This window comes from Budorcas taxicolor, chromosome 19, assembly GCF_023091745.1.
Source record: "Budorcas taxicolor isolate Tak-1 chromosome 19, Takin1.1, whole genome shotgun sequence".
Taxonomy (NCBI): Eukaryota; Metazoa; Chordata; class Mammalia; order Artiodactyla; family Bovidae; genus Budorcas; species Budorcas taxicolor.
In genome coordinates, this window is record NC_068928.1 from 41,474,808 (window position 1) to 41,544,583 (window position 69,776).

At 53.9% G+C, this 69,776-nt stretch overlaps 2 protein-coding genes, 2 non-coding genes and 1 pseudogene across 4 annotated transcripts; 1 reads left to right on the forward strand and 4 right to left on the reverse strand.

Moving 5' to 3' along the window:
• Positions 1-15,969: 15,969 nt before the first annotated feature.
• LOC128064481 (keratin, type I cytoskeletal 16-like) lies at positions 15,970-18,275 on the reverse strand (annotated as a pseudogene).
• Positions 18,276-25,089: 6,814 nt separating this feature from the next.
• On the reverse strand, positions 25,090-30,441 carry LOC128065617 (keratin, type I cytoskeletal 17). Its single transcript, XM_052658830.1, has 8 exons — positions 29,986-30,441; positions 28,845-28,927; positions 28,096-28,252; positions 27,140-27,301; positions 26,395-26,520; positions 26,080-26,300; positions 25,965-25,990; positions 25,090-25,184 (listed from the first exon to the last, which is right to left on the reverse strand). The coding sequence occupies exons 1-8, from the start codon at positions 30,439-30,441 to the stop codon at positions 25,090-25,092; spliced, it is 1,326 nt and encodes a 441-aa protein (XP_052514790.1).
• A 2,128-nt stretch (positions 30,442-32,569) lies between these two features.
• Positions 32,570-45,119, reverse strand: LOC128065606 (keratin, type I cytoskeletal 42). Its single transcript, XM_052658815.1, has 10 exons — positions 45,087-45,119; positions 40,483-40,577; positions 39,213-39,708; positions 36,807-36,889; positions 36,525-36,681; positions 35,222-35,383; positions 34,517-34,642; positions 34,049-34,269; positions 32,791-32,840; positions 32,570-32,667 (listed from the first exon to the last, which is right to left on the reverse strand). The coding sequence occupies exons 3-10, from the start codon at positions 39,675-39,677 to the stop codon at positions 32,570-32,572; spliced, it is 1,362 nt and encodes a 453-aa protein (XP_052514775.1). The 5' UTR covers positions 39,678-39,708; positions 40,483-40,577; positions 45,087-45,119.
• A 5,030-nt stretch (positions 45,120-50,149) lies between these two features.
• LOC128065703 (U6 spliceosomal RNA) lies at positions 50,150-50,253 on the reverse strand. The gene has a single exon (XR_008201086.1). It is a non-coding gene; the product is annotated as a U6 spliceosomal RNA (small nuclear RNA).
• Positions 50,254-68,855: 18,602 nt separating this feature from the next.
• Positions 68,856-68,977, forward strand: LOC128065749 (small nucleolar RNA SNORA26). The gene has a single exon (XR_008201126.1). It is a non-coding gene; the product is annotated as a small nucleolar RNA SNORA26 (small nucleolar RNA).
• The last annotated feature ends 799 nt before the right edge of the window (positions 68,978-69,776 follow it).

Genomic DNA, 69,776 nt, shown 5'->3' on the forward strand with positions numbered 1-69,776 from the left:
GGAAGATCCCCTGGCAAAGGAAATGGCAATCCACTCCAATATTCTTTCCTGGGAAATCCCATGGACAGAGAAGCCTGGCAGGCTACAGTCCATGGGGCCTCAAAGAGTCAGACACAACTGAAGCAACTTAGCACACATGCGCACATAATGTTATTATATAGCCATGTATGTTAGACATTAGATAGTATTATATTAATTACATATTACATTAACTTATATGCGGAGTACATCATGAGAAACGCTGGACTGGAAGAAACACAAGCTGGAATCAAGATTGCTGGGAGAAATATCAACAACCTCAGATATGCAGATGACACCACCCTTATGGCAGAAAGTGAAGAGGAACTAAAAAGCCTCTTAATGAAAGTGAAAGAGGAAAGTGAAAAAGTTGGCTTAAAGCTCAACGTTCAGAAAACAAAGATCATGGCATCCGGTCCCATCCCTTCATGGGAAATAGATGGGGAAACAGTGGAAACAGTGTCAGACTATTTTTTTGAGCTCCAAAATCACTGCAGGTGGTGACTGCAGCCATGAAATTAAAAGACGCTTACTTCTTGGAAGGAAAGTTATGACCAACCTAGATAGTATATTCAAAAGCAGAGACATTACTTTGCCGACTAAGGTCTGTCTAGTCAAGGCTATGGTTTTTCCTGTGGTCATGTATGGATGTGAGAGTTGGACTGTGAGGAAGGCTGAGCGCCAAAGAATTGATGCTTTTGAACTGTGGTGTTGGAGAAGACTCTTGAGAGTCCCTTGGACTGCAAGGAGATCCAACCAGTCCATTCTGAAGGAGATCAGCCCTGGGATTTCTTTGGAAGGAATGATGCTAAAGCTGAAACCCCAGTACTTTGGCCACCTCATGCGAAGAGTTGACTCATTGGAAAAGACTCTGATGCTGGGAAGGATTGGGGGCAGGAGGAGAAGGGGACGACAGAGGATGAGATGGCTGGATGGCATCACGGACTCGATGAACGTGAGTCTGAGTGAACTCCGGGAGTTGGTGATGGACAGGGAGGCCTGGCGTGCTGCAGTTCATGGGATCGCAAAGAGTCGGACAGGACTGAGCGACTGAACTGAACTGAGCACACAATTTGGGGGCTTTCCTGGTGGCTCAGCTGGTAAAGAATCTGCCTGCAATGAAGGAGACTTGGGTTCCATCCCGGGGTTGGGAAGATCCCCTGAAGAAGAGAATATCCCCTGAAGAAGGGAACATCCCCTTGAGAAGAGAACGGCTACTCACTTCAGTATTCTGGCCTGCAAAACTCCAAAGAGTCGACACAACTGAATGGCTTTCACTTTCACTTTTCAACCCACAATTTACAAATAATAAGACAAACTCTTAAACTGTAGTTCCTCAGAGTCAAATGATTCCCACAGAATGCTTTCATCTATTTTGCCAAATTCTTGCAGTCTATAGTTGCTCCTGATAAGCAAGTGTTGTTCTGACATGAATGTTTACATCAGGGGATATGATAAAAGTGAAATAACAAAGACCTAAACTCTAACTTCAATCATTCAGCACTGATGTGATGTGAATGACTCTGCTAAGTGAAATATTAATAGCAGATTTCAAATACTGAAAAGATATTTTCTTCTATTTTTTGCTATTCACAGGCAATAACTATAGACATGACACACTTTTCAGATTAATCTGCATTTTAACTTTTTTTTTTCTTGCAATATTAAAGCCTATACTTCCCTAAGTCTTTGCAATCACTGAAACACAACAAATCAAGACCCAGTTTGTAGCATGGGCCATTTGCAAGGTGTAAATGCCTCATCACCTTACCTAGAGGAGGAGAGGAAGAGGGAAGGCATCAGCCAAGGCCAGCCTGCCTAGAGGCACTTGACCACACTGGTGAGGCGAGTAACATGGGGGATGGGGAGAACGGGGATCCACCCCCCCTGCACACACCAGAGGCACCTCTCGGAGAAGGACAAGGAGTGCCATTCCCCGCATAGGAGCTGTAAGTCAGCATAAGGCCAGGACCACTCCTGATTGATCACCACAGCCCCGACCCTGCACCCACTCTCAGCCCAGCACACCAGAGCAGCCTCTAAGTGGACATGGGATGAATTCACTGGGCTCCTCCTGTGGGAACTCACCTCCTCTGCCAACCTGATCAAGTCAAACAAGACCAGGGGTCCACTTGTCTGGAAGGTCTACCCCAAGGTAAAATGAGGGGACCGCATCCTGACATCCCACCTACCAGTCACATGCCCCTCAGCAAGTTGCTCAGCCTCCTTGAGCCTCAGTTTCCTTGTCTGAAAGATGGAATGAATGCCACACAGGGAGATAAAGAGGAGCCCTGGCAGAGAGCAGGCAGGGAGGAGGCGTTTGCTCCAGGTCAGCGTTAGAAGTCAGAACACAGTGCCTGCCCCAGCCTTGCTGCAAAAATCAGAGATAGACTTGTGGACACAGTGGAAGGTGAGAGTGGGATGAATGGAGAAAGTAGCCTCAACATATATACCCTGTCATGTGTAAAATAGACAGCTAGTGGGAATCTGCTGTGTAACACAGAGAGCTCAGCCCAGTGCTCAGTGACGACCTAGAGGGGTGAGATTGGAGAGGGGAGGGAGGATGATGAGGGAGGGCATGCATGTATAATTACGGCTGATCTGCGGCATAGGACAGCAGAAACCGGGCTTCCCAGGCGGTGCTAGTGGTAAAGATCCTGCCTGCCAATGCAGGAGACATAAGAAATGCTGGTTCAGTCCCTGGGTCAGAAAGATCCCCTGGAGGAGGGCATGACAACCCACTCCAGCATTCTTGCCTGCAGAATTCCATGGACAGAAGAGGCTGGCGAGCTACAGTCCGTGAGATAGCAGAGAATCGGACACGACTGAAGTGACTGAACGTGCAAGCCTGCACGACAGAAAACAACACAACCTTGTAAAGCAGTTTTCCTCCAATTAAAAAATAAATTAAAAAAAAAGAATCGAAGACGGTAACAGCAGGTTAAGAATGCTTTGAAAACTGAGCAAGAGAGAGGGAGGTGCACACTAAGTCTCTTCAGTCGTGTCCGACTCTTTGCGACCCTATGGACTGTAGCCCCCCCATGCTTTTCTGTCCATGGGATTCTCCAGGCAAGAATATTGGAGTGGGTTGCCATGTTCTTCTCCAGGGGATCTCCCTGACCCAGGGATCAAACCCACATCTCATGTCTCCTGCATTTGGCAGGAGGGTTCTTTACCTGTAGTGCCACTTGGGAAGCTCAAGAGAGAGGGAATGTGTTAGTTGCTCAGTCGTGTCCAACTCTTTGCAACCCCATGGACTGTAGCCTGCCAGTCTCCTCTGCCCATGGAATTTCCCTGGCAAGAGTACTGGAGTGGGTTGCCATTTCCTTCTCCGGGGGCTCTTCCCGACCCAGGGATCGAACCTGGGTCTCCTGCATTGCAGGCAGACACTTTACTGTCTGAGCCACCAGGGAAGCCCAAGAGAGAGGGAAGGAGCAAGCAAACACTTATTGGGCACCTACTGTGTACTTTGTCCACCTTTTATCTCCTTGATTCCTTTCATGAATCCCTTCAGGTGGATATCCTAGATTTATAGAAGAAGAAACTGAAATTCAGAGAGATGAAGAGATCAGCTCAATGTCATGATCAAATTTCCACCCATGTTGTCTTCCTGCTTCCTTCCACTATTCCACACTACCTTCTGCAAGGGACTATGATCTTACTTTAGGCTTGCTTTATTTTTTTTCTTTTTGGTTATCACCTTTGATTTGTATAGCCATATTGTTATCTAAATATAAAATGAATTTTTAAATCTATTATATGGTTTCACATGCCAAAACATGGATGCACCTGGAGGACATCATGCTAAGTCAAATAAGCCAGACCCAGAAAGGACAAATACTGTGTGATTCCATTCATCTGAAGTACTTATAATAGTCAGCATCATAAAAACAGAAGTAGAAAGCTGGTTACCAAGGCCTGGGAGGCAGGATGAGAAAGAACTTGTGTTCTGTGGGAACAGAGTGTCAGTGTTGCAACGTGAAGTTCTTGCTCAACAATGTAAATATATTTCACATTACTGAACACCACCTCAACATTTAAGAGGGTTTTTTAAATCTATCATATAGCTATATGCACCCTTATGTTCAGAGCAAAACTATGAACAATAGCGAAGACATGGAAACAACCTAAATGTCCATCAACAGATGAATGGATAAAGAGGATGTGGTGTAAATAGAATGGAATACTACTCAGCCATTAAAAAAGAATGAAAGAACACCATTTGCAGCAACATGGTTGGGCTTAGAGATGATCATATTAAGTGAAGTGATTCAGAAAGAGAAAGATGACATATGATATCACCTATATGTGGAATCTAAAATATGACAAAATGAAACAGGGAAAAATAGAGAATATAGGACAGACTTGTGATTGCTGAGGTGGAGGGGAAGAGGGAGAGGGATAGATTGAGAGTTTGGGATTCGCAGATGCAATGGATAGACAACAAGGTCCTACTGTACAGCACAGGGAACGATACTCAATATCCTGTGATAAACCATAATAGGAAAGAATTTGAAACAAAATGTACATGCATATTTCTAACTGAATCACTTTGTTATACAGTGGAAATTAACCTCACATTGTAGTCACTTTCCCTTTTCACTTTCATGCATTGGAGAAGGAAATAGCAACCCACTCCAGTGTTCTTGCCTGGAGAATCCTGGGGACGGGGGAGCCTGGTGGGCTGCCGTCTATGGGGTCACACAGAGTCGGACACGACTGAAGTGACTTAGCAGCAGCAGATCAACTATACTTCAATAAAATAACAAAAAACTTTCATATGGCAACGTAAAAATGACAGCCCAGGATATTCGTGTGTGCAACCTGTTTTTTAACTGGAATTTGATGTGAAAGTGTTAGTCGCTCAGTCATGTCCAATTGTTTGTGATCCCACGGACTGTAGTTCACCAGGCTCTTCTAACCACGGAATTATCCAGGCAAGAATACTGGAGTGAGTATCCATTACCTTCTCCAGGGGATCTTTCCGAGACAAAAACCTGGGTCTCCTGCATTGCTGGAAGATTCTTTACTGTCTAGGCCAGCAGAGAAACCCAAGGAATGTGATGTGGTATTCAACAAATTAACTGGTTTTTTTTGGTTTTTAAAATTTTGTTTATTTTCTTTGTTAATAGGCACACATACACAATTTTATGTGTGTGTATATATATAGATAGATAGATAGATAGATAAATATTTGCACTCTTTTTCTCCTTTCTTGTGTTTCTGAGATCCCCTTTTCCCTTCTACTCTTCTCCTCCACCCACATCAGCCTCCCACCCTACCCCCAGGATAAACATGTTAATCACAGCATATGTTCCTGTTCAAATATTTTTGGTGCTCATATAATTGTACACACACACACACACACACGTGTGTATTAAATAAATGGGGGACTGGCTTTGGTTTATTCACACAAGTGAGATTAATATCCTATATATGCTTTTCTACATTTGAGGAATCTCCCTTGCCATCTAACATCTGAACCCACCTGCCAAGGTGGGAGACGTAAAAAGATATAAGTTCGATCCCTGGGTTGGGAAGATCCCCTGGAGGTGGAAATGGCAACCCACGCCCATATTCTTGCCTGGAGAATTCCACGGAGAGAGAAGCCTGGCAGGCTACAGTCCATGGGGTCACAAACAGTCAGACACACCTGAAGCGCCTGAGCACGCATGCACCCCTGCCAGCTGACATAGCTCCAACTTACCGATCGTGATGGCTGCTGAATACTCTATAGTGTGAGTGGAGCACTGTTACGGAACCAGGCTTGGCTCTGATCCCCTGTGCACAGTAGGGTCAAGCTACTGACCCCAGGCTTTGGTGAAGCAAAGCACAGCATTCATTGCAGGGCACCGTACAAGGCATCTGTGACGCCTAGCTAATGCTCGAAAAGCCTGAACTCCCTGACGGGTTTCAGTGAAACATTTTTAAAGACCAGGTGAGGGGAGGGAGTCTCAGGGTATGTGATCTAGTGCACAGTTCTCTGACTGGTTGGTGAAGTAGCAGAGTGGTGTCACTGGGGCTAAAATCATCAGTCCTTAGGCTCCGGTAGGGCGTCCCAGGTGGCTCAGATGGTGAAGAATCTGCCTGCAGTGCAGGACACCCAGATTCGATCCCTGGATTGGGAAGATCCCCTGGAGAAGGGCATGGCTACTTACCCCAGTATTCTGGCCTGAAGAATCCCATGGACAGAGGAGCGTGGCAGGTTGCAGTCCAGGGGGTCACAAAGAGTCAGACAAGACTGAGTGACTGACACTAGGCTCCAGAAGGTGCTCCTGATCATCAAGGAGTTAATTTCTTCCACTTGGTGGGGGTTTTCATATCCATAAGACAACACAGGAAATGTGCATCTCCTATCTATCTACTGCTACTTCAGAGAGGAGCTAAAGAGGATGTTAGTGAAGGACAGGGAAGCCTGGTGTGCTGCAGTCCACGGCGTCATGAAGAATCAGGTATGACTTAGCGACTGAACAAGAACAAACAAGAGGATGTGGGGGAGGCGGTCTGTCCCAGGAAGGCCCCATAAGGTCCTGCTTGGTCAGTCACTATCTCCTTGACTGTACACTACCAGTGTCCGCCAGGTGGTTTTCCATTTTCAGTCACTGTAAATAATGCAGCAATAAATACCTTGCACATATGTCCTTTTATACTTTTATTTCTATTAACTTATTCACTTAATAATGAAGACCTTACAATATTTGAAAATCATCTTTGCCATGTATTCACATATAAGGGCTTCCCCTGAAGCTCGGTTGGTAAAGAGTCTGCCTGCAATGCAGGAGACCCAGGTTCGATTCATGGATCAGGAAGATCCCCTAGAGAAGGAAATGGCAACCTACACCAGTATTCTTGCCTGGAGAATCCCATGGACAGAGGAAGCTGGCAAGCTACAGTCTATGGGGTTGTGAGAATCGGACACAACTAAGTGATTAAGCACAAACATACACACATACGTAAGGAGGCCAGAAAGGCACCCAGGAGAATAAAAATCCTGGGAACAGAACAATGGACGAATGTGTCATTTTTTTCATATTTCCATTTATGTTGTCACATTATTCATAGGGCAGATAAAAACTGTGTTACTGAACGCAAGCTCACTTGCCCTATGCAAAGCGAAGAAAAAACACACCGAAACACTGAGTTTTGGAGCAGAAAAAGGTTCGTTGCAGGAGAATGGGTGGCTCATGCCCAAAAGAAGCCCAAACTCTGATGGGCTTCAGCAAAGCATTTTTAAAGAAAAACTCAGGAAATATGCATGAGATACTATTATGTGGATACTTCAGAGAGAAGCTACAGCAGAGGAGATGAAGGGGGAGTCTCTCCCAAGAAGGCCCTGTTAGGGTCTTGCTCAGTTACAATTGGAAGGAAACGAACATATCTGATTTATGTGTAAAAATCCTATAATTGAAGGAAAGAAAGGGACCTTTGGGCCCCAGCAACAAGATAACAGGGAACCAAGTCAGAAATGGACTCTCCTTCTAAATAGCTCTTTATTCTTTAACATACCTTGATTTGCTCAAAGCCTTTCCAGAGTCCTGGACAGTTGGGGAAAGGGGGACAGAGTTGTGTCTGCCCTTGGCAGTGACCACACAGCACATCACGGGAAGGGGCAGCACGTCAGAGAGAGGCGACATAAAAAGCTGCACTTGCTTGCGGCCCCAGCTCTCACAGACCTAACTCCACCTCTCCATGACTCAAAAAGATACTTGCTTTGTCTTCTGTGACAGCCTTGGACCAACATGATGAAAGGCATGTGGAGTCTGGAAGAGCCGGTCCCCAAGAAATTTGCCTCTGAGAAGGTTCCATGGAGACCAGAGAGGGCAGAGGCTTGTACACTAAACCCCCAGCTCAACTCCACAAATCTTGAGTGTCCCTTACATGCTAGGTGCGATCGAAGTTTATAGGGCATGGGCAAAACCAAAAGCTTCATTTGTGTTTATGTTTCAGGAAGCTGCCAGAAGATCTTAAAACAGCAAGCTACAGCAATGGGAAGGCAAACAGAAGAAATCACTTATCTCAGATATCAGGAGTGACGCAGAGCTTTTAACAGCTCTCAGAAACAATGGGCCCAAAGAAAGCAAACCCTTACGAGCTTACTACTAAGCCATTGACATCAGCAGATACACTTTATGGGCTATCATTAATTCTCACGCCAGTCATTGTTTTTAACACTTTGTACAATTATCTAAAACAATATTTCACCAACTTTGACTCTAACTCAAGCATTAAGAATCTGAGGGTGTGAGGAAAAATATATGACATCCATTAACTGTGAAATCTCAAAAGAAATGATACAAATGAAATTATTTGCAAAATAGAAACAGATTCACAGACTTACAGAAGGAATTTATAGTTGCCAAAGGGGAAGGATAGGGGGAAGGGATAGTTATGGAGTTTGGAATGGACAGGTACATACTGCTATATTTAAAATGGATAACTAACAAGGATTTACTGTATAGCACAAAGACTCTGTTCTGGCTGTTTAGGCTCAGGTGTTCTGGCCTGGAGAACTCCATGGACTGCTTAGTCCATGGGGTCGCAAAGAGTTGGACACGACTGAGCAACTCTCACTTTTTATTCCACTTCACTTGACATAGAGAGCAGACTGGTGGTTGCAAAGCGGGAGGAGCGGAGCGGGAGGGAAGGATCCGGAGTTTGGGGTTAGCAGATACAAACTAGTGTATATAAGATGGATAAACAATAAGGACCTACTGTATAGCACAAGGAGCTATATTCAATGTCCTATGATAAACCGTAATGGAAAATAATATGAAAAAGAATATATGTGCGTAAGGAGCGGTATGTTATTCACTCAGGCATGTCTGACTCTTTGCAACGGTAGCCGGCCAGATTCCTCTGTTCAGGGAATTCTCCAGGCAAGAATACTGAAGTAGGTGGTCATTCCCTTCTCCAGGGGATCTTCTCTTCCACATTGCAGGCAGATTTTTTTACCATCTGAACCACCACGGAAGCCCCATGTATGTGTGTAACTGAGTCACTTTGCTGTACAGCAGAAATTATCACGTTGTAAATCAACTATACTTCAACAAAATTTTATAAAATAAAAAATGCAGTCCAATTTGGGACTTGACTCTTGGCTTGAGAAACCCAGGCATTTCCAGGTGGAAAAGCTGCTTCCTTTAGGGGAAATTCACATTTCTGCTTTGATGATGTCTTTCTGTAAAAGGGGCTCAGACTCACAGATAAAGAGTGGTTACGGGGCAGGGGAGAGAGGGAAGGGAGAAAGGGCAAGATAGGGGTAGGGGATTAAGAGGTACAAACTAGGACTTCCCTGGGGTGATCCAGTGGTAAAGAATCTGATTACCAATGCAGGGGACACGAGTTCCATGCCTGGTCTGGGGAGATCTCACATGCCTCAAGGAAGTTAAGCCAGTGCCCCACAGCTACTGAGCCTGTACTATTCTCTACAATGAGAGAAGCCACTGCAATGAGAAGCACATGCATTGCAGCTAGAGAGTAGCCCCCACTCACTGCAGCTAGAGAAAGCCTGCAGGCAGCAGCAAGCTGAAAATAAAAGAAATAAATACATGAAAATGTATTAACGAGGTACAAACTACTATGTATAAAACAAATAGGCCACAGGGACATATTGTACAGCACAAGGAATATAGCCAATATTTTATAACTTTAAATGGAGTGTATCTATAAAAATATTTAATCACCATGTTGTACACCTAGAACTGATATAATGTTGAAAATCCATTATACCTCAATGAAATAAAAATATAAATTAAAACAGGGGCTCACATTTTGTTTACAGTGGACACAAAAATGAACAGGAGACACATCACTCCTGCTCTTAGGCAGTTTTACTAACTAGCTAGGAGAAGGCAATGGCACTCCACTCCAGTACTCTTGCCTGGAAAATCTCATGGGAGGAGGAGCCTGGTGGGCTGCAGTCCATGGGGCTGCGAAGAGTCGGACACGACTGAGCGACTTCACTTTCACTTTTCACTTTCATGCATTGGAGAAGGAAATGGCAACCCACTCCAGTGTTCTTGCCTGGAGAATCCCAGGGACGGGGAGCCTGGTAGGCTGCCGTCTATGGGGTCGCACAGAATCGGACACGACTGAAGTGACTTAGCAGCAGCAGCAGCAGCAGCAGCAGGAGTTCCTAAGCAAGTTTCCACCCCACCCACCTTGGTTAGTTGACATCTCAGTTTTCCCATCTGTCAAATGGAGGACTTTCTCAGGGAGCCTCCCGAGGGTCCACAGACGGGTGTTATTCATTCTGAAGACACGAGCACAAACAGCTTTGTTAAAATTGCTCCCCACACCCAAGCAGAGGGTGTTCTGCACACTCTGTTCCGACATCTCATTACTGAACAACTCGTGACCGTGTGCTCCAGCTCCGTTTTTAACAACCCAGGCCAGGACTACATCTCTGTGTCAGAGTCCTTCCATAGCAACAGCTTTAACAGTGACAGACCCTTAAAATATTCACTACCTTCTCACCTAGTAATTATACTTCTGGGAATCTAGCCTAAAGAAATACTGCAAAAAATATATAGGAAAGCAAAGATTTATGCAGAAAGACATTCATTGCTGCATTATATTAAATGGCAACCAGAAGGAAAAGTGGAAACACAAGCTGCAGGGCAACTAAGCCCGTGTGCCACAACTGCTGAGCCTGAGCTCCAGAACCGGTGAGCCACAGCTGCTGAAGCCCAGGAGCCTAGAGTCTGTGCTCTGCAACAAAACAGCCCCTGCGGTGAGAAGCCTCCACTCACCACAACCAGAGAAGGCCCAGCACAGCCAAAATTAAAATAAATTAACTCTAAAAGAAAATTTTGAAGAGTAAACAACTCAAAAAAAAAAAAAAATGGAGACAGCATTAAAATGTATTTGGTGGGACTTCCTGCGTGGTCTAGTGGTTAAGAATCTGCCTTGCCATGCAGCGGACACGGGTTCAATCCCTGGTCTGGGAAGATCCCACATGCCTCAGAGTAACTAAGCCTGCGTACCACAGCTAGAGAGTTCCTGCAACACAACGAAGACCTGTGCAGCTAAATAAATAAATAACAAAATTTAAAAAAAAAAAATAAAAATAAAAAAAAAATAAAATGTATTTGGTATGATTGTAGCTACGTTTGTGTGTATATATACCTCCCAGAGGTATGGTGGTCACAAAGACTCAGACACGACTGAGTGACTAACATTTCCACCTTTTTTCACTTTCATAGTTTTGGCAATGAATTAGTCACAGGTACAATGAAAACTTAAGCAAACTGAAAAACATATTTATTCTGAGGAAATTTAATATGGTATACAACATGATTTGACTATGAATAATGTAAGCATTAAACATTTATCTAGTTACAATTTATTGAGAGGGTAGAAAAGTGTGGAGAGAAAAAATGCTGTATAGAAAGCTGAATCCCCTTCCTTTATAGCAGCAATTAAAAACTAAACTTGAGGGACTTTCCTGGTCCAGTGGTTAAGACTCCATACTCCCAATGGAGGGGGCCTGGGTTTGGGAACTGGTTCCTGGTTAAGGAACTAGATCCTACATGCTGCAAATATGTGTTTGTGCACTGCAACTAAAGATCCTGAATGCCGCAACAATGACTGAAGATCCTGCACGCTGCAACTAAGACCTGGCACAGCCAAATAAACATTAAAAAAAAAAAACTAAATTTGAGAAACGGCCATACGACCCAAAGCAATCCACAGATTTAATAGGATCCCTATCAAATTACCTGTGACATTTTCCACAGAATTAGAACAAATAATCAGATTTCAGTGTCAATAAATAAAGTTTTATTGGAACACACACACACAAAAAAAGAACAAATAATCCTAAAATTTATATGGAAGTAACAAAGACCTGGAAAGAGTCGAACATGACTGACTGACTGAATAAGAAAGATCCAGAATTTCCAAGGCAATCCTGAGGGAAAAGAATAAAACTGGAGGCATAGCCCTCCCAAACCTCAGACAATGTTACAAAGCGATGGTAACTGTACCGGGACAACCCTGAGGGATGAGATGGGGAGAGAGGTGGGAGGGGGTTCAGGATGGGGGACACATGTACACCCATAGCTGATTCATGTCAATGTATGACAAAAACCACTACAATATTGTAAAGTAATTAGCCTTCAAGTAAAATAAACAAATTAATTTATTTTAAAAAATAGTGTGGTATTGGCACAAAAACAGACATATAGATCCATGGAACAGAATAGAGAGCCCAGTAATAAACCCACACATCTACCATCAATTAATCTTCGACAAAAGAGGAAACAATATACAATGGAGAAAAGACAGTCTCTTCTGCAAGTCGTGTTAGAAAAGCTGGACAACCATATGTAAATCAATGAAGTTAGAAAACTCCCTCACATCACACACGAAAATAAACACAAAAGGCTTGAAGACTTAAATTAAGACAAAACATTATAAAATCCCTAGAACAGAACATAAACAAAAACGTTCTCTGACATATATGATACCAATGTTTTCTTAGGCAATAGAAATAAAAACAAAAATAAACAAATGGGACCTAATCAAACTTGTAAGCTTTGCACAGCAAAGGAAACCACAAACAAAATGAAAAAAACAACCTATGGAATGGGGGAAAACATTTACAAATGATGTGACTAACAAGGGCTTAATTTCTAAAATTTATAAACAGCTCATACAATTCAATATCAAAAAAAACAAACCAATCAAAATATGGGCAGAAGACCTACATATATAATTTTCTAAAGAAAACATACAGATGGCCAGCAGACATAGAAGTAGATGCTCAACATTACTAATTCTTAGAGAAATGCAGATCAAAACTACATTGAGGTATCACCTCACGCCAGTCAGAATGGCCACCATTTAAAGTCTACAAATAATAAATGCTGCAGAAAGTGTGGAGAAAGAGGAACCCCCCCACAATGTTGGTGGGAGTGCAAATTCGTGCAGCCACTATGGAAAATAGTATGGATGTTTCTTAAAAAACAAAAAAATAGAATTGTTATATGATCAGCAATCCCATTCCTGGGCATATATCCAGAGAAAACTGGAATTCAAAAAGATACATGCACCTCTATGTTCATAGCAGCACTATTCACAATAGCCAAGACAGGGAAGCAACCTAAATGTTCATCAACAGACGAATGAAAGATTTGGTGCATATATATGATGGAATGCTACTCAGCCATAAAAAAGAATGAAACAATGCTATTTGCAGAAAGATGGATGGACATAGATATTAGCATACTAAGTGAAGTAAGTCAGATAAATAAAGACTAGTACCGCATGATATCACTTATAACGTGGATTCTATAATAGACGACACAAATGAACTTATTTACAAAACAGAAACAGACTCACAGACATAGGAAACAAACTTATGGCTACCACAGGGGAACAGGGCAGAGGAGTATGAAATTAGTAAATACAAACCACTACCTGTAAAATAGATAAACAAGGTCGTTCTTACAGCTCAGGGAACTGTATTCAATAGCCTGTACTAAGCCATAATGGAAAAGAGTATGCAAAGAATATATCAATACATATATGGATATATAGATATGAATCTCTTTACTGTACACCGGAAACTAACACAACATTGTAAATCAACTATACTTCAATTTTTAAAAAAGAAATCTAAAACTGAAAGAGATCAAGGAGATCAGGGATGATCAAAGAGATCAAGGATGATCAAGGAGATCAGGATGATCAAAGAGATCAGGATGATCAAAGAGATCAGGGATGATCAAAGAGATCAGGATGATCAAGGAGATCAGGATGATCAAAGAGACCAGGATGTGGTATCACCTGGTATTTACAAATAAGGAGGCAAATAATTAAGAGCTAAAACTTGAAAGTGGGAGGTGGGAAAAGAGGTGTGTGACACCTGGGGGTGTCAGCCTGGGGACCGCTCTTTTCATAAAAATCTAATGATGATATGCAGACATAACTTTGATTTTTTGGTTCATTTTGGGGTTATTTTTGGCCACATCTCATGGCCTGTGGGATCTTAGTTCCCCAGCCAGGGATCGAAGGCCCAGGCCCCAGCAGTGAAAGTACTGAGTGCTAACCACTGGACAGCCAGGGAATTCCCGTGTTTGATTTTTTTTCATTAAAATTTTAAAATATGAGAGGCATCATGGCAAGTGAGAGGATCGTACACCTCAACAGCCAGGTAGGGTGGATTCAAGAGGTAAAGTGCAGGGGCTGAGGGAGACACCTTGGTGGGTTGAGACAGGACGGCCAAGTGTCCCAGGGGAGAGGGAACATCAAGAATGGTTGAACAGAGGGGTCCTGATCACATCCTCATTTTTTATCCTGCCCACATTCTCATTAGAATGGTCACTGGGGGGACTTCCCTGGTGGTCCAGTGGTTGGAAATCTGCCTTACAGTGTGGGGTATGTGGCTTTAATCCCTGGACAGGGAACTAAGATCTCACAAGACGAGGAGCAAGTGAGCCCATGCATAACTAAGACCCGACAAAGCCAAATAAATGAAAGTGAAAGTGTTCACCGATCAGTCGTGTCCACTCTTTGCGACGCCGCAGACTGTGACCCAACAGACTCCTCAGTCCACGGAATTCTCCAGGCAGGAATACTGGAGTGGGTTGCCATTCCCTTCTCCAGGGGATCTTCCCAACCCAGGGATCGAACTCAGGTCCCCTGCACTGCAAGCAGATTTTTACCATCTGAACCACCAGGGAAGCCCAAATAAATAAATACTTTAAAAAAAAAAAAAAAAAAGAACGAAAGGCCCTTAGGTAGAAATGAGAGTGGGAGAGATGAACAGCAAGAGGCCTAGTTCCAGGGAGAAAGGAAGGTGGCGGTGGTTGTGGGGATGAATGGGAGGGCATGGGTGATAGATACTTCTAGGGGACTCATCGGCATTCAGTTCACTAGCTGAGGGGAATGAGGAAGAGAAGAGAGTTAATAGGAGTGATGAGGGGAAGCAGATTGGAAGAAGAAAAATTCAGTCTTAACCATGGACACCACCCCCCAAGACAGAAGTCTCACCCTCTACCATCCAACACCAAGATCCTGGGATGCAAAGGTGAGGAGCCAAGGGGTAGAGTTAGGAGCTCAAATGTGGGAGTCTCTGGGTTAAAATACCTAAAAAGATAGAGCCATATAAAAGAAAGATGGTCTTTGCAGTCGAACAGACCTGAGCCACAGTCATGCCACTTAGTGTCTGTGTGACTTTACTCTCCAAGATAGGCCTGACTACAGCCAGCTCACCGAGTTGCTGGGAGACAGTGGGAGGAAAGGGCTGCTGTAAAACCCTCACTCAGCACCCAGCAACATGAGCGAGCCAGCCCCCGGCCTGCGTCCCAACTCCCACTCCCACCCCACAACAGCCCAGAGGGCGTCTAGGAACAACGTGCAAGCTCTATCACTTGGCTCTTTCCTTCCTCCCTCAGGCTGTCAGGCTCCAACCCCTTCCAGCCCCCCTTCAAGAATGGAGACCACACAGAATTGTTGCATCAACTAGAAATTCAGCTTTATTAGCCCACCACCAGAAGAGAGGGAGGGAAGACAGCTGGGAACCACATGGGGGGAGAGCAGGGGCCAGACTCGGGCCTTTGGGCAGTGAAGCTGGTGGGTGGGCAGGTGGGAGGGCAAGCAGGAGGCTCCTGGAGAAGCCGCTCAGGGCTTGGAGCTCTGGCCCGTGCAGAAGCCGGACGAGCCCTCCTCCTTGAGGATTGACTGGGTCAGCCGACCAGAGGAGGACGGGAAGGAGGAGGTGAAGACTGTGGGAGAGAGGAGAGGAAGTGAGAAGGGCGCTGGAAGGGCCAGGGGCTCAAGGGTGGCCGGGGCCCTCAGGAGCCTTACCTTCTCAGGAAGCATAGTTTTGGCCGGATGGTTTCTGGGAGGAGAGGCTGTGCGGGAGAAAAGGCAGAGCAGTCAGGTGTGCTGGGAGCAGTAGGGGTGGGGCTGAAGGGTCTGGGGGCAGGACAGGGTTCCAGGCACTCACTGGGTGTCCTCACCCTCCAGCAGGCGGCGGTAGGTGGCGATCTCCTGCTCCAGACGCGTCTTCACGTCCAGCAGGATCTTGTACTCCTGGTTCTGCGGCTCCATCTCGCAGTGCAGCTGGGCCGGCTGCTCCTCCAAGCTGCAGATCCGCTCCTGGATCTGGGCCAGCTGCAGGCAGTAGCGGTGTTGGGTCTCCTCCAGGCTTTTCTCCAGGGATGCTTTCTGTGAACGGGAGGGAGAGAAAGAGTCAACAGAGGTGATCATTGCTGACCCCCTAGGTCTCTGAGCACGTGTCCTGAGAGGTGCATGGATTTTGACTTCAGCTGGGCTGCTGATGAGCCAGACGACGTGGAGAAAATTTATTCCAGGGTTGGTTATGGGCTTTAATTTCTCTGTCTATATAATGGGTACAGTGATCCCTCCAACCCACTCCTGGGAAAAGAGGAGGAACCGTGCAGTGGTAAGGTTCCATTACAGGGGGTGGAGCCATTGCTGGCGATTTGGAGGCTGGGGCTGTGCCCTCCTGGTCCTTCTCACCATGCAGAGCTGGGACTGCAGCTCAACTTCCAGGCCCTGGAGCACCCGCCGGAGCTCATTCAGCTCATTGAGGCTCTTCTGCATCAGCTCACTGTTAAAGCCCGTTTCTTTGTTCAGCTCCTCAGACTGAGACAGGAAAGAACAGAAGGTGTAGAGTGCTCCAGAGGTCCCCTGGCTGGGAAGTCCAGCAGGAGGGCCGAGGACCCATGTCCCACCTTGCTCAGGAACCAGGCCTCGGCGTCCCTGCAGTTTCTGTCTGCTATCTGCTCATACTGGTCACGCATCTCATTCAGGATGCGGCTCAGGTCCACACTGGAGGCGGCGTCCATCTCCACACTGACGTCCCCACCAATCTGATTCCGCAAGGCAAGCATCTCCTAGGAAGGGATGCAAGGAGGTGCTCAGCTTACCCCTTCCCTGGTCCCAGGTGCATTTGCAACCCCACTGGACCTGCCTCCCTCCACCAGCAGCAACCTTACCTCCTCGTGGTTCTTCTTCAGGTAGGCCAGCTCCTCCTTCAGGCCTTCAATCTGCCTCTCCAGGTCAGTCCTGGCCAGAGTCAGCTCGTCCAGCACCCTGCACAGGCCATTGATGTCAGCCTCCACTCTCTGGCGCAGGGTCAGCTCATGCTCATACCTGGCAAGACAAAGGTCAAGGCCTCAAGGTCCATCATGAGGCTTCTGAGGCTCAAGACCTGCTGATCCTCCTGTCTGGACAACCCCACTGCTCGCCCTCTGCTCACTTGGTCCTGAAGTCATCAACTGCCAGCCTGGCGTTGTCATCTGCAGAAGGGGCTGTGCATTCGCTATGGTGGCCTCGATAATCTGCAGAGGGGGACAAGGACAGGGCTAGTTAGCCAAAGCCCCACTGTTCAGAAGTGAACAGCAGCCTCCCCAGTCTTGAGAGTTGTCTAGCTGGTAGGTCAGACTTTACACCCCCAGTCAGCCTCAGGTGCCTTCTCCACTGAGCACAGTGTGCGGGGGTGATACAACCACATATCCCCCACCGCACCCTGGGCCCAAGCCTGAGAGAAGCTGAATCCAAAGAAATGCTTGCATGGAGTAAGAGACTCGGGGTACCAGCCCAGCTCAGACACCCTGATGCTGAAAAAGGACCCTCTGCCACCAATTCTAAGTGGCCTGTAGTCACTCCTCAAAAGCAGGCTTCAGTCTCCCTCTTTGTAAAATGGAGACACTGGCAAGCGTTCTTCTAAGGGCCACTGCAGCCATGATCTCTATCAACACTCCACCACCAGAGCCACCCACCTGGCCAACCCACATTGTTCCTCAGATCCTCAATGGTCTTGAAATAGGGGCTATAGTCGCGGGTGGGCCTGGGCCCCTGACTCTGGTACCAGTCATGGGTCTTCGTCTCCAGCTCCCTGTTGGCCTCCTCCAGGGTGTGCACTTTGTCCAGGTAGGAGGCCAGACGGCCATTCAGGTTCTGCATGGTGATCTTCTCATTGCCAGGGAGGAGGCTACGATCACCACCACTGTAGCCTACACCAAGGCCACCCCCATATCCTCCAACCAAGCTGCCACACAGAGCCCCTCCAAGGCTGCTGCTGCTGCCAAAGCCACCGCCATAGCCGCCCCCCAGCCCGCAGACACCCCCGGAGGGGCAGCGAGGGGAGCAGGATACGTACAGGCCCCCATAGGCGCTGGAGGCCCGGCAGGAGCTTCCGGACAGGACCTGGAGCCACCACCGATGTGGCTGGAGGCCTTCACGGAGCTGGAGGAGGTGAACTGGCGGCTGCAGGTGGTCATGGCGAGAAGTAAGGAGAGCGAGGAGCTCAGGGAGGCCGAGAGGACGCTGAGGCCTCGAACAACAGGAACATTTACATGCACGTGAGGAAGGCGGGGCTCCCCTCCAGATCTCATCACTCCGGGTCCCATCCAACGCCCCTCTCCAGATTATTCAGCCCAGGGTCGATGCACTTCACTCTGTTCTGCACTGAGTTCCCACCCAGCTTTTTTTTTTGGGGGGGGGGGGGTGGAGCCAAGAGAAGACACACCAACTCGAGTCGGTGGTGACTCAGGCTAGGTGACAAGAATCTGGTTCCCGTTCCTAGAGCCTGAGGGGCCAGCAGTGCCCTGGCACAAGCGACTCTGTGGTGACTGCGTCCCCGGGTAGTGGGTCAGGCCATGGAAAGACTCCCTGCCCCATGGTGACAGCCTTGGATGAACGGCCTCAGTGACGCTGTCCAGGGGCTGTCTCAGAAGACAGCTGTGGGATCCTGGCTGTGGACAGGAGAGCTGGGTTCATGGCCCTGCTCTGCTGTGCTCGCTGTGTGACCAAATTCCTTCTATGAGCTGTTGTTTGCCCTCAGTAAAGTGACAAGGCTGGACTGGGCAATCTCAAAGTTCTTTCTAGTTCTAAAAATTCTATGCCTCTTTCCCTTACTGGATTCAATTTCAGTTTCAGGGGTTGCTTATGAGTCCCCAGGACCTCCTGGAAGTGGTGTGTACCATGAAACCAGCACATGGCAGCTTGAATCCCTGCCCTGACAAGCTACATGGCATAGGCAATCCTTTGGTCTATGAGCCTTGGGGCCTCAGTTTTCTCATCTGTGAAAGAGGAGGACATACCACTAGCCACAAAGGAACATGCATGAAAGACCCTGCTGGCCCCTCCCCAGTGGCCACCCCTGCTCCCCTCCCGTCTCCCCTTCCTTCCTTTCCAGCCCAGCTACCCCTCACCTGCCCTTTCTCACCTACCTCCATCCTCTGGTACCTCCCTCCCTCCCCCTGGCCCTCCCCTCTGCCCCCTCGCACTCCCACCCTTTGAGCAGCACCCCTCCACCAATGCCTTGCTTCACCTAATCATGGGTACCCACCAAAAACTCCATTGGGAAGGAGTCCCCACTCTGCTGCTGGTACCACCTATGACCCCGACCCCCACCACAGGCTTCCAAGCCCCGACATTACATCCGCAGCTCAGATTCGAACAGTTTTCTCTGGACCACCCACAGATTCTAGGTTTAACTTGGCAACTCCATTCGCTCAGTCAAAGGAGACAGGGAAGGTGGATCTCTGGTCACCTGCCACACTGACCAGGGCTCGGGCATCGTATGGAGATATCATATGTATCATATGCCACACGGTCCTGTGAGGAGCCCTGTTCCTGCCACCAGTTCACAGATGATGGACCTGGAAGGGGAAGTGGACTTTTCAAGACCTAAGGCTCAAAACCCTGTCTGTCTGCTCGCCCAGCTCAAACCCTTTCCACCATCCTAAACCACTCTCTCTATGCCCCTCCAATAAACACCATTGTCTTGAGTCAACTCTGTGAAGTGAGGGGGAGAGAGGGAGAGCCAGAGAAATGGTGATTTGCCCAAAGTCACTGAGCTGCACAGCCAGGATGAGGCCCTGGTGCTTGGAATGTCTCCACATTCCCACAAATGCCCTGAGAGTGGGGACCAGGTGTGTCCATTACCATCTGCTTCCCCAAGGTGCCTGGAATGAGCTCTGCCCAGTGGGCATGACCTTGGCCTGGGGGCTAAAGGCAAGACTGGGGGGTCTGGACTCCAACACAGAGGTCCCCCTGAGGTGCCCTGGGGGGTGGCCACTGTCCTTGCTCTGAAGTGCCTCTGTGGAGGTGAGAAGAGGCAGAGAGGGCTTGTCTCAGCCTGAGCCCTGAGCGATACCACCTTGAACCTTGGGGCAGGAAAGTCTGTCTCAGCGTAACCAGGGCTTTGCTTCTGCCACATCACTCCCCTCACCTGTAGGCACAAGGCCCAGAGAGATGAGCAGAGCTGGTACCCAGCAGACGCCTTCAGGGCCAGGCCTGGGAGAGGGAACTTCCTGTTCCATTCCCCCAACCCCCAAAATGGGCAAAAGGGACTTTGGAATCTTGGACAGATATCTTACCATCGCCGGCATCAGCTTGGGCCTGGAGTTCAGGTCCAATCAGACTCATCACCTTCAGAACTGGAAACAGCATTCGAGGTCACCAAAGACCACCAAGCGCCAACCAGAAACAGCAGAGAAGCAGAGACTGGACCGAGGTTCGGCACCCTGACCCAGGCCCACACTGACTCTCCCAGGGGTCTCTTCTTCTCTGCCCCCCACACCTGCCCCGCATGCCCTCCACCTCCCTTCTCACCAGATTACCGGCCCTCCCCTCCACCCCCACACCCCTTACCTCCCCACCCCCGTCCTGGATGAGTCGGGGGGATGGGATTACACACCAGGTCCTGCCCTGGAGATCGGGGACCTGCGTGGGCTGAGAAGCTTCAGGAAGCTGCCAACCAACGCATCAGACCACTTCAGTCAACACCTCAGACCGAGTACCCACCACGCATTTGGGGTGCGGAGGGGAGGAGAGTGACGTCGTCATGGTCTCTGAACTGGTCAAACTTATCATTTGACACTGGAAAGAAAAATTAAGGTCGGGAATACAGTCCGGTACAGGAGGAAACGTGGGACGCTGGGCCTGTAGCATGCAGCTGGCATTTCCTCGGTGCCAGTGAGGCATACTTGCCCCAAGGTTGGCAAGAGCCAGAATCGCCAGGCCTGGTCGGCGCAGAGCACAGACTGCCATCCCCTCCTCCACCCGGGTCTCTTTCCTCTCTCCTCGGTCCAGCCCCATCCCAGGTAGCAACACACACCTGACTTGGCCAGGGAATATCACTGGCCAATGCCATGCTTCACAGGTGGCGTTAGTGGTAAAGAACCCACTTGCCAATGCAGGAGACGTAAGAGACACAGGTTCAGTCCCTGGGTCAGGAAGATTCCCCAGGAGGAGGGCATGACAACCCACTCCAATATCTGTGCCTGGAGAATCCCATGGACAGAGGAACCAGGCGAGCTATAGTCCAATGTGTCACAAAGAGTCAGAAACGGATTGAAGCAATTTAGCACACAATGCCACGACTCAGCTTGCAGTGATTCCCAAACTTGACTGGTCATGAGAGTCTCCATACAGATTCCCAGGCCCTGCTATGACCCACTTCATCAGCACTGGGCTGGATAAACCTGATGATGAGGACGTTTTTTACAAGATCCCAGGGGATTCCAGCCAGGCTGGGGAGCAAGAGGCAGCTGGGGGAGGGGGGAAATGAGATTCTGGGTGGGGGGGGTGGGGAATGAGATTCCGGGTGGGGGGGAGGGGGGGAGAGGAAGAGAGCTCCCAGCCCCTGCTGGCAGCCAGAGCCACAGGCTTCAGGTCAGAATGAAGAAAGAGAGGAGCCCAAACAAGCCAGGACAGAGCAGGCTGGAGCTGGGCACGCAGGGGCCAGATACTGGGCAAGTCACTCCTCCCCTCTGAGCCTCAGTTTCCTTCTCTGGGAAATGGGAATAGCAGCACTACTTCACAGACACATAGCGGTGAAATCAATAAAGAAGCTTGCACAGAGTGGTGGCTATCACTGCATTTACCCACAGGTATTTATAAAACACATACTATGTGCCACACACTGTGTGGACACTCAGATGCCAAGAACAAGACAGAGAGGCCCTCAAAGCAGGACGTCTGGAGAAGCTAGAGGTGATGCTAACACTAAGTGTTCAGGCCATGATGGGGTGCAGGGGGCCTGCAGGGAGGGGGCGGCTCTCTGGGAGAGAACAAATAGCCTGGATGCAGGCTCCGGCCCCATGACTGGTCCCAGGATCTGGGTAAGTCTGTGAGCAACTGATTTGCCTTTTGTGGTCCTCCCGCCATGTTTCATGGCCCCCTTCCCCGGGGATTGTTCTCACAGCCCCTCAGGATGGCTGCACAACCAAGAGGCCCTCAGGGGAGCCTGTGGCTGGATCAGGCTGGGTGACCGCCTGCGCTCTACCAAGAGGCAGAACTGTCCTGGCTCTGTCCCTCTGTTCCCCTCAGCCCCCGACAGCCTGGGCGGTGCAGAAGACAGCAGTTCCCAAGGGCTGAGGGAAGTGTCAGGCCGGCCGCTGTGCCCGGCTCACCACCCATAGACTGGGCTCCCTCCAGGTCACTCAGGGTCCTCCCAGGCCAGGGCCTGGGTCTCTTCCTTCCCCTGTGGCCAGTGCAGACCCGGGCACAGAGCGACACAGTGCGCTGCGGACCGTGTGACTGCCGTGTCATTTCTCAGCAGAAGTGCTGCCAGGGCACCCTTCCAGGTGTGGGTGTGTGAAGGCAGAGTCACAGGGACTGGCTACCACCGGCCCTGCCCCATCCTGGGAATCCCGTGCATGTGGCCATCATAGAGAAGCGGGTGAGGCGGCACCAAGGGTAGGTACAGCCGGCTCACTGAAACATTCTGTGCAGCAGTGGGCAGGAGTGCGGGTGTGGACAGACTGTGAGTCCCCCGATGCCGCTGCCTGCACACGCCCCAGCAGCCTAGGTCAGCTTGGTGTGCCTGGACAAAGCCACAGTGTCCCCAGGACCATGGGCCCTCACCCCCAGTCACTCCTCCCTGCTGCCCCCTCCTGCCCAGGCCTGGGCTGAGCAATCCTGGAAAGGGCCAGCATTTCCTCTCTGGGCCCAGCACTCTGTCCCAAGGACCCCCAACCCCAGCACTGCAGCCGCTGCCTTCCTGGGGCAGCCGGGAACATCTGGCCGCTCCCCCACTGTGGCCTCCCGACCACCCACCCACCCACTCACTGTGTGGGCAGGGGCTTCTTCCCCCGCAGAAGGGTGAAGTCGGGGTCTGCCTCTGGCCAGCCCCACACTCTGACCCGCCCCACACTCTGACCCGCCCCACACTCTGACCTCTCCTCACTCGGCCCATCAGTAAGAGTGGACCTCCAGAGTCTGCGGGGAGACGGGCCCCGCCCAAGAGCCTGGGGTTGGGCAGGGGGTGGGGCTCTGCCCGCCCTTCCCAGCACAGCCCCGCCCCTCCTGCGCCCCGCTCCACCCCTGACACACCAGGCTCTGGACAGGGGCTGAGTCACTGCTCCTCAGAACCTCAGTGTCTCCATCCACTCAATGGGGCGCCTCTTCGCGCTTCCTGAGACTGTTGTTCAGGTAAATGAGATCACCTCGCGATGAGCCATCCGGCCCAGGGCTGGTTCTTCTGGTTGCAGCCGGATGAATGGTTGGGGGCCAGGTGGGTTCAGCGCCTCCTCCCTCCCGCCCTCCATCCCACCGGGACTGCTGCCCAGGCCACGGACACACGCCAGCCCACACTCCAAGCCTGCTGGAGTCCTGCGGTTGCCTCTGCAGACGCATGCCCTGGACACCAGCCCGTGGAAGGGAACTCACTGTCCTCCGTGTCCGTGGGGTCAGGACAGGAAGGGCCGCGGGCCAGGGGCTCATCTAGCCCCTTCTTCACTGCTACTTCTGAGATCCAGAGAGTGCCTGGGATCTGCTCCAAGTCCTCACACCCTGCTGCCCACTTCATAGATCGCTCCAGTGCCACTGCCCCGCCTGCTCCTCCCGCCCCCTCTCCCTCTGGTCCCAAACCCCCACCACTGGGGGCTCTGGCTGCTCCTGCCCCCTCCCTGCCTCAGTCTCCAGGCATCCGGGAGAGCAGGTGTTTGGAGGGGTCTGTGTGACTCTGCAGCAGCAGAGTCCAGGCCTGTCTGTGAACTAGGATGGGGGCATCCCTCCTCTCATTAATCCTTCCACCCACCCCGACTTCTTAAGAATACCGGGAAATCAGACCCACCCGGCCCAGTGGTTTTCAGATTTACTCAAAGGAAGACTTCCGGGGCTCCTCCCCTGCTGGCTGAGCGAGAAGGACTGGGCTGGAGGGTGTTAGAGCAGATGGGCAGGACGGCCCCTCCCCCTTCCCCGGGAGGCAGCTTCCCCTGACCTCCAAGCTGCTGGAACCAGGAGGGGACAAAGGGCCAGGGAGGGCGGTGCTGCTCCTAGGGTACCAGCTCCCCTGAACGCCCCATCCTCAGCTGACCGTTTGAGGAGACGTTCCTGGAAGAGGCCCCGCCCTCTCTCCCACACCTGCCTTTTCTGGAAGCGCAGGTCTCAGATTCCTGGAGTTGAGGCAACGGAAGCATTCGGTTCCACCCACCCACCTTCAGTCCTGGTGCCTCTCTCAGGAGGATCCTGATTCCTGTCCTGGCCTGCCTCTCTTCCCCAACCTCCCCCGCCACCTCGTCCCCTCTAAGAGGAGGACACAGCCCACTGGCTGGACGTGTCACCCCTTGGGCCTCTGGCTCCTGAGATCTTCTTGTCCATTTAGGGAGGAGAAAATGAGTCTCCATAAGGGGAAGGCACTGCTCAAGGTCATGGACCCAATTATGGGGCAAGAAGAGGACACCTAAGACATCCTCCTGACACGCTGACCTCACTCTGGGTCTGGCGCTGCCTGGACCACCCTCCCTGGGGTCATCAGCACTTGGGAGGCACAAAGCAACCCCCCCCAAGCTCTGCCCAGATCTAGTCTTCACCCCTGTTCTAAGATGACCCTTGTCCTCCAAGTCGACAACAGTGGGTATCCACGGACAGCTCTCCCAGCCCCCATTTCCCCCATACCCTTCACCCCTTCCTCACCAGGGTCCTCATTGGCCACAAATAGGAAGCATCCTGTGTTTCAGTCGACAAGCTTTATTGGTCAGGGAGTGAGAACAGGAAAGGGACTGAAGCTGGGGGGCTGAGGCTGGGGAGGCTGGAGGCTGCACAGCCAATGGGGAGCCCCAGGGGGCTGGTGGGGGAGAGTCCTCAGTGGGTGGTCTGGTGGACCTGTTCGCGGCTGGAGATGACCCTGCCATCCTGCACCTCCTCCACAATGGTGCGCACCTGGCGGGTGGTCACGGCTGCAGGAGACAGACAGCCGGGGTGAGTGGGGGCCCAGCCCCAGCCCCCTGAGCAGAGCCAGCTCTTCCCACCACGGCTACCTGTGTCCACGCCTCTGCTGGCCCCTCAACATCACACCCCGACATGTGCCCCCTCTGACCCTACCCCTCCCTCCTTCCCACCCTGTTCCTTGCTGGTGCCCCTGGGTGAGTCCCACCTCCCAAATGGTTTGATTCTGACCCTCTGCAAGAGGAAGACTGCGCAGATCAGACGCTAGTCTGAAATGGAGTCTGATTCCATTTCTCTGCAGTCTCCAGGACATGGATTTTGCCCCCTTCAGACAAGGATCTCCAAGACAAGACCCTGGTCCCCATCACCTCCCTTAGACTAGAGACCCCAGGGCTGGGACCTTATCTTCCTCATCAGACTGGGATCTGGAGGACAAGGATCAAGTCCCTTTCTGCCACCAGACAAAAGACTCCAGACATGAGACTGCTTTTACTCATCCGTAAGGTCCCAGGAGCAAAGAGAGTGAGATCATGTGCCTATCAATGAGAGTCTCAGAGCTGGGACCACATCCCTTTCCTCAGCCTAGGATCTCCAAGGTAAGGGCCTTTCCCTGCCCCGCCCCCATGGAACCAGACAGTGTCTCCCTCATCTAATTAGGACCCAGGTCTCTTCCCCCACCCCTGCTGAGGATCAGCCATCATTTCCTGGAGCTCCTGGGGACACTCCCCCAGTAAGGTGCAGGTGGGTTGCCTGCCCCATGAAGCCCCGCCCTCGGTTACCAAAATGCTTACGTTCTTTGGTCTTGTACTGGGTCAGGCTGCAAAAAAAAAAAACCAAAGATTAGATGTGGGCCTGAGACTCAGCTCTGCCCCAGGCCCCCAGCCCTGGCCCGGCTCCCGCACTCACTGGGCGTCCTCGCCCTCCAGCAGGCGGCGGTAGGTGGCGATCTCCTGCTCCAGCCGCGTCTTCACGTCCAGCAGGATCTTGTACTCCTGGTTCTGCTGTTCCATCTCGCAGCGCAGCTGGGCCAGCTGCTCCTCCACGCTGCCGATCAGCCCCTGGATCTGCGACAGCTGCACGCAGTAGCGGTTCTCTGTCTCGGCCAGGCTACCCTCCAGGGACGCTTTCTGCGGGGAGCAGGAGAGGCCAGATCAGCGAGGGTGTGCAGGGCCCCCTCCAGAGCCCTGGGCACCTCCCCACCAGGCCCGGCAGCGCCCCTACCATGCTGAGCTGGGACTGCAGCTCGATCTCCAGGGCCTGCAAGGTGCGCCGGAGCTCCGAGATCTCGCTCTTGCCGCTCTGCACCAGCTCGCTGTTGGTGGCCACCTCGCGGTTCAGTTCCTCCGTCTGCAGACAGGACACAGGACACGGCAGCATGAGCCTGGCTTCCCTTTTCCAAGGCGACCCCCATGGTCTCCATATGCTCAGCCCAGGGCCCACTCTGGACCCAGACAGACACCTGGAGCACCCACTCCCTGCAACTCCCCTCACCATGGCTGCCTTCCTGACCTGCCTAGGCCTCTCAGGCCTCCTTCCAAACCTGACTGCGGGAGCAATGCCTTCTCATTAGCCTTCCACCTCCCCAAACCCAGAAGACTTTGAGAGGCTGTTAAATTTTACCTCTAATGCCTTCAAGAAGAAGGTACAAGAGTAGGAAATTCGAGAACCAGCCAGGACAGTAGCCAGACCCGTGGTACTGGTTCCTAACTTCTTGAGGGACAGATGGAAGCTCCTGGGGTCTTGATTCTCCGGCTTTATTCCCGAGGGGGACTCCCCCTGACCCCCTCAGATCCCAGTTTCAGGCAAGCTGAAGGCCTGTGAGTGCAACAGTCAACCCTGATACCTGGGGTCCGTGCAGCTCACCGGGGTTAAGGCACCCAAGGTGCCAGGGTCTGGGCTTACTGTGGGGACTCAGGCCCTGCACCCCACACCCTGGGAGAGACCTCTGGTCTGCAGCAGCCCTCACCTTGCTAAAGAACCAGTCCTCAGCATCCTTGCGGTTCTTCTCTGCCATCTTCTCATACTGGTCACGCATCTCGTTCAGGATGCGGCTCAGGTCCACGCCAGGGGCGGCGTCCATCTCCACATTGATCTCGCCACCCACCTGTCCTCGAAGGGCTTTCATCTCCTGTGGAGGAAGGGGTGGTGGGTGTGGGTATCCCCCGCTCTGACCTCTCACTCCCAACCTTCCCAGGCAAGCTCTCCAGACCCCTCCCACAACGTCCCCTTTGTTCTGCTCACCTTCTACCCTCTGACCCTCCAAATGACTTTTGTTCACCTGTCTGTGTGGGCTTTGCCTCCAATATCAGACTAGGGGTTCCCCAGGATAGATTCTGTGCTCCCTCACTAGACTGAAGACTCTCTGAAAATAAAATCTTAATTCTTAGGCCTGAGCCCCCAAAACCTCCCATCTAACTTCCAAACTTCTACCTAGGGTCCATATTGGAGGGTTTGAGCTGGGAATCCTCCTCAATTATCTCCTGTCTGGTGAGGGAGGCCAGGATGGGCATAAGAGGCTTCTGTGGGCCCCTGGGAGACTCCCCAGATGCAGGGAAGTAGGGTGGTACATGGAGAAGGCTGCCCTGCATGGGGAACTGGGCTCTGCAGACAGGGCAACACTCTAAGCTAACCAGCCTGGACACCTGGGCAGCACCCTGCCTTCAAATGATGAGCAGGGTGGAGTGAAAGCCAATCCCAGTCCTGGGGCCCGGAGACCACGAAGGGCAAGGCCCCACCCCTGCCCGTCTTCCTGACTCCTCTCCTCTCTGCCTCCTGCCTCCCCTAACTAAGCCCAGGGACCTTCAGAATCTGCTGCACAGTAGGAGTGCTCGTCCCAGTCATAGCAATGGCACAGCCTTGGCACAGCAGTGGAGCCCTGCCACCCCCTCACATCTCTTTGACCTACTGCCCCGGCTGCCTCACCTCCTCGTGATTCTTGCGGAGGTAGGCCAGCTCCTCCTTGAGGTTCTCGATCTGCATCTCCAGGTCAGCTCTGGCCAGGGTCAGCTCGTCCAGCACCCTGCGCAGGCCGTTGGTGTCGGCCTCCACGCTCACACGCAGGGCCTGCTCTGTCTCAAACCTGCAAAGGGAACCAGAGAGTTCTGTCAAGATGCTTGGACTGGCTGGTGCAGGTTCTGACCAGCACCCTTCCCTTGAATGATGAGGGGGTGTTTGTTCAGTTGCTAAGTCATGTCCAACTCTTTGCCACCCCATGGACTGCAGCATGCCAGGCTTCCATGTCCTTCACCATCTCCCAGAGTTTCCTCAAACTCATGTCCGTTGAGTCAGTGACACCCTCCAACCATCTCATTCTCAGTTGCCCCCTTCTTCTCCAGCCCTCAAATCTTTCCCAGCATCAGAGTCTCTTCCAATGACAGGGTGGAGTGGAAGCCATTCCCAGCCCTGGGGCCCTGGGAACGCAGGGCAAGGCCCCACCCCACCTGGCTTCCTGACTCCTCTCCTCTCTGCCTCCTGCCTCCCCTCTCTCTCTTCCATCACCTGACTAAGCCCAGTGATCTTCAGAATTTGCTGCTTTTGCAGCATCCTGGGCTAAGAGGTGAACTCCTTAACCCTCAGATTCTGGACCTTGCCATCAGCAACTGAGGAGGCCTGGGCTCCTCAGTAGGGAGGGCTGCCCCCAGTTTCTCCCCCAGACCCTGGCCAGGGCTCACTTGGTGCGGAAGTCATCAGCAGCCAGGCGGGCATTGTCGATCTGAAGCAGGATGTTGGCATTGTCCACGGTGGCCGTGAGGATCTGGGAAGATGGGAGAGAGATCAGGTCCCTGGGTTGGAATAACTCAACCCAGACCAGGATTCTGAGATGAGACTGTCCATCTGGGGGCCAGGATGTGGCTACCTTCTCCAGGAAGGCTCCCTTCCCACCCTGTCTCCCTGCTTTACTGCTCTACAGTTGGTGACAGAGGCAGGGCCAGCAGGAGTCTGATGGCTGATACTCCCCTCCTCCCCCCACAGAACCCCCTTGCCAGACTCTGCCTTAAACCAAAGCAGACAGCCAGCTGGGAGTGCCAGGCTAGGAATGCAGGAGAGCCAGAAAAGAATAGAAGGATGCCCCAGGCAGCTCTTCCCTAATCCTGGAAAGAGGATGGATGTGAGAAACACCCTCCTATTACAATTCGGGATACAGTGCCCCTGAGAGGCTTCCCGCAAGAGGAAAACTAAAGGAGCCCTCACCAAAATGTACTTCCTAATCAGAAGTCATGACCCCGGCTAAGCCCTGACCCCAGGCTCCAGGAGGCAGCCCTGCTCCAAGTTTACTGAGCCCGTCTTGAGGGTGCAGCAGGAGAGATGGAGAAGCCAGAAAAATCCCCAAATAAGGCATAGAAGTGGCCTCCTGAGGTCCCACCCACTCTCTCCTGCCTCCTCCTCCCAGCAGGTGCCAGCAGGAGATCACCAGACCCCTGATACCACCTTAGCCCTAAATCCCCCTCTTGTTCCAAAGAAAGCCGTGTCTGAGTATCCAGCAGCCCCAGGAGCCCAGCCCTCCCCCTGCCTCCATCCTTCTTATCCTACAACCACACAAGGTGGTAAAAAGCTCCATGATGGGAAACAGGCTCCAGGGAGCCCCACAAGACCTACTTGTCCCTAGCCCAGGCTACTGTCCTGAAAAAGAACTCGTAAGCCACATAGTGGCCCCAAGGTGGGCTCCCAGAGGCCAAGCTGGAGCCAAGCTGTCCTCGGCTCCCCGAGACCCTGTGGCAGCCCCCAGGCTGGGCTCCAGGCCTTGATCAAGGGCAGATGGTAGGGGAGGAAAAGCTGTGCCCCACCCAGGACCCCTCCCATCACAGCTCCTACCTTGTTGCGCAGGTCCTCGATGGTCTTGAAGTAGGAACTGTAGTCAGGAGCCGGCCCCGGGGCCTGCTTCTGGTACCAATCATGAATCTTCAGCTCCAGCTCCGTGTTGGCCTCCTCCAGGGCACGCACCTTGTCCAGGTAGGAGGCCAGGCGGTCATTGAGGTTCTGCATGGTGGCTTTCTCACCTCCCACCAGCAGCCCGTCGACACCTCCAAAGCCACCTCCAAAGCCACCGCCGACAAAGCCACCACTGCCATAGCCGCCACCAGAGCCAAAGCTGTAGCAGCTAGAGTAGCTGCTGCCTCCAAGGCCACTGCCCAGGCCACCGGCAGACCCCAGCCTGCAGGAGCCACCACCCAGGCTGCCAGACACGTGGCAGGAGCGGGATGAGCTGCCCCCCAGGCCGGAGGAGCCCTTGATGGAGCCGGAGGAGAAGTGGCGGATGGTGGTGGTCATGATGGTGGCAGCAGATGGCGGGCAGACACGGAGCGAGAAGGCTGGAGAGGAGAGAAGCCCAAGATGCTGTTACTGCCAGGGCTCACCAGCCTCCTTTATAGGCCCTGACAAGTGGGCGTAGCGATTACAACAGGCTCACTCCTCTGTTTCCATTCCCCTGGGCTTTCATCACTGCTGGCTGCCCGCCAGCTCCCAGGTGGCTGTGGGCCCCCTCCCCTCCCACCGCCAGGTCTTTGCATCATTTCTCTGAACCCTCACGCTGGGCGTCTGCGTGTGTGTCTCTGGTCTCAGGCCCGTCACCTGTGATTCAGGCGGGCCCTCCAGCTACGCTTTCCCATGACCTAATAGGGAGAAGAGGAATAAGAAGGACGTCACCGTCACGGGCCCTCCGAGGCAGCTGCCACCCCAGCCACACCTGCTGGGACCCTGTGTCTGGTGGGCAAGTTGGCTTGGAACCCAGGCTGCTCCCAGCCATACACCATGCCACAGCTGGTGCTCCCCCTGGGCGGCAGGGGGGGCAGCAAGCGCCGAGACCCCATCTTGCCTTGGACCCAAACCCACTGGGCTCAGCAGGCAGCAGCTGGGTCAAGGTTGATTACCGCCCCATTTACAGAAAAGGGAACTGGGGCTGCTACGGGAAGGGTGTCCCTCTGCCCGACCTGACTCAGAACCCGGCTGGCAGGCTTTCATCCTTCATCCTTCACTGCACTCAGCCACAGCACCCTTCCGCCTCCCCGGGGGCCCCTGACACACTGGCCCCCCCTTCTGCAGAGCCCTGATGCCAGGGGAGCATGTAGGGGCTATGATTCCATCTGGCTAGTTTTCTGCACCTATCTCGCACCCTGGAACCCCCTGGGACCCTAGCATCCTTTCTTGGCCTTTCCCCATTTTCTCTTTCTCAGGTGGGGAGTTCTGGGCTGGAGCAGGCAAAGAGGAGCTTAGCTGCAGGCTGGGGAAGTGGCAGGTTGGGAGGGGGCATCAAGATAAGGGGAACAGGAAGAACTGCCCCTTCCAGCCTCCCTACCCCTCCTGTGCCCCAAGAACCCTTGGATGGGGGGTATGTGGCTTCAGATCCCAGCTGGCTGGAAATCTTAAGGACACTGCCCAAGAAGACGGTCTTCCTGGGAACCCTCAACCCCCGCCAGTTGGGAGAGGTCCCCTGCAGCCACCCCCAGAGGCCCCACCCCATCCTCTGAGCTAGCCCCTCAGAATGGGCCGAGTGCCCGCCCCACAGCCCCACCCTGCCCTGCCCACCACCCTCAGTCCCAGGGTCCCGGCAGGCCTGCTGGGCGGAATGCGGTCGTGTCTCAGACTGCTGATGGCTTCCACTTCCCAGACAGGCCCAGACAGCCCCCACCAGCAGCTGAGAGAGATTCCCCAATAGCCCAGCAGCTGCCAAGCCACCAAAGCAAACAGGACGCCCCCCCCACGCTCACACGCAGAGCGGCCACCCCGCCCCATACACCCCCAAGCCCAACAGAGCCCGTCTGGTTCCCTGGGCTGGCCATACCCCTGCCACACTCACACCCTTCAGTGCCCTGGACCACTTCTCCAGGAAACCCCCTGCCCGGCCCCTCTCCCTCTGATCTTGACCTTGTACCTGCCCCAGGCTGAGGCAGGGCGCTCTCTATAACAGGTGTGGCTCCTGGAAAGTCTATGGGGCCCTCCCAGGGGCCAGCCACCGATAATGGGGGACCCAGGGACTGATTCTCAAAAACTTCCCCAACCTGGTGGACTGTCCCATCCCTCCATCCTCAAGCATCCTGCCTCCCTCCTTTGGGCCCCAGGCCCAGATGGGGTGGGAGAACAGATTGGCAGGTGACAAGCAGCCCCAAACATTTAACAAACTCTCATCACCCCTCCGTCGCTAGCCCACACTGCCCAAACCAATGACCAGACCGAATCACAGGAGACATTGAACTTCAAGCAAAGCTTTAATTGCAGTCACTGGGGCAAAGTCAGGAGGCCCCCCTCAGCGAGGGGAGGCAGGAAGCAGACAGAGAAACACAACAGCTCTTGGGTGGTGGCCCAGACGGGCTCTCGGGGCGCGGCAGTAGCATGCTGGGAGCTGGAGGCGATGGCTGCCCCTGGGCCTTGGAGGCTGGGCTGTTGCAGGTGGAAAGGGGCCTCAGTGGGTGGAGCGATGGACCTGCTCGCGGGAGGAGACCACCTTGCCGTCCTGGACTTCCTCCATGATGGTCCGCACCTGGCGGGTGGTCACCGTGCCTGTGGGCGGAGGGGGAGGGATACACACAGAACCTCAGGCTGGAGGACCTCCCTGAGCCCCCCGCATAGAAGGGGCCTCAGCCTCTCCCCACCCGCCCTGGGCAGGACAGGGCAGGCTCTTACCTTCCCGAGTGGGCTGTGAGACCAGGGACGAGGAGTACTGGGTGGACAGGCTGCAGGAAGAAGGGGAGCTGTCAGCCCAGGGGTCCCAGTGGGGAGTCCAGCCCCGTGGGAGGAGGAGCAACTGGCTAGGCCGAGGGGAGAGAAGTCCCAGGAAATCGGAGAGAAATCACAGCATGGGGTACACGGCAGAGAATGGCAACCACAGGGTCAGAGGGACAGGCCCAGTGGGCAGGAATAAGGAAAGCGGATACCCCAACAGGAGGCCCAGAGGCATTTTGCTGCCAACCAGGGATTTATAAGGAGAAGCTGAGTGAGTGGGTTTTGTTTTTTTTTTTTCGTATCCTGAAGGGCCCAACAAATAAACTTCATTAAAACAGGAGAGACTGTGGTTAGACTGCAGATGGATTGGCCATCATCACAGAGCAAAACGCTGGAATGAGTGACTAAGCATGGAGACTCCAGGATATCCATGGCCCCTTTACACCAGGGCCTGAGCACCCTCCCAACTCCAAACCAGAGCGTCACCCATCCTGGACAGTGGGATCACCAACCAGTCACTGGAACCAGAAACCCAGTGCCATTGTTACCCATTCCTTCATGCACTTACTCAAACATTTATTGAGTTCCTCCTACAAGGCACACTCAGCCCCACTTTCAGGCATCCAGCCCTGCTGTTTTTAGCTAACACATCCTATGGGTGCACTATCTCCCCTCCCCCGTCCTCCACCTGCCTTACAGCAGGTCTTCCTCCCCGGTGACTCAGACGGTAAAGAATCTGCCTGCAATGCAGGAAACCCGGGTTCAATCCCTCGGTCAGGAAGATCCCCTAGAGGAGGGCATGGCCACCCACTCCAGGATTTTTGCCTGGAGAATTCCATGGCCAGAGGAGCCTGGAGGGCTATAGTCCATGGCATCACAAAGAGTCTGGACATGACTGAGCGACTAACACCTTCCCTGGCCTTACTCCCTGCTCCAGCCTCCTGACGGGTCTCCCTGACCTCACCCTGTCCCCTCAGACACATTTCTCTCTCTGTAGCCCAAGTGACTGTTCTAAGATGTCTTGACAACCATACTTCTCTCTACACAAAAGCGCCCTGTTGGCTCCCCAGAGCCTATACCATCCAGTGGGACCCCAGCCAGTATTCTCTGCTTCATCTCCTGCAAGCCTCCACACCTCCTCCTGCCTCAGCTGGTGCTATCCCTCCCTGGGTGAAGCCACCCCGGCCCACCAAGCACATGCGGGCTGCCCTCCACTCACTGGGCGTCCTCGCCCTCCAGCAGGCGGCGGTAGGTGGCGATCTCCTGCTCCAGCCGGGTCTTCACGTCCAGCAGCACTTGGTATTCGTGGTTCTGCCGCTCCATGTCACAGCGGAGCTCGCTCAGCTGAGCCTCAATGCTGCTGATGAGCCCCTGAAGCTGGGCCAGCTGGGCTCCATAGCGTGCCTCGGTCTCCGCCAGGCTGCCCTCCAGCGACGCTTTCTGGGGGTCAAGGTATAGGTAACTAGGGAAACCGAGCTGGGGCCCTTCCCCACGATCGAGCCCCCAGAAGTGGGTCCCCAGGTGGTGCCGGCCTGTGGGTGCTGCCAGCATGGCAGGGTGGGAGGTGGGGCAGAGTGTGAAGAGGCAGGGCAGGGCAGGGAGCCTCTGGTTCTCCCAGCGGGGGTCCAGGAGGCGGGGCCCAACCTGGAGCGGTGGGCACAGGGCAGGGAGGGGACAGCGGCCCTACCATGCTGAGCTGGGACTGCAGCTCAATCTCCAGGTTCTGGACCGTGCGGCGCAGCTCTGTGATCTCCGTCCGGCTGCTCTGCAGGGCCTCAGTGTTGGTGGCCACCTCGCGGTTCAGCTCCTCGGTCTGGAAGGCAGGATGGGGCCCCTGGGGCTTGAGGAGGCTGGCAGAGGTGAGGCAGAGGGCAGGGGCCACACCCGAGCCCTGACCTCCCAGACCTGCCCTTCCCCCGCCCTAGAGGGCCTCAGGCCCACTGGTACACACTGGCGCTTGCAGGATTCATCTTGTCCTGCGGTCCTTTGCTTCTTCCTTACTGGGTTGCAGGCACACGTAAGGGCAGGCCCTGGCCTTTTCTCTCTGTGTGCCCATCACAGTCTGGGTGCTGCCACTGCTCGGTGTGTTGTTCTTACTGGGGGCATAGGAGTCTGCATCCAAATACACACCTGCCTACGAATTCCCGGGGTTGGGGGAGTGTCTGGTGGGGTCAGGAGATCTGGCTCTGCTCCCCCTGCCCCCGTGAAGGGCTATGTGAGCTTGAGGCCTCTCTGAGCCTCATAGTCTCCCCCTGAACGTGATCGTTTGGTCCCAACTGGTTTCCAAAGGTCCTTCCAGCTGGGAATCCACATCTGCAAATTTTCCAGTCAGTGCTGAGCACAAAGCACAAGCATACACACGTGTGCACACCTGCTCACGCGGGCCACCCACCTTGCTGAAGAACCAGTCCTCGGCATCCTTGCGGTTCTTCTCTGCCATCTTCTCGTACTGGTCGCGCATCTCGTTCAGGATGCGGCTCAGGTCCACGCCGGGGGCGGCGTCCATCTCCACGTTGACGTCCCCTCCCACCTGGCCTCGCAGGGCATTCATCTCCTGGGCAGAGAGGGGTACAGGAGCTCACTCAGGGCCATCCTAGGGAGAGTCCCTGGGGCTGCCTTCTCATTCTGGGAGAGAAGATTGCAGACGACAGACACAGACAAGCCAACAGCTCCTCACTCTGAAGGTGGAGATAGATGTTGTCGTGTCTCAAACGCGCATGGCTTTGGATGTCAACAATCTCCCCCAACACACACTTGGACGGTGGACTTCGCCCAGCCCCAGTGCGTGCTGGGGCAGGAGAGAAGGCAACTCCTGGTTATGCTGGGGGATGAGCAAGGACAGCCTCACTCCCTGCCCTGACCCCTCGCTTCGGGCCCCTACCACCAAACGCACAGCACAAGCACAGGGAAAGCAGCCCCTTGCTGGTCCTGGGGGACTCAGACCTCATTAGGGAATGTGGATCTGCTCAGGGAGGCATCCCCAAAGCCAGCCTCAAAGTCAAGCAGAACCACTTGAACTCCTGCTGTTGGGGCATTAGGCTCTCTCAGCTCAGGCCACCCCAGAGCCCTGGTGAGAAGGAAGCCACAGGGCTCATCAGCCCTCCTGCAGGGTCTTGGATCCCTACCCTTGGGGTAAGCCTTGGGGTCCCTAGGAGGTGGGAGAAGTGGCAGGGTGGTGGCGGCAGAGCTGGTGCAGAAATGGCTCAGGCAGACCTGAGGGAAGACCCGCCCCTGTGCAGCCTTGGATAAATTCCTTAACCTCTCTGAGCCTCAGTCTCCTCACTGGTAAAGGGAGGAACTCGTTCCTTTCTCACAGCGACGCTGTCAGTATCAGCTGAGATAATTGCTGTGAATCACTTGGAATGTGCTGGGCAGATGTTCCTTGCTGTTATGACTATCACTATTACAATTAACCATAATAATTAGCCGGCGTGTTCTTAGACCCATTGGCCTATTAGATGGTTAACTGCCACCACAGAGCAGTCTGTGCCTCGAGGGATAGAGAAGTATCTTTCTGGAGAGGGGGCCCTCCAGGCCTCAACCAGGGCCCTCTGGGGGTCTCCCAGGGTCAGAGCCAGGAACACATCAGAGACAGGAATTGGACGGAGAACGTGGCCTTGGCCCAGGAAGATGTGGGGAGCCCAGCCTTGCCTGTTCCCAGGCAAGTCTTTCCTGCATCCCCGAGCCAGCCTCACCTCCTCGTGGTTCTTCCGGAGGTAGGCCAGCTCCTCCTTGAGGCTCTCGATCTGCATCTCCAGGTCAGCTCTGGCCAGGGTCAGCTCGTCCAGCACCCTGCGCAGGCCGTTGATGTCGGCCTCCACGCTCATGCGCAGGTTCAGCTCCGTCTCGTACCTGGAGAGAGGGGAAGCATGAGCCGTGGAGTGCCGCGAGGACACCTTCATATGCACAGAGAGCTCTGTGGGGTGCAGAGCCGGACCGCACCAGCCCCCTGAGCCGCCCGGGAGGCCCTGACTCACTTGGTGCGGAAGTCGTCGGCTGCCAGGCGGGCATTATCGATCTGCAGCACCAAGTTGGCATTGTCAATGGTGGCCGCCAGGATCTGGGGGACATGGTGGGGCTGGTGAGCAAGCATGCCTGGCAGCCCTGGGAAGGCCTTGCAACACCCCTCTGACAGCCCTTTGGATAGTGGGCTGGAGTGAGAGAGATGAGGGCCCCTGTTTTCTCCTCACAAGGAGAGAAAGCATGATACCTAGGCATGGATACCATGATGCCAGTAGAAAGACCCATATGCAATCCTCTCCCACCATGGGAGTCACTGCCCAAGCTGCCTGGACCTCACTCCATCTTCCCCAACTAAACTCACCTCTGGGCTTAGTTGCCACCTCCTCCAGGAAGCCCTCTTTCATTCCCTGAGTCTTTCCTCCCCATCATTCCTCCCCTCGGCCCATCTCTCTTACACAGTACTTCTCACAAGTGCAATTTTTTTCCATGACTTTACGTGTATTTTTCTTCTCTCCCACTGGTCTCTTGCTCCAGAGGAACGTCGCCTTGTCTCATGCCTGTATCATTCTGTTTGGAATCCCCAGCCCTGGGCACAGTGCCCAGCCCAGAGTCAGCCCCCAGGAAACATTAATTTAATTAAACAATTAATGAAATAGTTAATAAAGCTATGATGGGTCCCACATCAAACCTTAGGACAAGGTTTTCTTTTCCCACAGGGTTATCTGGGAGGTTCAAATGACCACAGGGAAAGGGGGAGGCTCTGGAAGGAGCAGAGCTGTCATTATTGTTGTGAGAAACACAGGAGAGAGGCTCCCGTCAAGGGCCATGGGGGAGGGGGAGGGGGAGGCCCCTGCACGCTGCCCAGAGGAAGCAGAGAGGAAGTCTTGGCAGATGAGCTGGGTAGACTTTGGAGTTTTTTAAGACTGAGGGTTGAAGCGTACGAGCTGTGAGAGGGGGCAGCCCCAGGAAACTCAGGCTGGACCTCAGAGCCCACTTGAGGCCCTAAGTTCTGAAAAGGCTCCCTGGGTCAGGCTCGGTTTCCAGACTGAACCCAAGAGCCAGTTTGAACTCACCCCAGGGCCTCAGTGGGCCGGTCTGCAGCCTGCAGACCTGCCCCACCTCCCACCTCCCGCTCAGGAGGCTGATGGGGCCCAGCGAGGGGGTGGTGGTGCAAACCGCCATGGGGCAGTGACTCAGCGGCCTGGTGCGCATCGCACTGGGGTCTGGGGTGAGGAGCTGGCTGACCCCGGAGCTCGGGAACACTGACTCACCAGGGCTCCCCTGGGTTCCCTGCTGCCCAGACCAAGGCCGGTATCTGATCTGGCACTCCTGTCGGTGCGGCTTCCAGGGGGCAACTGCAGGAGTTCCCTTTCTGGCCTGGGTCCCTGGCAGGAGCAGGCAAAGCCCCTCACAGGGCCACAGGCCTGGTTCTCCACCAGGAAATTGAGCAGACTGAGCCCAGGCCAGCCAGCCCCCAGCATAGCTCTCCCCAAGCCTGGCTCTTGAACCTCTTTGACCTCTCTGCTGCCTCTGGAAACTGCAGCCCTTTAGGTCCTTCCAGCCAGAAGGTTTGTGCAAAAGACCCAGGTGCGACGTTCACAGAATGCCAAGGTCATGAGTTCATAGAGATCATAGTGTGTGTGTGTGTGTGTGTGTGTGTGTGTGTGTGTTGCCTCTTCCATCAGACTAAGTTAGAGAAATTTCTCCCCTTGGGAGCTTCCAGTCTGAGTGGGAAGACACAGCTCCTTCTTTCAGGGACCACCCCGCCCTCCTCCTCAAACTCTGCAAGGAGAGACAGCATCCGCCCTTAGGAAACCCCAGAGTGACCATCGTGGAAGGAGTGAGGAAGACCCAGAGCAAAAACAGCTGTGAGAATATGTCAAACTCAGTGAAATCAGCACAATGAACACAGTATAGACTGAACCTCAATGTATAGAAAGGACCCCAAGGTCTGAAGACAAAAGTCAAGTGCCATCCATCCAGGAGGACTGCCTGGAGGAGATGAGGCAGGTAGCAGGGGAGCAAACTCAGAGGAGAATGGACTAGTGAGAAGGAGACTTCCAGCCTCATCTTCCAGCAGCCACACCAAACTCGTCCTCACTTCTGTGCCTTTGTCCACACTGATCTCTATACCTGGAACATCTGCTGCTGCCCTCAAGGTTCTGAAGACTTCCCTGACCATGCCTACATCACCCACACCAAATACCCTCCCCCAGGAAGAAGGAACTCCACACAGCCTCCCTTCACGGAATGCCCTCCAGGCCTAGGGACCAGAGCTGGGTTCCAGGGCAAGTGAGAGAGAGTGAATGAGTGAATGAATGATGGAAACCTAGGCTGGAGGAGAGATGTTGGCAAAGGTCCAGAGTTGGGATGCATGAGTCGGAAGTAGATACTGAGGACAGAGGGCAGGGAGTACCCACCTTGCTCCGAAGCTCCTCGATGGTCTTGAAGTAGTGGCTGTAGTCGCGGGCGGGCCCGGGCCCCTGCTTCTTGTACCAGTCATGGATCTTCACCTCCAGGTCTGCGTTGGCCTCCTCCAGGGCACGCACCTTCTCCAGGTAGGAGGCCAGGCGGTCGTTGAGGTTCTGCATGGTCTCCTTCTCACTGCCTCCCAGCAAGTTGTCGGCCATGCCAAAGCTGGAGCCGAAGCCCCCGCCCAGGTTGCAGGTGTAGCCCCCGCCATAGCCGCCCCCCAAGCCCATGGAGAAGCGGGATGAGGACATGGACATATTGCCAGAGCTGCCGACTCCCAGGAGGCTGGGGGCCCGGCAAGCACCCCCAACACGGATGGAAGACATCCGAGAGAAGCCCCCGCTGGGCATACACAGGCCCTTGACAGAGCCGGAGGTGGAAATCTGGCGGATGCTGGTGGCGGTGGCGGCCATGACGTCCACAAGTCGAGCACAGGGTCTGGTCCGGACAGAGACCCCGGGCAGCCCTTTATAGCCGGGCTAAAGCGGGGCTGGGCCCCTGGCCCTTGAAGTCGGAGCCAAAACCCCAGCCGTGTAATTTGCTTCTGTACAAGCCGCCCAGGGCCTGGGGCTCAGGCTGGACACCCGAGTGCCTCCCCGGCCCCCTCCCCTGCCCAAGCCTGGCCTGGGCACGATGGCCTCTTAGCCGCCATTGTCTGTTAGAAACAAAGGTAGTGTTGGAGCCGCAGCCCCCGGGGTAGGGTGATCTTCCATCCTCAACCGCAATTAGGCAGCTGAGCTCATTCTTGGGGGAGTCCGGAGAACCCAACCCTGGGAGCCAGAAAGGGCCTGGGACAAGGCTCCACAGGCCCGGAGCCTGGGGCTGCTCTGGCCCCCCACCCAGCATTCTTGGATCCCAGGCAGAGGGTGGAGAGATCCAGGGGGACACCCTCCCCCACCCCTTACAGTGGGAGCAAGTCAGCCTCTGACCTAGGGGAGCCCCCAGCTCTCCTGGGATTACTTCCAGCCTGTGCAGGAGACTCAGTCCCTCACCAGGGGGCTGCCCTATCTGAGAGGAACAGTCACAGCTGCTGACCTGAGGGAGCCCTGGATTCAAGCCTTTCAGGAAGTCAGTTCACTGCCCCGGTTGCCTCATTTGCAAAACGGGGTAACTCCTGCTTCCCAGGGTCTTTGTGGGAATGAGTCAAGTGGAGGCCGAGGGAGAGAGGGAATCAGAGAATTGGTTAGGGTGACCGCCCCTGCTCACCCTACCAGTACCTGTGGAAAGATGCCCCCAAAGGGCCCCCAGAGGAGGCGCTGAGCGCAGGAGAGGCAGGACCTGCCGGGCGGCCGCACCCTGGGGAAGGGCGGCCCCTGCAAGGAAAAAGCACAAGCCCACATCCTGGCGGCTGGCACCCGCCCGCTCCCAGCCAGGAGATTAGCGGCCTAATCTTGGCGGTGCTAATGATTTAGGCGCTGCCAGGACCCTGGCGTCTGTGTCTGCACGGGGCCTGTCTGAATGAGAAGCTTCCAGGGGTGGAGGGAGGCACGTGGGTGGCCTGGGCTCTGGGCCCACACACACGGGGACAGGGAGGGAGTCAGGGTTCCATTGAGATCAGAGCTGGTGTGCTGAGGTCAGACTGCTGGAAGGACTTCCTACCTAGAAAGTGGGTGGCCTCGCACGCAAGGGTGTCTCCTTGTTGGAGAGTGGGGACTGCACAGGCTGCCGAGAGGAGACAACCAGAGTTGATTCTGCTCTCACCCTGACTGTAAAGTCTGGGGGTTCCCAGCGTTCCTGGAAGTGGGGAGCAGGGTCTCAAGATCAAGAATAGGGGGCAAGGTCAGAACACCAGGTCTCTTCCACGATATCTGGGAGGACTGCCCGCTACTCCAAGACAGGCTGGGGAAGGGAACAAACAGAACCCGGGGTCACCTAAGTGGCTCAGAGGCCAGCCTTGCACCAGCCACTCACCCCCAGAGAAAGAGCTTCCCCTCCCCGCTGGAGCCACCCTCCCTGGAACCCCTCTCTCCCAGCAGCTGACTGCCCTCCTCTGTCCAGACAGGCCTCCCTAAGTTCAGAGAAGTGAATATGAAGCAGAGCTAGCAGCCTGGAGAGGGGGCCAGGCCACAGGGCACCCGCCACCCACCCTCTGCCTCTCCAGAGCCTGCATCCCACCTCCAAAGAGCCCAGACGTTAGTCTTGAAGCCCAGTTTGAAGGGACAGAGAGTTTCCTAACCTTCTTTTCTCGAAAATCACCAAGGCCCCACAATCACCCCGTTACTCTACCCTCTCCCCTGCTGACATCAGGCTGTGCGCCAAGGGCAGGCCCTAGGTTTCCCCACACCAGTGACTCCCAGGCCCTGTGCCTCTGGCCTTTGGGGACTCTGCCACTGTTGGAGCCCCGCTCCACTTCTGTGCCCACCTCAGCCCAGAAAGGCCTCACTTGCAGAAGGACAGGCCCAGCTCAGCCCTTCTCCCCAGGTGAAGGGGCAGAGACAGACCCCAGGAAGGTCTCCCTGGCTCTCTGGAGAGTGTGGCCATCCTTGAAAGACCTAAGAAGACCCAGACATGCTTCCTTCATGGCTCCGGACAGCCCTTGCCGGATCTCCCCAACGACGCCATGAGGAAGCCGAGGCCCAGGGTTTCTGAGCAGCCGGCAGGCAGTAGGCAGGGCCTGAAGCCAAGGCCCGAGCAGCGCCCACTCTCCATGCCAGGCAAGGAAGGAAGGCCTGGCAGGAGCCGAGGTCCTCTCATCCGTGACTCCTCCTGCCTGGGCCTGTCCTCCACCCCCAGCAGGGAGAGGCCCCTGGCAGCCGGAGGGGCAGCGCCAGGCCCACACCCCCCGCAGGTGTCAGCAGCTTGGCCCAGAAGGGGAAGAAGAGAGGAAAGGGAGGAGGCAATCCAGCCCCAGAGGCCGCTGGGAGTCCAGAACAGCAGAGAGGGGACAGCAGGAGACCCCGGGGAGATGGCTGAATCCCCCCAGGGTCCTCACGACAGCCCCGGGCTTGACCAAACCTACAGGCCCTGGGTCTCCTCTCCAGAGGTTGCTGAAGAGCCCATGCGTTCTTGGCATGAGTAGCACAGGCCTGTCTCAGACTCGAGCAGGACTAGGGTATGCGGGGAGGGTCCCTGGGACTACACCCACCCTATGGTGTTGGTGGAAGGTGCAAGGTGATCTGGGGGCCCCGTATGCAGTTGATGTTCAACAGATGCATATCAGGACTTCACTGGTGGGCCCGTGGTCCGCCTGCCAGTGCAGGGGACGCAGGTTCGATCCCTGGTCTGGGAACTAAGACCCCACACTGATGTTGTTGTTCAGTTGCTGAGTTGTGTCCGACTCCATGCCACGGGGCAACTAAGCCAGCATGACACAGCTACTGAGCCCGAGCTCTAGAGCCTGCGCTCTGCAACAAGAGAAGCCACCGCAATGAGAAACCCACGCACCACAACTAGAGAGTAGCCCCCACTCGCCACAACTAGAGAAAACCTGAGCACAGCAATGAAGACCCAGCACAGCCAAGAATAAATGTTAAAAATACACATATTTTTATTAAAAAATCGATGCATATTGATGGTGACAAACATCTTGCCACATCAGCCCACCTGACCTTGGCTCCTACCGGCCCCCCAAGCATTAACTGTCACCCTCCTAGGACAGTGCCCACCCCGCCCAGAACCCAGAACACAGCATGTATGCAGCAGGCGCTCTGTAAGTGTTCACTGAGTTGTTAGGAACGAGGACTCTGGACCATGACGAGGGTGGAAGACAGGGACCCAGGAAGGGACTACATGGCCACCTACACTCCCTCCAAGGAAAGAGTCCATATCGGGTGAGGTTGGGGAAGTGAGAGGCCCAGGATGTGGGGGTGGGCTCCCAGCTGGCACCTTGGCTTGACTGATGAAGAGAACACCCCAAATCCTTGAGGGTTCTCAAAGACCCTACACCCAGAGCCCGGCCACCAGGGCCTGTCAGCTTGCTTCCTCACAGACCCTGAGCCCCTCTCACTTGCGGGGACCTCGCCCAGGATGGGCTACACAGGGTCACCAAGGGTGCCCTACCCCTTACCTCACCCCGAGCAACCCCACCCCTGGCCAGGAAGTGCACCCTCGCCCCGCCATGCTTGCCCTCAGGTGGAATCCTCTTCTGTTTCCTCAGCCTCTCTCCTGAGGCCCCAGGGCCGCCCTGCCCAGATCCACCCGCTAATGATTTGTGTCTGGCTCCAAAGAAGGCCCCACCCTCCGACTCCCCGGCAGCCAGGGGAGATGCGAACAATCTGGGCCCTCAGGAGGCATCCAATTAGAAGAGTCAGAGGCAGGGGGTTTCTCCAGTGCCCCCACACATACCAGAAGTCCCCAGGGGCTCCCTTCCCCCATAACTGGTTTCCAGGGAACATGCTCCCAGGGTAGACCCAAGTTGGGACTCAGCCACCTGGGATACTGCGTCTTTCCAGGCAAAGCCACATCAGCTGTCCAGAGCCCTGTCCCAGCAAGGGCCAGAGGCCTCAGTGCCCAGAACAGGAGGAGAGGGCAAGGGAGGCCCCAAACCAATAGGAACGGATGGGGAGGAGGTCCAGTAAGGGGAGCCAGAGTGGGGCACAGGTGGGAACCCTTGCTGCTTCTGAGGCTGGAAGAGTCCAGCTTGAGAGGACCAGCTTCTCCCCTCTGCCCCCCCTTTCTTTCCCCTATCCACCCTTCCCCTTCCTTGGCCTGAGGTAGCTAGAGGGGAGGATGAGAAGGCAACAGGTCAGGGGGGTCCCCTTTAAGGCCCAGGGCTCATCCCCTCTCCCCTTTGCCCTGAAGGCTGAAGGGGACCTGAGGACCTGTGGGAACCAACTCAGAAATCCCAAAGGAACTCCAGACTGCCCGTCCTCAAGACCCCAGCCTCCCAGGCCCCCAGGCCCTGCCCCACCTGCCCGCTCAACTCTCCATGCCCTGCGAGACTGGTTCCTCCTGGATTAATCCACCCTCACTGGTCCCTGCTCTTCAACACTCTCAAGTGATTTCCTCCAGGGGATGTGTGGCCCAGGCTCCCTGAGAAAGAGGCTTCATCTCCCCTGTCAGAGTGGATGCTTCCTAGGGTAAATGTTCTGTCTGGGGAATGTTCTGTTCTGTTCTGTTCTGAGTGGGGACTCAGACTGGGAGCTCGCTCCGGGGGGGCACTGAGTCTCACTCGTGTGATGCTCTGAGATTGGTGTCTCCTTCCTCCCAGCTAACACCACTGGCGGGAAGAGGGTCTCTTGGTTCTTCAATCACCTATACCGCGTGTATCCTCAGTCGCTCAGTCATATCCGACTCTGCAACCCCATGAACTACAGCCCACCAGGCTCCTCTGTTCATGGGATTCTCCAAGCAAGAATACTGACTTGAGTTGCCATTTCCACCTCCCCACCTCCAGGGGATCTTCCCAACCCAGGGATCGAACTCGGGTCTCCTGCCTCTAGTTCCTTGGCAGGCAGATTCTTTACCACTGGGCCTCCTCTGATCACCCTGCCCACCACAAGACGATGCACACAACTTACCAACAAGCAAGGGGAGAAGCACAGCTGTGCAGAGGCCTGGGCCCCATGGACTACTCTGTTCCACACGAGGCCCCCAACTGCTCTTCCCCATTAAAACCTGCCCCAAGCTGGCAGCTTCACAGCCCCCTGGTCCTGCCTCTGCCTCAAAACCCAGGCCCTGGGCTTGTTGTTCAACATTTCAGATGTGATTCATTTTCTCCAGTAAGGTTTTGTTGGAGAGGAATCACAGCCCCTAATCTTCTCAACCCCCATGATCACTATTCCACCCCTTATGGAAAGAGCTCACTCGGGAGGCCAACTCCAGGAGCCTGGATCGATGCAGACTCTGCTGTGGACAAGTCACAACCCTTCTCTCAGCCTCACCTGCAAAATGAGGCTACTTGGTTTCCATGACAAAGTCTTCGTGAGGCTGACATGAGGCAGCGGCTGGCCTCAGGCCTTGTGCACACTAGGGATTTGGAAGGATCAGCGACTCCCAAGCTGGCTGGGTGAAGGCTCCCAGGGTAAGAGGTAACCCTTCCCTCTGCTAGGCAGATGTGCCCGTCCTAACCTCCAGAACTGTGTACCTTATATGGCAAAAGAGACTTTGCAGATGTGATTAAGTTAAGGAATTTGCATTCCTTAACTGGAATTTTCTGGATTTCCTGGTTGAGCCCAATATAATCACGTGCATGAGTGCTAAGTCACTTGAGTCATGTCCAACTCTTTGTGATCCCATGGACCATAGCCCGCCAGGCCCCTCTGTCCACGGGATTTCCCAGGCAAGGATACCAGAGTGGGTTACCATTTCCTACCTCAGGGTGTCTTCCCTGACCCAGGGATCGAACCCGCGTGTCTTACATCTCCGGCATTGGCAGGCGGGTTCTTTACCACTAGCGCCACCTGGGAAGAGTCCTTAAATAGGGGTGGGGGCGGGGAGAAAGCTCTGTGACAACAGAAGCGGAGGTCAGAGTGAAGAAGCCATGAGTGAAGGAATGTAAGCAGACTCTAGGAGCAGAAGAGGCAAGAACAGTTCTCCCTGAGTGCCTCCAGAAGGGGCTCAGCCCTGCTGACAGCTTGATTTAATCTTGCAAGATGCCCTTCAGACCTCAGACTTCCAGAATTGTCAGATAATGTGAGTGTTGCTTTAAGCCCCTAATGTTGTCATTTGGGATTTCCCTGGTGGTCCAGCAGTTGAGAATCTGCCTGCCAATGCAGGGGACACAGGTTCGATCCCTGATCCAGGAGGATTCTACATGTCGCAGGGCAACTAAGTGCATGCGCCATAACCGCTGAAGCCCAAGCACCCTAGAGCCCGTGTTTCACAACAAGAGAAGGTACCACAATGAGAAGCCCAGGCACCTCAACGAAGAGTAGCCCCTCCTCGCCACAGCTAGAGAAAACCCGGGCATGGCAGCCAAGACCAGTGCAGCTGAAAATAAAATACATAATCATTAAAAAAATGAAGCTGTCATTTTTTCCAATAGCAACAGGAAACTAATACACTCTCCCTCACCTATTCTAGCGCCAGAGTGCTAGTCGCTGTCACTTATGTTAGAATTATTATTTGGAGGTGGATCTGCTCCCCTTCTAGAATTAGAATCCTTTACAGCCAAATGAGGGCTTCCCTGGTAGCTCAGCAGGAAAAGAATCTGCCTGCAATGCAGAAGACGCAGAAGACTCGGGTTCGATCCCTGAGTGGAGAAGATCCCGTGAGAAGAACATGGCAACCCACTCCAGTATTCCCGCTCGGAGAGTCCCATGGACAGAGGAACCTGGAAGGCTACTGTCCATAGGGTTGCAAAGAGTCAGACACAGCTGAAGTGACTGAGCATGCACGCACAGCCAAAAGACAGCTTTCTGTTCATCTCTGAACCCACTCTAAGGTCTAACTTGGCACTTTATGCACAGGAAGTGCCCAATCGATGCTTGCTGGATGCAGACAGTAAGTGCCCAATGCTGGGCTTTTCCTTAGCAACCATTCATCGCATCCATGGCGGGGCCATCACTAGGCAGGGTGCCAAGAACTCAGCACTGAGTCAGCTGAGCCCTGCCCTTAATAAGCACAGGCAGGTGAGCAAGAAATGGACACGCGGTCCATCCCGGGGCCAAGTTATTGTGCGGTGATGAAGGTATGTATATTCAGGCACCTGGGAGGAGCAGGAGGGAGCGACTCATTCAGACCAGGCTGCTGCTGATGGTTTCACGGGGAGGGACCACAAAGCCGGGTTTCGAAGCCAGGGCAGGGCTTTGCCAAGCAGAGGAGATGAGGTGAGAACACATCCCAGCAGAGGTGGGTGGGGACCAGGAGACTCGCAGCTGGATCACTGTTCACTGGGAGCAAAAGGAATGCCAAGGGAAGGAACTCTCAAAGGAAACACATTTGATTGGCTACTGTTAGTTGAGCATCTACTGTGTGCTGGGCTATCCCTAGGCTCTGGGGGTAGGGTGATGAACAAGAAAGACGTCTTTGCTTTCATGGAGCAGACACTCTAGTGGGAAAGATGGAAAACAATCAAACCAGAAAATGAGATGTTCTCCGTGGAAGCATGAAAAGGGAAACAGTGCTTCCGGGGGCCAGGGCAGGAAGGCCTCTCCCAGGTGACATTTAAGGGGAAACCGAATTAAGGAAGGAGCCAGCTCATGCGAGGAAAGGCGTTCCAGGCCAAGGTAATAGCTAGTGGAAAGGCCCTGGGGCTGAACTAAGATGCTCCTTTCTTAGGGAACTAGAAGAGCTAGCATGGCTGGGGGGTGAGGGTGGTTACCAGAGGAGAGGTGGGACTGTGTAAGCTCAGAAAAGGGCAGGGGCCCCCACAGGGTAGTGGTTCTCCTTTACTCACAGAGCTGGCGAAGTGAAGTGAAGTGAAATCGCTCAGTCATGTCTGACTCTTTGCAACCCCAAGGACTGTAGCCCTCCAGGCTCCTCTGTCCACGGAAATCTCCAGGCCAGAATACTGGACTGGGTAGCCGTTCCCTTCTCCAGGGGATCTTCCCAACCCAGGGATCAAACCCAGGTCTCCCGCATTGCAGGCAGATTCTTTTACCAGCTGAGCCACCAGGAAGCCCTGATGAAAGCCAGGGCTGAAAACTGTGCTCCAGAGTCTGGGGGGACCAGAGCAAGGCATGTACATCCTGGTCAAGCAGTTTTTGTTTGTTTGACTGTGAACTTCCCAGAGCCTTCAACAAGCTAATGTGCGCTGTGACTCTCCAAGGAGAAGATAGCATTTCCCAAACTTAATCACTCATGAAGCCCCTTCCAGGAGGAGCAGGTGAAGGTAGGGCTCCTTGGAACCCATTATGGGAATCTGTGGACCAACTCATAGGGCTTATTAGAGGGAGAAATGGCTAGAACGAAGGTTGGAAAGAGAGACCACCATGAAGGGTGTGCTGAAGAGTTTGGACTTGATTCTGTAGCAAGAGAGTCATCCAAGCATTGCTATGATGGTTCATTTTGTTTTTGTCTACTTATTGAGATTTTAATCATACAAAGGGATATGATCAATCTCTTCAATGCCTCCATTTCCCAGTTAATAATACCACAATCTTTCAGTTAATAATACCTCCTGGAGAGCCACCTCACTCTCTTTAATCCATCGTGACCGTGAGCTATAATTCATTCACTCCTGTCCCTCCCAACCTCCGCTCAGGCATCCAGGAATTTTTTTCCTTCTCACAAACAATGATATAATAAACCTGCCTGAACATCTAGCCTGGTGAACTTCTACCAGTATATCCTTAAGGGAATTTTGACAGTGGGATTACTGGATGAAAGGATAAATCCATGTTTTTCTTTTGATGGCTATTGCAAAATTTTTATTCAAGGTGAGTGAAATTATATCTTTGCTTTAAAATACCCCAATCTCCCCAATAAAAGGTGGTGGAGGAGAGAGAAGGAACAAGAACGGCAGCATGTTCGTGGACACAGAAAATAGACTGGTGGTTGCCAAGCAGGAGTGGGTTAGGGGAGGGATGAAGAAGGAGGCTCGGGTTCACAGATGTAAGCTTTTATATACAGATCGGATAAACAAAGTCCTACTGTATAACAGAGAACTATATTCAATACCCTATGATAGGGACTTCTCTGGCAGGCCAGTGGTTAAGAATCTTCCTTCCAACGTAGGGATCATGGGTTCAATCCCTGATCGGGGAACCAACATTCCACATGTCACAGGGCAACTAAGCCTGGGTGCTGCAGTTACAGAAGCCCATGAACCGCAAGGAAGACCCAGCTCAGCCAAAAAAAAAAAAAATCCTATGATAAACCATAATGGAAAAGAGTATTTTAAAAAGAATGTATATACATGTATAACTGAATCCTTTGCTATACAGCAAAAATGAACACAACATTATAAATCAATTATATTTCAATTTTTAAATATTGAAAAAAGAAAAAAGGAATGGCAGCAAGTTGACAATTACTGAAGCTGAGTGATGGGCATATTATGAATACGAATATTCACTCCTTAAAATTCACTGGAAGGACTGATACTTAAGCTGAAAGCTCCAATACTTTGGTCACCTGATGGAAGAACTGACTCATTGGAAAAGACCCTGATGCTGGGAAAGATTGAAGGCAGGAGGAAAAGGGGACGACAGAGGATGAGATGGTTGGATGGCATCACCGACTCGGTGTTTGAACAAGCTCAGGGAGCTGGTGATGGACAGGGAAGCCTCGTGTGCTGTAGTCCATGGGGTCACAAAGAGTCAGACACGACTGAGCAACTGAACTGAACTGATGGGCATATGGGAGTTTGTTCTGCCATTTTCTCTACTTTCATGTATATTTGAAATTGAAATTTGACTTTGCAATTTTTTTTTTTTAAAGGCCCCAGGCAGGCCCAGTGCTCTGTACATCATGGATCTTCACCTCCAAGTCTTCCTAAAAAGTCCTACACATTTTCACTTCCACCAACCATGAATCCGAATATTTCCCTCAACATGCCCATCAGCACTAGGTCTCATCGAACTTTGAAGTCTGTCTGTTGCTATTTTTCAAGTTTTGTCCTTTCAATGGTTGAAAAAGTCCTCTCTGTTGCTTCAATTTCCATTTCTTTAATCTTGAGTGAGACTGACCATCCTTCCCTAAATTTTTTCATTCTTTCTTGTTTTTTTGTTTAATTGTTATTTTATACTGGACTACAGTTGATTTACAATGTTGTGGTAGTTTCAGGCGTACAGCAGAGTGATCCATTTATCCATATACACATATCCATTCTTTTTCAGATTCTTTTCCCATATAGGTTGTTACAGAATACTGAGTAGAGTTTCCAGTCCTATACAGTAGGTCCTTGTTGACAATCTATCATATACAGAGTAGCGTGTATACGTTCATTCCACATTCCTATTTTATTTCCCCTATCACCATATTTTCCCTTTGGCAACTGTAAGTTTCTTTTCAAAGTTTGTGAGTCTGTTTTCTAAATAAGTTCATTTGTATAATTTTTTTTAGAAATATGTAACACTTCACGGATTTGCATGCATCCTTGCACAGGAGCCATGCTGATCTTCTCCATATTATTCCAGTTTTAGTCTATGCACTGCCAAAGAGAGCTCCCTTCCTGTTTTTTATGAGCCATGTGTTCCTGCTCTTTACCTTTTTCCTCACTGTGGGATCTTGTCCTTGCTGACTGGTGTGAGCTTTGGTCAACGTGGAAAGAAGGCCTTTCCTACATGAGTTACAAATGTCTTTTCTCAGTTGACCATTGTTCTTCCAACCTTGTTTACAGTGTTTTTTCCCCAAACAAATGATTTCCCTTAGGTCACATTTGCTAAAATTTTTCTCGTATGAGTCTGAGCATCAGGGATTTTGAAGAAGGGCTCAATTTGGTGGTGATGCGAAAGCTGGAAGGGGGCCAAAGGCCGGCCCCCAGGCTGAAAGGATGGCCTGGGAGAGAGATGATGAGGGCAGGATGGGACACAGTGGCTGAAAGGGAGATAGGGCTGAGTCAGGGAGGCATGGAGATGACACTGCATTTTCGGGTTGAGCAGATGGGCGGTCATGATGCCACCGACTCTACCAGAGAAGCCAGACAGAAAAGTAGAGTTCAGAGGAAGAAAACAATTCTCCTCGAAGTACATACCACTCTGGATGGCCACACCTATTTCCTGCCTCCTCCTCTAGACTCAGGCAGGGACCCTCTCCTCCTCTCTGTCCCCAGAAACGGTCGTAGCAAATGATGCGTGATAACTGCAGAAATGAATGAATATGTGAATGACCGGAGCTTGAGGTGCCTCTGCCTGACTGGACATGCCAGGGGGTGAAAGGAGGCGCCACCACCACCAAGGGACTGATGGGTTGCCCCCTCGTCTGAGCCAGCCGGACCTGGCTGCGTCCACTCACCAGCCACACAGAAGCCTGCCACGCTTTGTGGCAGATAAGAGCTGCATTTGGTTCTGAGAATTTTAGCATCCACAGGTTTGCTGGATGTGGCCGCTGGGGGAGCCTGTGGGCACCAGGCGCAGAAGTCTTCCATCTAGAGGCAAGTCAAGGAAGCCTGGAGACTCCAGAGGCGGAGCCCTGGGACTAGCTCCCTGAACCTTCTGGAAAAGCTGGCTGGCCTGAAGGAAGACTTCTTGGGCAGGTTGGGAGACCAAGTTGCCTTTCTGGATTGATTCCAAGGTCGCCACCTGGAGACAAGAGATGTAAACACTGACGAGACAGCACCTGGCCAGGGAGCGGGGGACTTGTGGGGCTCCCACCTCACGTGGTTGTCTCTTCTCACCCCTCTGCTTCGTACCCCTAAGGGGGAAGCCAGAAGGCTTCCGTTAGGACTGCAGACCCCGGCGCCCCCCAAGAATGATCTGATCCTGGTTAAACCCGAGGCTCAATAGCCCAGCCCCTGGTGCCTCAAATCTATAGCAGGAGCGCCCTCTGCTGGCTACCCTGGGTCGGGCGTCTCTGCCGTGCAGTCCCGAAAGGTGCTTGCTGCCTGAGATAGCAGAAAAGACCATGAAACTCAAGACATCCTCTACCTGCGCTTCACACCTGGCGCCTTCTCCAGGGACCTGGCCCCTCCTCACCATCTTCAGCTCCTCCTCCTCTAGTCCCACGAACCCCATAGCACCAGGGGCCCAGGCTGGGCCACTGTGTCCCTTCCAGGCCGGTGGACACGAAATTCCTTGCTGAAGCTGAACTGTCCATTTCACTCCGCCTGTCCCTGAGTTCTCTGTCTCCAAAAATCCTTCTCTGCCTCAGGCACAAAGCTCTCCTCTCTTCCCTCCACCCTAGGTCGTTCTATTAAATGGCTCACCCCAAAGTTACTTCCCGCCCAGACTCCCCCAGCCGAGAGTGAGAGGGTCCCTGAGGTAGGACACTGTCCCCTCAGTGGGGACACCCCTTCCGTGCCTCCAGCTCCCTGGGGACAGCAGCTGCCGTGAGCTGGCTCCTGCTGAAGCGCCCCACACAGCGTATGGCACCTGCTCCGTTCACAATAGGTTGACCGCGTGCAAAGCTTTGAGTGCCTGGTGTGTGCATCTGTGCCCGGACAGGTCCTGCGCGTGCGTACACAGCGAGTGTGTGCACCTCCGTGGGGTCTGCAGGGTGGCCTGGCTGGGACTCCAAACTGGGCTCCGAGCTGGAGGAGGCCGATGTCCCTCGCCGCCAGGGGGCAGCACTGAGCCGCTCTGGCCCCGCCAGAGGCCTGTCTCCGGCGAAGGACTAACAACCCAAAATCCACGGTGCGGGTCGGGGTGGGCCGGACGAGACAACTGTCGCTGTTTCTAAACTCAGGTGGTGGGTTCACAGGTGTTTATTGCCTTAATTCTTTTTTTTTCTTTTGCCTTGATTTTTAAATCCTACCTATGTCTTGTAGATTATATTTTGAATCTGCTGCTGCTGCTAAGTCACTTCAGTCATGTCTGACTCCGCGCGACCCCATAGATGGCAGCCCACCAGGCTCCCAGGTCCCTGGGATTCTCCAGGCAAGAAAGTGGGTTGCCATTTCCTTCTCCAACGCGTGAAAATGAAAAGTCAAAGTGAAGTCACTCAGTCATGTCTGACTCTTAGCGACCCCACGGACTGCAGCCCACCAGGCTCCTCCATCCATGGGATTTTCCAGGCAAGAGTATTTTGAATCTATTTGGTAGTATGTTTTTTTCTTTTTAGTAAAGATTGGTCTCTGAGCTCTTTCTAGAAGAGGGGAAGACGCCCTGCCCCTCTGAGTCAATTTCTGGGGCAAACTTGAGCCAGGCAGCTCTCGGGGTCTCCCCAGACTCTTAAGAGGGTTCCCTGGGATTGACCTCCACCCTGGGGAAGAGGAGCCAAGCGTCTCCAGCTACCACTCTAGGTCCCCTGACGCCATCCTCCGAGATAAACCGCACGCTCACACACGGTCCACACACACATTCACACACCCATATCACATGCTCAGACTGGCACAGATAGACCGACATAGTCACAAGCTCATGCACTCACACATTTACACTCTCCCACATATTCACTCTCCCACTCACACAACTTCACACCACAGAGTCACACACTCACACATGTTCGTAAACTCTTACACACTCAGGCACATCCACAGACACACACCCCGGCTCCCACCTTCACACATTACCCACAGCTTTCACATTGTCACACTCACACTTCTAGACTCACACATTTGTAATCCACAGATGCACACGAACTCACACACTCATAGATCCATACACACTCACACACAATATATACACAGTCACAGACCCCACACTCATAATCAGCTTACATGCATTCACAGGCTAACGCATTCACGCTCACAGACTTACACACCCTCATGCCAACACACCCATGCACACTCACATCCACACTCTCACACATGCACTCTCCCAGCCTCACACACTGATTCACATTCACTACTCATGCTCACATTTTTACCCACTTGTGGACACACTCATGCACGCTTTCACACTTGTGCACACTCACACAGCCTCTCTCTGCTTGTACTATATTCACCCACTCACATAAAGCAGTCATTGCCAGGCACACTGGCCCATTAACGTTGAGTCCCCGCCCTGGGTGGGGTCAGGAGCTTGCGCCTTGATCTCAAGAGAGATTTTCCCCTCAGACTGGAGGGAGCAGAAGCAGGGCTTGGTGACAGCCCTTTGCAAGTCCGCGGGCCTCAGGGGACTTCCCCAAGCTGCCTGCACCCTTCACTATTCACTCTCTCACCCCCTCACCTCCATGAGAGAGGGCCTGGGGACATGCCAGGGGACACACGTGACAGTGGGCCCTGGTCTCGGGGAACTCTGTCTCCGAGGGAGACACCGGACATCACAAGCTGGCTGAGCAGCTGGGGCTGTGGAAGCACCTTAGAGGCGCCTCCCATCAGCCCAAGAGGCAAGAGAGCTGGGGGAGAGGTCCGAGTAGGGACTTGTCTACATGATGGTCATAGGTAGACACTGGCCTTCCCAGGAGGTGACTGCCACATGCAAAGGCCAGGACACACCAGGGCCTCGTACCCTCAGGGAAGTGAGATGTCCTAGATGGAGGGAGTCAGCTGGGGAGGCAGAGATGGGAGCTGAGCTTGGAGACGCTGGCAGGGGCCCACAAGGGACGGGCCGATGTGCCCTGCTGGGGAGCATGGCCACAGGGTATCCTGATCAACCGTACAGGGCAGGCAAGGACAAAGCCGCTCTACAGCGGCTGACAGTGTGTCCAGAAGCTCCAGGAGGGGCTGGTGCCCTCAGCCCCCATCCCAGGAGCAGAGCTGACGTGAAAACCCCATCCAGAGACTTCCCTGGTGGCCCAGTGGCTAAGACTCCGAGCTTTCAGTGCAGGGGGCGAGGGTGTAATCCCTGGTCAGGGAACCAAGATCCCACACACCTTATGGCCCAGCCAAAACAGTTTTTGAAAAAGTAACTCGATCCACTGGCCCAGGGAAGCCTCCACAGGTAGACTGTGCTTTTCTAAGTCAACAGAACATGTCCCCCGTGAGTGACAGAGTCTGTCCGTGCAGAGGGTCAGAAACAAACCCGCCAGTCAAAAACCCAGGAACCTTCAGGAGCGGTTGCCAGCTTCTCCCAAGCAGCCTGGCACAGCAGGGCCACAGGCTGTAGACCAGCAAGGAGTGGGGGGTGTGGGGGCACCCCATGGGGGGAACAGAGGCTGGGGGCCAGCAGAGCAGAGCTGGGGACAGCACGGGGAGGGCATGGGTCCTGGCTCCCCAGCTCATGCCCATTTCTGCATGAGGGAGGGTGGAGCTACTCCAGGCCGCACATTCCAGCTGCTGCCGCGCCCTCCCAGCCTGTTCTCACCTGTTCCCATGATTTCCCAAGCTGCACTGGGGCCCACTTCTCAGTGCCAACTCCCAGAATCCTTCAGGGATCAGAATCTTTCAGGGATCAGAATCCAACTAGAGGGACCCTGGTCTGAATGTGCACAAGTCCACCCCCACTAGGACAACTGCCTCCCCCTGATATAAGTATATGCACACACATGCATGCACACACACATGTACACACACTCATACACTGAGCCATCCTTAGCTCAAAGACACCAGGACTCAGAGTGGCTTCCAGGAGCTGAGGTACTTCCTTCCACTGCAAACAGCACCCCACTCTTACCCTGGGGCAAAGTGCTGCCCTCCGGCCCCAAGGCCCTGGGCAGGGGAGGAAGAAAAGCAGCTGAAGTCCCTAGAAGGTCCCCAGGAACGAGGGCACCCAGAAAGCCAGCCCTAGGGCTCAGCTGAAGGCGGCTGGAAAGGGGAGGCCTGATTGGTGCTCGGCAATGGGCTAGCTAGGGAGGGGGCTGCATGCGCCCACCTGCTCCCCCTCCCATGGCCCAGCCCCCTGGTTGCCTGGCACTCAGCCTGCTGCCTCTCTGGGGGCACGGTTGACATCTCAGCTTGTCCCCTGCCTCTCCTCCCGCAGCCCTGGTGTCACCCTCCCCAACCTTTCATGCAGGACAGAATTCCCACGCCCACCTTGGGCCCAGGGCCAGGGCTGTTGGTTCCCACCAAGGCCTGGGAAGTGGTTTCTGCAGCCCAAGCTATGCCAGGCCTGCCCGGGAAACAGCCCAGCCCTGCTTGCTGCAGAGACATGACGGAGGGCGCCAGCCCAGGCCCCACGGGCTGGGCTCAGAACTGCTGAGGCCGCAGAACTGGGTGACAGGCAGGCAAGGGGTGCCCGGCCGCCATTCACCGGAGTGAAATGAAACTCTAGCTCTACCAGCCGCCCTCAGAGGAGACAGGGCAACTACGGTCAGGGTCCCCAGATCCCAGACTTAAGGCTATCTCCGCCAGCCCCAGCCAGGAGCCAGGCCTGACCCACAGAGGCTGATGGGGAAGCTGCAGAGCTGGGGGGAGGGTCCCCCATGTGGAAGGGATAGGGTCCCGGGACGGCCCATCTCGGGTCTCAGTCTCAAGGTCACAGTTCGCCCAAGAGCCCAGGGGCCTCGATAGAATAGGGGGCTCTGTCTTCCTGTGACAGGAGAAGCCAGAGAGAGGAGATGGATTGTGGGAGCGTCTCACAGGGGAGTGGTGGGGACTGACCTTGACCGATCCCGCATGAATCCCTCTCGGCCCCCTGCCATGCAGAGAGCCCGGCTGGGCTGTGGAGGAAACAGGGAAGGTGGCAAGCTATTGGCAGGCCCCAGAGCTGCAGCCCCCATGGGCACAGGGCCCCACTATGAGCCTCTGCCCCAGGCCCCACCTGGCACCTAGGTCTCCAAGCTGGTGAGGACAAAGGCCTCCTCCAGAGATTGGGGGGCTACAAACAGGAAGTGCCCCCCCACCCACTGCCTCCTGGCCTTGCAGGCCCGCACCACCTCCCCAGCTGTCAGAACACCCTTTGCTCTTTCCTCCAATGCTTGCTGAGCCACAAGAGAGACCAAGGCCCAAACCACACACTGGTGTAAGCCTCAGCCTCCAGCTCTCCAAGCACAGAGGGCAAGGGGGGCGTGAGGAGGGGCAAGCAGTGGGCCCCACAGCTGCCCAGGCCATGGTGGGGGCTGGGGCTCCAGCAGGCTTCCCCCGAGCCAGCCTGCACCCCTCCCAGCAGGGATGTGCAAGGCAAGCAGTTCCCACGCCCCGTTCTAGGCGGCTGCCAGGCAGGGTCCATACAAGGCCAAGGCCGCAGCGCTGAGCTGGCGGGCGGGGGCCGGGGCGGGGCCCAGAACACCTGGCTTGGCCAAACCCCGACGCACCCTGCTTGTGAGGAATGTGGACACCGCCTGGGCTGGCCCTGGGAAACCTGCCAGCCCCCTGGCTCCCGCCCGGCCCTGACTCAGCTTGGGTGGGCCGTGGGCCCGGAAGATACAGTCTCAGCAGGAACCAGGCTCTCCAGCCCCACCCTTCCCTCCCCCGGCCCACCAGGGACTGAAGCAAGGGACAGGGCCTGAGAGAGGGGCAGAGAGCCGGGACAGCACCCACCGGGCCTCGGGACGAGGGGGACAGCAGGGACACCGTGGGACTTCCCCCTCCCGGCTCTCCCCATGGTCTACCCACACCAGATTCCCCCCCAGATGTCGGAGAGCTGGGAGCTCTAAAAACAACAGTCTGGCCCGTAGGACCCAAGCCCCAAGCATGGCACCCTCGTGTCGCTGAGCCTCAGTCTCCTCATCCATAGAAGGGGGCCAGGGCTGGTTCCTCTCCCACAGGGCCGGGCAGAGGTAGGGGGAGAAGCTTCTGCTCAACCTGCAGGCATTGGACAAGCAGTTTCAATTAAGCACAACTTTGACCAGGCCTGGTAACCAGGGGAAGGGCTCACCAGCTCTGGGAAGGTGCCCCAACCCAGGGAGGAGAAGCAGGAAGACCCCCAGATTCCATCGCTCCCTGAGTGTCAGAGGCATTCACTAAGGAGGCCTTGTGAGGTCCATGCTTCAAGCTGAGAGACTCCATCCATTCTCTGTCACCCAATATGGATGTTCCCAAACTCCCCAGAACAGAAGCTGGGCCCCCTGTCTCAGACCAGGCGCCCTCCAGGGCTGGGGCCTTTTTTCTCCCCTGACTGGGGGCTCCCCAGGGACGGAGACCCTGTCTGCCTCTATCACCCCACAGTCCCAAGCCCTGGGCCATGGAAACTAAAAGCCAGTGAAGTCCAGAAAAGCTGTCCTTCCCTCTTCAGTACCACCCAACTTCCTAGGTCCTGATCCCCTCTGCTCACCCAGCCGCCCCCAAACACGATGCTAGAACAGCCTCCCAGTGCCCCCTGCCCCAGCCTTGGGGGCTGGTGAACTTCCCATCCATCCCCTGCCAAGAAAGATGCCCTGCTGCCCTCCTCCCTACCAGGACAGAAGGGTCTTCTCATAACCACCCCCCTGAAACCTTCCCACAGCCCAGCTGGCCCAGGAGGGCTTTCTTGCTCAGACCCACACTCTTAAGAGTCCCTTGGACAGCAAGGAGATCAAACCAGTCAATCCAAAAGAACTCAGTCCTGAATATTCATTGGAAGGACTGATGTTGAAGCTGAAAGCTCCAATACTTTGGCCACCTGATGGGAAGAACTGATTCATTGGAAAAGACCCTGATGCTGGGAAAGATTGAAGGCGGGAGGAGAAGGGGACGACAGGGGATGAGAAAGTTGGATAGCATCACTGACTCGATGGACATGAGTTTGAGCAAGCTCCGGGAGACGGTGAAGGACGTGGGAAGCCTGGCGTGCTGCAGTCCATGGGGTCACAAAGAGTCAGACACGACCTAGCGACTGAACAAGAACACTCTTCCCTGTGACCCACCTGACCCGTCTCTACCTTCTGCTTGCTACCAAGTCTGAGGGGCTGGGGCCACACTATCCAAGGCTGCTGGGCGACAGCCCTGGCTCCCCTGAGCTTGAGAAGGGAGGGAAGGGTCTCTAAGCTCAGGGGCCCTGCTGCCCCCTCCCCCTGCCTCTCTTCCCACCTTCCCCTCCACAGGCTTCTCCCCAGCCAGGCATGCAGGCCCAGGGTGGGGTGCGGCCTTGGCAGGACAAAGAGTCTCTATTGTCAGGTGTTGTGCCTCGGTTACCAAGGAGGGAGGCTGGGGCTGGCTCCGCGCCTTGTTTGGGCCCCAGGCTGAACGCGAGGGTGGGGAGGGAAGGCAGAGGATTTGGGGTGTGGATCTCAGGCCCTGCTCCCAGCGCCTGCGGGCAGGGAGGGCCCGCTGGGACTTGCAGCCACCTGGGCCAATTCAGACTTGCCTCCGCCCTAGCTTTCTGCTGGCTCTGGGACACGCCAGCCAGGTGGAGCCAGATGGGGGCAGGGGCCCCAGCACCGCAGACACTGGCATGTCCTGATGCCCAGGACGGATGTCAAGTCACCACCTCTCTTGGACCTCAGTTTCCTCATCTGTCAGAAACTGATGGCCTAGGTGGTCCCTGAGAAGGCTCCCTCGTTCTGTTTGTCGACCAGGAGCTGAGCTGGCTTGAACCAGGGGTACAGGAGCAGGGCTGTGGGCAAGGGACTCACAGCTGGCGGGGAGGCCCTGTTTCCGAGGGCTTCCTGTACAACTGCTTAGGCCACTGCCTGGCCCAGGGCTGGCACCCCCAAGTGCCAGCGGGTGGCTGAGGACAGAAGCCCAGGGCTGTGCTCAGGAGTGGTGTCAGAGGGGAGGGGGCCCCCTGGCCTCTAGTCCGAGGGCCAGGGCTACCCTTTCTCCCTCTCCCAGCAACCGCCCAAAGAATCCTGCCCTGACCTTCAGTGACTCCTCCCCAGCCCCTGCCCCGCAGACAAAGGGCAGCTTCGACCATTAGAACGGGAGCACTGACCATGTGCTCGTGAGGATTTCCAGGGCAGCGGAACGACACACGGTTTTGGAAATCCTGAAACACATGCTCAGATGCGCATGACTGTGTGCCTGGCTCTGTGCTGGAGGTTGGGAGGCTGGACCGAGGCCCCACAGCCTGGCGCAGGAGGCTGTGGGCATCGTGGACGGCCCATGGGGCCAGGGCAGGGCAGGTTTCAGGGGAAGCGGGAGGAGAAGCTGAGGACGGAGAGGGAGGGGAAGGGGCTTAAGGACGTGGATAGACAGCCATGCCAAAAAGAACACGATGAGTGTGGCATTTGAAGGTGAGGGTGTGAAAGTGAGGCCGAGAGACCAGCAGGCAGGTGAGGAGCTGGTCTCCAAGAGCTTGTGACCAGGCTGAGATACTGAGAGTGGGGGGCATCGCAGGGGGAGGGGAAGGACCTGGCCCCAGGAGGGAGGGACCCATGTTCGCTCAAGCAGACACCTTCTGGGGGCCCTGACCCAGGCTCTGGACACTCCCCTGCCCCGGAAATCCCAAAACCTAGGCCTTTGCTTTGGATAAACACATGAGCTAATGCCCTTCTAATCCAGACCTGCCCTCCAAAGCCTGAAGTTTGCAAAACAGAGAAAAGAGGCTTGTTCATGCAAGTGTGCCAGCTGCTGGGCACTGGGCTGCTGGGAGGGGGGGACGTACAAGCAGGGCTGACCTAACTGGAGGCAGAGGGTCCTAGGCAGGGATACCCCCTAGGCTGGAGGGGGAGCCTCATTCAGATGCCCCAGGGCTAGGGTCTGGGGTGTGGTCAGTGCAGGGGGCTGGGTCCCCAGGGAGTGGAGGCCCCCCAGCAGCAGCTGCTCCGCTTTGCTGCTGGCACAAAGAATCCCAAAGAAGCCAGACATCTGCCCACTTAGGAAGCTGGAACTCAGGATTTGACTGAAAGGCCTCCCGATCTTTTAAGTATAGAAACTATTATAGCAAAATAACATTCTGGGCAGTTCAAACACAGCATGGATGTGAGAGAGTTCCAGGGGCCTGAAGGACAATGGAACCCAATGGCCTCCTTGACCAAGCAGTCCACTGAGGCCCAGAGAGGGAAAGGGCCTGCAGACAAGGATCAAGTTGGGCCAAACCTAGGCCCCTGACTCTCCCAAGCTCATCCTGGCACCCCCAGCCACCTCCCAGGGAACCCCAGGAACAGCAGCACAGACCTTCCCACCACTCACCTGACCCTACCACACAGACCCCACCCCCTTGGGGGGGAGGAGCTGTGCCCCTCACTAACCACCCCCCAGCCCGCCTTGGCATCCTGCCCTGCTGGGTCCCAAGAGGTCCCATACTCTTCAGACCTCAGAGCTGCCGAACTGTTCTCCCTTCTATAGACAAGGGAAACTGAAGCTAGAGAGGCCAGACCACTGCCCAGTTTTCCTCAGTGACAAGTTCCAGGCAGTAGGGAGGGGGCTCTATGCCAGCCTGCAGGAATCTGCAACTTGGGCCCCACCGGGAGGGCTGACTTGCAGGGTGGGGAGAGCAGGGGTGAGTCAGAGGCAGAGCTGGGCAGGTTCAGAGCGGCCCGAGCACAGGGCCAAGTCCAGAGAAATCAGAGACTCCCTGTGCCTGAAACGGGGGCTCTGCAGGGGCCCAGACACCCTGAAGGTGAGGGGTGAACATACCAGACAGGAGGAGGTGCCAACCCCGGCTAGTGGGAGCAGCAGCAAGAAGCTGGGGTGCTGAGGACCCAGAATGGCAGCGGCCCCCCATGCCAGGGACCCCTCTCTCCCTTCTGGCACTTTCTGCCCTCCCCACCCTTAGCCCACTTCTAACCCTGGGCCACAGCCAGGTGTGTTAATGCTGGCCTTCTTGGGGGGCAGCAGTAAGAAGAAACACCTCCCACACACATTGTCTGGTGCCCTAAGGCCTCGGAGGTCACCCCAAGAATGTTGAGGAGTCACGTTCTTGCCTAGATGTTCCACACCTGCTCTGTGCAGGTCCCAGGCCAGGAGACACGGATGAATGGCCGTGGGCCTGATGTCAGGGAGCCCCAGCCCACAGGGAGAGTGGGAACCAAAACCCCACAGAGCAGCCAGGGCCTTACCAGCTGCCAATGGGAAGAGCAGCGTTCCTAGCAGCTAATATGCACAGGATTCTTCTAGACATTCAATCTGGTCTTCTTTCAACTTAATGTACAGAAAAAAAATGCACATACAGAGCAGGTCATAAAATAACCCCTCCATGTGCTATTATCACACGTTAAAATTACCTTGTTAATAGATAAAATGCAAATAGAACTCAATGAAAACTTTCCTTTCTTAAAGACATGTGAAAAGCAAAGTTCGAGGATTTAGAATGCTAGACATCCCAAAATATAGACTTTCTTTAAGAGCTTTTTTTTTAATTATTTTTTTTTAACTTTACAATATTGTATTAGTTTTGCCATACATCAACATAAATCCACCACGGGTGTACACGTGTTCCCAATCCTGAACCCCCTCCCACCTCCCTCCCCATACCATCCCTCTGGGTCATCTAAGGAACAAAGCGCCAGTCTAGGTTCGATGCAGGATACAAAAGCTTTTTTTTTTAATGTGGACCATTTTTTAAGTCCTTGTGGAATTTGTTACAATATCACTTCTGTTTTACCTTTTGGTTTTTTGGCCATGGAGTATGCGGGATCTTAGTTCCCCGACCAGGGATCAAACCCACAATGCCTGCATTGGAAGGTGAAGTCTTAACCACTGAACCTACAAGGAAGACCTTAGACATATTTTTAATATAAATGATCTGAGGGACAGACATAGTGTAGATGCTTGGTCCAAAAAGTGAACTTTTCTAAATTATATTATTGCCATACTTCGTACATGGTAAATGTAAAATAAATATTGAGTAAATCAGTTTTAAAAAATGTAGAGAAATGAAAGAAAGAAAAATGCACGTATAATCTCTGTGCAGCTCAGTGAATTTTCACAGAGTGAAACCAGCACCTGTATAACCAGCACCCAGATAACAAAATAATTTGAACATCTCCCAGAGCCCCCCACCATCCATCCCATGCTCTCTTCCAAGTGCTAACCCCCCACCCCAGGTAGGCATTACTAACAGCAGAGACTCATAGGACTGCTTTTGTGCTTCACATGATTGGGCTCATAATACAGCTCCTTTTATGTTTTCTTGCTCAACATTATGTCTGCAAGGTCCTCTCACTGCTGGAGAGAATCCTGCTGTCTGAACACACATGTGTGGGACTGTGACAGAGCATGGGAAAGGGCATTCAAAGCGGGGGAACCTGGGGGGAGGCAGAGCGAAGGTTAGGAGGTGAGAAAGAGCCCTGGGGGAATTTGAGGGGGAGGAAGCCAGGGAGGTGAGAAACAGCCCTGCCCCCAGTCTTGCTCCCATAGGCAGTGTCCAGAGCTTGGAGAAACTCACAGGTACCCCTTCTGATCCAAAGAGGGTCAGTGCTTAATGCCAGACCTGCTCCCAGGATGTGCCTCAGCCAGGAGCTAGGCGTGGGTCTGCAGCCCAAGGCCTCCCCAGCATCCTGGCCCTGTGTCCAGTCCACTGCTCCAGATTCCAGCCTGCTCCAACCCCACCTACCACTGCCCCCAACTCCTCCACCTGCAAGAAGACGAAAGGCACCAGAGACAAAGCAACCACGTGCAAGCAACATGCAAATGAACGAGACTCCCTGTATCTCCCCGGACAGTGGCCAGCAGGAGTGAAAGCCAGACCTCCAAGCTCCAAGTGGACAGACCAACCCCTCCCACCGACTCAGTCTTCCCACTAGCGCCTGGGATACACAAGCCCCACCCCCAAGCCTTTACCCCAAAGCTCTAGTCTCCTGTGCTTCCTTCGCCTACTAACTCGACTCTGAGTCATGGTGGCCTGCAGTATGGTGGCCCTGAGGTGGGCTCAGCCCCTGCCTTCCAGGACACAAACACAACCAAGAGCTGGCCTCAGGACGACGATTCTCAGCCTTGAAATCACCTGGAGACTGGGGAACTCAGCAGTTCTGGGTGTGGTCCGAGACTCTGCATTTCTGGCCAGCTCCCAGGGGATGCTGAAGCTCCTGATCCCAAGATACACTGCAAATAGCCAGTAGTATAGAAGTGTGTACCATGATGCCCCCAGGAACACAAAGGGGGCTCGGAGGAACGCAGGCAGGAGAGCAGTTAGGAAGCAGCAGTCCAGGATCAAATCTCAGTCCTGACCTGACTCTCGGTGAGCATGTGTCTCCCCATCCCAGAGCTCACAGTCCTGAGCCGAAAGGTGCCCACGCATAACAATTGAGGGGACTTGCCTGGTGGTCCAGTGGTTACGACTCCACACTTCCAATGCAGGGGACTGGGTTCGATTCCTCGTCAGGGAACTAAAAGCCCATATACAGCAACTAGAGAAGCCGTGTGCCCCCAGGAAAAACCCACTCAGTGCAACGAGGTCTAATAAATAGAACAACTGCCACCACCCCACCAGGTTCCCGAGGCTTCAGTGAGACAGGACTTGTCCCTGAAGCCTGGCACACTGCAAGCCCTTCATAACTGGAGACATTAAAACATATCCAAGGTTGACTAGGAAAGTGTCCAGGAAAGCTTTTGGGGGTGCAGGAAATATTCTCTATCTTGATTGGGTGGTGGCCCCTTGGGTAAATGCATTTATCAAAACTCATCAACTCTGCACTTAAGATGGGTGAATACTTCATTCCCTCAATTAAAGTTGAATTTTTACAGAGAGCAATGAGATTGGGCCTTGTCAGGTGATAAAGACAAAGATTTCATTAGGAGGAGGCAACTGCCCAGGTAGAGGCATGGAGGTGGGAAAAATGCAGCCACGGCGACAGGGAGGAGGGGAGGAGAGGGATCCCCTTAACTGACCACTTCTGCGAGGGGCTTAGGAGACCCAGGGCCAAAACTGGGAGGAGAATGCCCTGCCAAGTCCTCCAAGGGCTGCTGAGCACCTATTGTATGCCAGGCACTGGTTTGGGACTTTACCTAGATCAGGGGTCACCCTCCCCAAGAGCTAAGAATGGCTTTTTACATTTTTTAGTATTTTTTTTTCCAATAAAAGAACAACATATGAAAATTGGATGAAATTCAAATTTTAATGTCCACAAGTATTTATTGGAACACAGCCACACCCATGTGTTCAAGGGTTATTTCACACTTGGAGACCAGAATTGAGTGATTATGGAAGAGATCAGATGGCCAGTAAAACCTAGAAAATGTTTGCTTCTTAAGCCTGTAAGATAGAGGTTCAGACTGCACTATACGAAAGAGAAAGAATGAAGGTGCCACACAGCCCTCCTCCTTTGCTAAGGTTCTGACCTACGCCATCTCCAGGCAGGGCTGACCCCGCCTCCCTAGCCCTGCTTAGTAAACCCGACCCTCCGCATCCGAGCACCTAGTAGAGCGTCAGCGCCCCTGCCGGCGGTCGGGGATTGGACCGAGCAAGTTGAGCCCCGACTCTTGTCGTCTACCGCCACCTGCTGGCCGTCTTTGGACGTGCATATAAGGGGTGGAGTCCGAGGGAGGGCGGGGCCGTGCGGACCTGTGTGGCAATGAGCGAGGCCAACCCGCAAACTCTTCCAGGCCGACTGAAGTCTTCAAACTTGTGTCCACTGACGACGTTTCAGGTCGTCCCTGATTATTTGATGGGTGAGAACACAATTGGCAGTGCCAAGCAGGTTGTCCAGATGCTTAAAAACGTTAGGTGTTAATTGTGTCTTTGAGACTCGGGGAGGAGGGGCGGGCGTTGGTGAAGGGGGTGCCCTGAGCAAGGAACAAGAGCTGCAGCCAGAGGGTGGCTGGAAGATACTTGAAATACCATAAACTGACCCAAACCTCCTGACCATGCATTGGGCTTTGCGTGCTTCTTTCATTCTTTCTTACCTTCATTCATTCCTCATTAATTCTTCCAAGAAACCTTTCTTGAGCACCGAAGGAGGCACCCCACTGCACTGAGAACAAGACAGTGTTCTGTCAGGTATATCTGACAGTCCAGCAGGGACGAGTATTACCCGTTAATTTCTGTAAGGCATGCGTGCTAAGTGCTAAGCCACTTCAGTCATGTCTGACTCTTTGCAACCCTATGGCTGTAGCCCAGCAGGCTCCTCTGTCCATGAGATTATCCAGGCAAGAATACTGGGGTGGGTTGCCATTTTCCCCTCCAGGAGATCATCCCAACCCAGGGATTGAACCTGTGTCTCTTGTGTCTCCTGCATTGGCAGGCATATTCTTTACTACTGAGCTACCTGGGAAAGATCAGTAAGGCATGAAGAGGCATATTTAGGGGGAATGGAGACGCTTAAACCAGCAGAGCAGCACTCAAGGCATTGGGGAGTGCTTGGAACGGCCTGAAGGTGGGTGAGTTAGCCAGACAAGAGGGAGTGTGCGTGTGCAAAGGCCCAGAGGTGTGTGTGCCCAACAAGTTGCTGAAGGAAGGCCAGAAAGGCAGGAACAGAGCCGGGAGAGGAGGCAAGACGAGGCTGGAGGGTGAAGGGAACTGTGCCAGGCTGTGTCTGCCAGGGTCTACCGACAGCCCCTGCAAGGCCCACAAAGAGGCAAATCACTTCTGCTCTTCAGGTTCACCCTTCCATGACTGGGCAGTTCTGATTGCTGCAAAGCCCTTCATTCTGGGATGAATCAGCCAGCTGTATGCTCCCCTGCCCACAGGCTCCTGTCCTGCTCAGGCCATGCATAGGCAGAGCCCCCAGAACAGCCTCTCACCCCTTCACATCCTCATTGGCTCTTCCCTGAGGGAGGCAGCCTCACAAGGCGGGGTGGGGGGAAGGCTCCAGGTGCAAATCCCCTTAAAGGCTGTGTGACTTTGGGCACCTTACGTAACCTCTCTGAACCTCAGTTCTCTCCTCTGTGTAAGAGGCATAACCCTGCTCACCTCGGAGTGGGCGCACTTACAGGAATGGAGGCAGGACGTGCTCCCCCTCCTGGGTGCTCCCCCAGCGCCCCAGGCTGACCTGTGACACGGGCGGTAGGTGTCGGTCATCAGGGCACACTCCTTGTTTGCCACTTCACTCCCACTACGGTGCCTGCCACTCAGTGGGTGTGCAACAGTGTGAACTGAATAAATGAGTGAATGAATGATTACTGATTACAGGCAAACCCACAATTGCCACTTGGGACATAAGCCAGCACAATTACAAATGGTAACAATGCCCACAGCTCCCCAGCTTAGCCAGCAGCACCCTCACTCCCATCACATCCCAGGTGAGGGTTGTGGTGGTTGTTCAGTCACTTAGTCGTGTCCGCCTCTTCGTGACCCCATGGACTGCAGCATGCCAGGCTTCAAGAGCAGCGGCCCAGAAGACAAGTCCATTAGGAAATCAGTCCTGAATATTCATTGGAAGGACTGATGCTGAAGCTGAAACTCCAATACTTTGGCCACCTGATGTGAAGAACTGACTGATTGGAAAAGACCCAGATGCTGGGAAGGATTGAAGACAGAAGGAGAAGGGGACGACAGAGGATGAGATGGTTGGATGGCATCCCCGACTCGATGGACATGAGTTTGAGCAAGCTCCGGGAGTGGTGATGGACAGGGAAGCCTGGCATGCTGCAGTCCATGGGGTCGCAAACAGTCTGACACAACTGAGCCACTGAACTGAACCGAACTACGAAGCTGGAGGAAGTTTAAGGCTGGGCTCCGCGTGCTCGCGGCGCCCTCTGCTGGGCAGACCCGTCGTTGCGTGCCCAGGGAAGAGGTGGAAGGACACGCAGTCTCTACCCGACCCAGCTCTCCCTGAGGACTGCTGGGGGTAATCCCGCCCCTTCACCACACAACTCCTCTCCCCAGGGAAGCCCCAGGCTGTCCCTGACCCTCTCCAGACATCTTTGCCCTTCCCCTCAGGCAGACCCATTTCAGACATCCCTAAATCTACCCCGTCCTGCCCCTGCTTTCTCAGTTGGTCTCAATGGTCAAATGTTGGAGCAGAAAGGACTCCAATAATAAACAGCAATAGCAAATGGGGTCTTCCCTGGCTGTCCAGCAGTTAAGACTCTGCTTTCCAATGCAGGGGGCGGGGGTGGGATCCCTAAGGTCCCACATGCCTTGAGTGCAGCCAAAAGTTAAAAATAAAGTCCCCTCTCTGTTCCAACATCGCCCCTCTTCTGACACCTTGCCCCTCTTCTGGGCCATACAGAATCCCGGAAAAGCAGAGAGTGTGATGACCGTCAGATGATTAGTGCAATCATCATTTCGCCTTCCGAAAAATTGGGGCAAGGGGACTGGAAGAGAGCCGAAGGTGGAGTCTTCGTGCAGAGCTGCACTTTGTGATCAGTTCGTTTCTAGTACACAGACACTTGCCCGAGGCCGCAGTGCAGAACTAGGACCAAACCTGCCACTCCCTCCCCGGTGCTCCTTCCGTCCTACCAGGGTCTCCCTTGGAAAACGGACCTCGGGAGGGGGCGGTACAGGAAACCCACGCACACCCTCACTATAGGCCTCCCATTGGTGCTCCCACCCCAGAACAGACGCCCCCAGTCCTAGAGAGACGACTCTCCTCCACACACTTCAAGGGAACCGGTTACTTTTTAGGCCCTTGAGTGCAGGGAAGACCCGGGAACACGGGAGGGGCGGGAGCCTCACCTGTTCTGAAGCCTGGTCTATGCTGCCATCTTGTGTCCGCAGCAGGAAGTGCGCCCGTTTCGCCGCTCGGAGCAAGTTCCCGAGTTAACACTCGGGTTGAGCGGGAACTGAGCCCTGCGCTCCATCTCCTCCAGACACAGGAAGGAACAAGGTACAGCCCATTCCTTTACAGTTCACTTACAGCTTACAGTCTGGCCTCGTGGCCTCCAAGTGACGTGACCCAAAACTCAACTCAGCACCGAATACTCACCAAGATAGAAGGTCAGCAAAAGTTTCCAAAAGATAGAGAAGCATCAGGAAAGTGATGTTGAAGCTGGACAGGTAGGGGCTTCCCTGATGGCTCAGCTGGTAAAGAATCCGCCTGCAATGCGGGAGACCCAGGTTCGATCCCTGGGTTAGGAAGATCCCCTGGAGGAGGGCATGGCAAATCACTCCAGTATTCTTGCCTGGAGAATCCCCACGGACAGAGGAGCCTGGCGGGCTACGGTCCATGGGATCACAGAGTCAGACACGACTGAGCAACTAAGCACAGCACAGCACAGGGACTTCCCTGGCGGCTCAGTGGTAAAGATCGGCCTGCCAGTGCAGGAGCCACGGGCTCCATCCCTGGTGGAGGCAGATCCCACGGGCCACAAGGACTGAGCCTGTGCTCTCGAATCTGGGAGCCTCAACTACTGAGCCCATGTGCCAAGTCACTGAAATTTGCACCTTAGAGCCGCTGCAATGGGAAACCTGCAAACCACAATTGGAGAGTGGACCCCACCCACCGCAACCAGAGAAAGCCCAGGAAGCAATGAAGACCCAGTATACCCAACAAAAAATTATAAGCAAGAAACCTCTCTGAATTTAGGAAAAAAAAAAGAGAGAGGTGGGGTGGGCAGGTAGAACTGGAGGCAAGTGAAGATAAAAGAAGACCCTCCACACCCTTTTCCTGTGCCCTTTTAATGTTGACGCAGTGTCTTAGGAGGCTAACACAGAAGGGTAAAGACAGTCTCCGTAAAATCCAGAGACTAGACCTTGGAACTCCTCTTTAGATCCCGGCTGGAGTCACAGCTGAAGGGGAAAAAATAAAAAGAAGAAGAAGTAGGCACTCCAGATAGAGGCACTAGCCTGAGCAAAGGCAGGAGTCAGGAAAGCATCGTTTCGAAGGAATCCGGTTTGTCCCAAGACTAGATCAGGTGTAAGGCATTACGGGCAAGATCATTTGGGAGCCTAATGGGCAAGGCTGAGTTTGTTCTTAAAACTTTACGCAGTGGTCTTCGAGCAAGGGCAAGCTCCAGCAGGTATGTCTGCAGGAAAAAGCAGTATAACTGCAGAGGAGGGGAGTGAACAGGACAACTGAAAACGGTTGAAGGACACGCAGTGCTGAGGGTGGTACCCCTGGGAGCGCTGATGAGCCAGGGCCACCAGGAGAGACGAGGCCTTCAGCTTGAGTTGCTCTCCGTGAACATGTCCTTCACACAACTAGGAATAATAAACTAGTAAAAATGGAAGCAGTAGCAGTCACGCAGGAGACTACATAGTAAACGAAGCACTTTAACTCACACATGCCTTCGACCAGTGTTTACTGAGCCTGCTATGCGTCGGGCCCTGCACTAAAGGGCTTGCGATCGATCAGTAACTGATGGCTGATTCCAGTGGAGGAGGTGGACATTAACAGCCCTGATAAATAGATAAAAAATGCAGTGTCCTAGAAGGTGCTAAGGGAAACAAAAAAAAGAGCAGTGATGCAGGAAAAGGAGCATGAGAGGACAGGGTAGAGGGCTGCAGCTTAATACAGGGTGATCATGTGACTTCCCTAGTGGTCCACTGGCTAAAACGCAGTGGGCAGGGGTTCGATCCCTGGTCAGGGAC

What these genes read in the sequence shown, in the direction of transcription:
- LOC128065606 (XM_052658815.1), bottom strand. Translation starts at nt 39,677, where the DNA reads ATGGCCGCCACCGCCACCAGCATCCGCCAGATTTCCACCTCCGGCTCT. An exon ending in TCGAGGAGCTTCGGAGCAAG is followed by an intron (nt 36,890 to 39,212) that starts GTGGGTACTCCC and finishes CATGTCCCCCAG; the next exon opens with ATCCTGGCGGCCACCATTGA. An exon ending in TCCGGAAGAACCACGAGGAG is followed by an intron (nt 35,384 to 36,524) that starts GTGAGGCTGGCT and finishes CTCTCTGCCCAG; the next exon opens with GAGATGAATGCCCTGCGAGG.
- LOC128065617 (XM_052658830.1), bottom strand. Translation starts at nt 30,441, where the DNA reads ATGACCACCACCATCCGCCACTTCTCCTCCGGCTCCATCAAGGGCTCC. An exon ending in GCTGATGACTTCCGCACCAA is followed by an intron (nt 28,253 to 28,844) that starts GTGAGCCCTGGC and finishes TTCCCTTTGCAG; the next exon opens with GTTTGAGACAGAGCAGGCCC. An exon ending in CTGGAGGGCGAGGACGCCCA is followed by an intron (nt 25,991 to 26,079) that starts GTGAGTGCGGGA and finishes TTTTTTTTGCAG; the next exon opens with CCTGACCCAGTACAAGACCA.